The sequence below is a fragment of the Myodes glareolus genome, chromosome 4, assembly GCF_982192425.1.
Source record: "Myodes glareolus chromosome 4, mMyoGla1.1, whole genome shotgun sequence".
NCBI lineage: Eukaryota > Metazoa > Chordata > Mammalia > Rodentia > Cricetidae > Myodes > Myodes glareolus.
This window is the reverse complement of record NC_142029.1, coordinates 20040023-20111684: the sequence shown is the minus strand read 5'-3', so window position 1 is coordinate 20111684 and position 71662 is coordinate 20040023. Positions and strand designations below refer to the sequence as shown.

Sequence of the window (71662 nt, the reverse complement as noted above, 5' to 3'; positions counted from 1 at the left end):
CAAAGCTGGGCAGCAGTGATGGTTCCAGAGTGATGAACTGAGCCTGGACCCAAGAGCTTGGCCTGAATCCTCCTGCATGAAGAAGGGGTGAGCTAGGAAAGAAGAAATGTCAGGAAGGCAGTGAAATTGAGGGGATGCTGGCACAGTCAAGTGAGACCTGTGGAAGGAGAGGCACACCAGGCCGAGAGAGAGAAGTCTCTGGCTACAGGCCTGACTACAGATGTCCTGAGAGGCTTCCAAACACTCGAAGAAGAGGCTGCAGGAAGGTTCTGTGGCGGTTAGCGAGGTCCCACGGAAGCAGTGTAGCTGCTGCTGTCTGGGCAGCAAGATCCCTCTTTCACCCCTGAGGCCTTAGCTTTCTTCATGTCAGGCAGAGAGTTCTGTGTGCAGAGGGACCAGTTCAGGGCTCAGGGGGACCTGGGTTTTCACCAGTCCAGATAGGAAAATCACGTTGCCCCTGGGGATGGATGGTAGATTTGAAGGTTGGAACTGTTGTGAAGATGGGGGACCCAGGAGAGCCTTGTCATATGTGAAGAATAGGAGGTGAGTCTGCCACAGAAGGCTTCTAGTAAGGTCGCCAATGATCAGCAGTTATCCCAAGGATGGGGAGAGGCCTGCACACCACAGCAGGTGTGGACCAAGCACCAGGAAGCACCCAAGTTATTCATTCAAACCACCTTGGTTGAGAATCACAGATGCAGCCCCATGTGGCACTGATGGAGACATGTCCCTGCCCTGCTGGACAGACCCCCAGGCAGCTGCCCCAAGGACAGTGTGTCTTCCCAGCAGGCTCAGCCCCGGCATCCCAATGCTAGCCTTGCCCTAACTGACATTCAGCCCTGCTCTGTGGGCTGGATCCTGAGCCCCAGATGAGAGAGTTGGAAACATTCAAAGAGGGAAAGGAAAAAGTGAAGCTGGTAATTAGCTGCAGAGGATATTGGGAAAATCTCTCCCCAGCTCCTCCTGGGGCTCCAGCTGATGAGGAAGCAGCCCCCTGGGGGCCGACTTTGGCTCACTCTCTCCTTTCATTACTGCGGTTTTTCCACCCTGGAGTTTCCATGCCGGGCTCTCTGGATTCCTCTGGGAGCTGCCAGGTGGTGTGGTGGAAACAGCCAAGGCTCTGAAGTCAGGGTGCCTGCGTTCAAATCCCGGCTCTGACATCTACTAAACGTGTCTTTTTGAGAAGGTGACTTAACCTCTCGGGGGCCCTGGTTGCTTCTGTTGTAACTCCAGGGTGGCAAGGCCTGCCTTTCGGGGTTGCTGCATTGATTCGAGAGGGCTATGCGCATATTGAACCAGGCACTCAGCGCGTGTTCTCTGGCACCTTTTTGCCCAGAGCAGAAAGGGTCATAGAGATGGGAGTGTTCATTATCAACTTGACAGAATGACTTGGGAGATAGGTCCCCGGGCGGGCGTGTCTGTTGGAAGAGATGTTCTTAATTGCTAACTGAAGTGGGGGTGGGGACTGGCCTACAGTGGGTGGAATCATTCCCTGGGCAGGAGAGGCTCAACTGTTTAAGTAGAAACTGCACCACGACTCGTTCAAGCTCCTGATGTGCTCACTTTCCCGCCAAGATGAAACCCTTAAACCTGTAAGGAGCCTTTTTTGTCAACTTTTATCACTGACTAGGAAAGCAACTAAGTCGTCCTCATAGAGATGCTACAGCTAGGGGCAGGGCTGCGGGGGTGGGGGGTGGGAGGCGGCAAGCAGGAGTAGCAGACCAAGGAGAGAGGTGGAATGAGCTTGTCTAAGAGGACAGCCCTCTCTGTCCCTCTCCTCCTGCTCCTCATTGTGTTCTCCTGACGAACCGTGTATCCTTCTCCCCGTGAGTTCCTCAGAGTAGGACTAGCTTTTGAGGCTAGTAGCCAGGCTGCAGGTGGGATTGGAGTCCTTAAACACTAAATGAGAAGAAAGGACCAATAGGCTTGAAGGCCAAACCCTGGACTAGGAATTAGGAAGTTGGCTTAGTTCTTTCTTTGGGTTTAATTTCTTCGTCTGAGATCCAGTAGCAGCTACCCTGCAGGGCTGCTGTCTCTGTGTGCATATGACATAAACCCTGGGGAGCTGGTGTTCGATATTCCTGCCTCACTCCCGGGCTTCTGGTGCCTATATACTATGTCTGTGTGGGTGTAAGAACTCTCTCTAGGTAAATGACATGGACTATCCAGGAGCCTGGAAACTTCCAGAAAGAGACGTTAGTGAACACTCAGTGGCAGGCACCATGCTAGGCAATATATATATATATATATATATATATATATATATATATTCAATGATGAATATATATATATTCAATGATATATATTCAATATATATATATATATATATTCAATGATGCAGATAGTCTATGAACATCATCCACTGGGGTACAAACAGGGTAAAGGCTGAGAATCTGGCTTCAGGAACAGCCCCGTCCGCCCTCCTCCGTAGAGTCGTTTGTGAAACACACCGGTAATATTCAGATCATGGCTTTGGTAGGAGATTGTGTATCAGCCAGCACTGCTGGGGAATAAGCCACTAAAAACCTAAGGGGCTTGCTTTTTTACAATTTTGTCAACTGGAAAAACAGTGCTATTACTCTTATGGGGCTCCCCCCAAATCTGCATTCCTTTAAATAGGAATGCCCACCAAAGGTCTGCCATTGGCTGTCCACTGAGTGCCTTGTATGGCCTCTCCAGGTGTCTTCACATCCCAGATGGGCAGCCCTGGGGCGGAATTCTAAAAGGGCCAGAGAAGAAATCCTGCAGCCTTTGGGGGTTCGGGCTGAAAAACATACCCAACAGCCTTCCCATCGTGTGCCTAGAGCCACAGCGGGTCCAGGTATCCAGTGAGAGGTTCGCTTAATTTCAGTCTGGTTGCTAAGTCATGAATATGGGCTTTTTCCTGCCTCGGTCTGAGCTTCACTTACTTCTGCAAGATGGGCACTGTTGATCTCAGCTTGTCAAGGGCTCTGGTGACCAAGAAAGAGTTTGTCCAAAGTGCTGCATTAGCACCTGACAACTGAGTGTCCCATGCTGGTATAGTTAACAACTTCTGTTCACCCTAGCCCAGGAGCCCTGAGCAGGGGAAGCCTTCAGGGAAACGGGCTGAAGACCTTTGTCCCGCTAACGACTCAGTCTCCAGACTCCTGGTCCAGTGCTCTATGACGCAAGCTGCCGGAAGACAAACGCTCCAGTGCTTGGCTGCCACATCCATCTGCTCACACTCAGTGACCATGATTGACCGGGGGCTGGCGGCCCGGGAACTAGGTAAGCTATGAAGATTGGTCCTAGCTCAGCCAGGATTGATCACTGGGGTTGGCCCTGGTACAAGAACGGTAGGCCGGGGACCTACGCCACGTATTTGTCCTTAGCTTCGACTTCACCTCTCCTGCTGTACTTGGTGTATGGTGGGCAAAGTCCACTACAGACTTTTCCTTTTCAGTCTCAGAAGACACCTGGAATGGAGCGGGCAGGCCTCAGGGCCTGGTATGAATGATGCTGCTAATTAAAGCGGCTCTGGACACGGGAGTCAGATGCCCCACACAGCCCCCGAGGTCAATCCCCTGAACCAACACAGACAAGCCTGGTGGAGTCAGGATCTCTGGAGCTTCCTGGCCAGACGGTCTAGACAAATGGCAAGTCCCAGGTCCAGGGAAAGACTCCATCTCTAAAGCAACGTGGACGGTTCCTGGAGAAAGACACCCAAATATCAACATCTGGTTTACACACACGTGAACACACATATGGAAGTGTGGAACAGGAGGGCTGTATACCTCTTCTGGACTCTAGCCTTCATTCCTGCCGGGGTCCCAGTCTTTTTCCCAGCGCAGAGGCACAGGCTGGCTATCCCTCAGGTGCCCTTGGGCAGGAACTCAGCTGTAGCTTTGCATCCCGTTGAGCTTAAAGGGCCTTTGGGATCAGTGGGCTAAGACCCTTGTTTATTACAGTAGGTGATGGCTCAGGAGGGGGTCCAGATTCTCCTGTATCTGAGCCCTGCCTTCCTTATTCATCCTATCTTCATGTGACCCTAAGGAACCCGCCCTCTTTTCCTGTGGAATCCAAACTGTGGGAATCCTGTGGGCTCAAACAGGAACAATGCCAGCTTGAAAGATACCTTTGGGTAACTCCTGGAACAAAGCAAAGCAAAGCAAAGCAAAACACCCTCTCCTTCCTTGGTAAACCAGAGTTTAAGCCAGACAGATTGTAGCAATCCTGTCCCCACTTGACTCCGAACCTGAGTGCCTTGTATAGTGCATAACCTACCCAGCCTTCCGCAGAGCCCTGGCCCATGCCCAGGATTGGAGACCCACATTAGCTTTGGCCTCCACATAGTCCACGAGCTACAGTTTGCCAGAGTTAACGCCAGGCCCGTCTGTGGACGTCAGCTCAGTCAGCTGCCGGCCAACACTGCTCTGCAGGAGTATTCCCTCTGTTCGACAGCAAATCTGGATTTTCATGCGAATCCTGCAGTTTGCAAAGGTTGGCAAGGAGTGCTTTTTTTTTTTTTTCCCTCTTAACACCATGCTGGCCAATCTTCCTCAGACCACAGACCACACGGGACAAATCTGTGGGCTGACAGATCTTACTGTCTGACTTACCCCAAATCCTCCCCAATACAGATGTGAGATGACAGGGTAGTGACGTGTTCGAGATGACACTGTGAGCCAGTGACAGCCTGTCCCCACAGCCTTCTCTGGTGCCTGTGACCCACGCTGTGCCTGCATTTCACAAGTCAGCATGGATCGCACACACACCTCCTGCCTGGCCCTGGCCCCGGCTGATATTTTTACCAAATGTCACAGCAGTTTGCAGGAAGGCCCAGGGTCTAGCTTGAGCCAGTGAATTACGATTGCTTGCCAGAGGACTGTAAACACGATGCTGATTAATGAATTTCTTAATGGCTGGGCCCTGGGTGCAGACCTTGCCTGAGTGTCACCCCCGGCAGATACATAAGGAGGAGTTGGCCCAGCAGTGGGAAGATTTGTGTCACGTCTCTGCCTCTGAAAGGGTGCTCCAAGCCTGCTGGCTCCAGAAGCTTAGTAATCAGCCCTCCCTGGCTATAGATCCCTCTGGCTCTGTCTGTGAGCACCAGCCGCCCTGAGCCTGAGACCGGGGACAGCCTTGATTGATCTTTGGGTGGAAATAGCACTGGCTGGCTGCCACCTTGATCTCAAGGAGCTTGAAAATGCCCTTATCTGAATCCAAACACAGAGAGAGGAGGTTTCCTCTTGTGCTCGTTTGAGGACGCCCTGCCTGAGACCCGAGCCAGAGCAGAAAGCCCTGGAATCCTGAGCCGGAGATGGAAACAGCAGTAAAAGCCTGGTTCAAACAGCAGTAAAAGCCTGGTTCAAACCTGTCCAGACTCCCTTACGTTTCAGGAACCACAGAAACAGAGGGAAAACCCGCCAACCCTGGAATGGTCTCCCTACGTGACTTCGGACTTCTCTCTTGGCTGCTCTGGACCTGCGTCTCCTTAGACAGAGAAGAAAGGTCTTTGGTGGACTTTGTCCACTCGGCACTGAGTGCAGCAGGAGAGGTGAGGTCAAAGTTAAAGGCAGAGCTAGGGTGGCAATAATTGACACAGGTCCCCTGCTGTCTGTTTCTGCACCAGGGCCAACCCCAGTGATCAGTCTTGGCTGAGCTTAGTGCAGGACCCTGGGCAGCCAGCTCCTGTCAACCATGATTGCTGACAAGCAGCTGATGACTGAACCATCTCCCCAGCCCCACCCACACTTAACGACTCCCAGGGAAGCCCTTAGGGTACATTCTACACAGCAACCAGCTGCTTACCAATCTCAGGAGCAGGTGGCTCTGGGGTATTGATCCTTCCCTATTACACTGCAGGTTTGGAAGTTTACCCAGTTCCCCACAATCCCCAGTCTGCTCCGGAGTATGGAGGAGAAAGCAACTGAGTCCCCTTTCTTCAGCAGTGAGGTGGCTAGACTAGGGGAGGCCAACTGTCTGGGAGCAGGGCTGTATTGTAATAAGTCAGGTAGGTAGCCGGCAGGGATCTGAAGTCCTGAAACCACCCACCCCTTTCCTCAGGCTCCCTTGTGTTGAGGACCTCTGACTTTCCTTAGGGGGTGGGTTTGTCTCCCCACCCTCTCACCCTGGCTGCTGAGCTCATGCTGGCCCTGGCAGTTCTGAAACCGTTGACTCCTGGTTGGCCAGCCTATTTGAATACATTCACAGGGACAGCGGCACCCCCTGAGTATGGACCACAAGCACTGAGATAGAGACACCATCAATGTCCGGCAGATTCACCCGCTCCCCTTTCCAGAACAAGTTTGTTGGCCACTCACTGTCTCAGACCAGAGCTTGTGAAGACAGAGTCCCGAAGGAATCTTGTTTTACAGAGAGACGTAGATTACAGAGAAGTAAGTAACCCATGCTCACACAACTGACAGGAAGAGTGAGTAATCCTGGGGTCGGTGTTTTCTCCTACGGAAGGTCACTATTCCTAGGCAGTGAAAAATCTAAATACAAACCGAAGTCAAGAACATGGGCAATTGTGACCCCTGGATTGACCACTGTTTCTGAAGTCCTGGCCCTCCTGGGACATAGTAGACAACACATTTATGTCTGACCATCAAAACAGGGGTTATATGGGGGATCCTGGGTAATTCATCTCTTCTTTTTTACATCTTACCTGTTCGACCCATTCAGGATATGGACACTTGCATGTGGCAGTCTGAGTCCACGGTGGCCGAACAGGGAGAGAAGGCTCTCCATGTATTGTCCCCGGTGGAGGGGATCCTGTGACTCATAAGAAATGAACAGGCCTGTCATTTCCCAAGCCTAGCTTTGTGTCACTGAGGCGTGGGTCTGCAAGGATCTATATTTTGTTTCACGTTGATGGCTGAACTGATTTTTGTTTTTTTTAAGAGATGTGTTTCCTGGGCCTAGAGAGACGACTCACTGGGTAAAGTGCTTGCCAGGCAAGCATGAGAACCTGAGTTTGGGTTCCCAGTACCCAGGCAAAATTTGGGCATGGTTGTGCTCACTTGCAATCCCAACACTGGTAACAGGAGGAGAAGGATCCCAGTGCAGCCCACTGGCCAGCTAGTCTAGCGAACCAATGAGCTCTAGATTCAAAGAGAAGTCCTGTCTCAAAAGACAAGGCAGAAAGCAATTGGGGGAAGACAAGAAAAGCTGACATTAAACATACACAGACCCACGCACATGCAAACATATGTGCACACATATAGACATCACATCTGAATTCATTCCTTGGAATAGTTGACAAGGAATATTGCTCAGGAAAACTCATTAAAAAAAAGTAGTGATTTTTAAAAATGTATGCAAAACAAACATTTTACGTAAGATCATGGAGCCGTTTTTTCCCACGAGCCATTGAGGCGGGGGATGGCTATTCCCACTCAGATCGAATAGGTTTCTACAATAACACGTTTGCAGGATGTGTTCTATACGGTGTGTTTTGCTGCAGCTCATAAATTCCAGCTCTCTTGCCTTGAACAATAAGGAAACATGGATGAAGAAAGAAAGGCAGAGAGTGTTGACAGCACCGCACCAAGTTAACCTTTAAAATCAGAATCAAATGCCTGAATAGAAGCTGCAGCCCTTCCTGGAAAGGCCCCTCCGTGAGCGGTGACTAAAGGCATACCCATAAGCCAATGGGCCGGTGGGAAAACCCCACTCTTGGAGAACAATCGTCTGAGTTTACTCACCAAACCAAACAGCTTTATGCCATTGACAATGTATTAATTACTGTCCGATAGCAACCTCAGTGCCGGGAAGGCCTAGGTCTGAAATATAAAACAACAGACCTGTAACTTGGTAGATCGTTTTGGATCTGGAAGCTCCGTACTCTATGTTCTTACTGCTTTCTGATGGGGACCACATTGGCTTCAGTACTTGGAATCCATGTGTGCACTGAGCATTGCGGGTTATACAGCCCCACTTTACAGTTTAAGAAACCGAGGGTCAGGAAGGCAGATGCTTTCACCACCAGCCTGCCCACTATTGAAGCAGGAGCTCTTTGAATGCGCTCAGACTTTGGTTGAGACTAACTCAATCGCACTCTGCCTGCCTCTACCAGAAAGCCCACACGGAGGAGCCTGCAAGCAGAGCCACTGAACACGTTGCCGGGTCTCAGGCCCCGTGGCAGGATATTGGTGCAGAAAGGCCCTTCTCTGGTCTTAGTATTCAAGCATCTCCAGTGGTCTGACCTTGGGACATACGTCCTCAACTGTAGCCACTAAGAGCACTCACTACCTGTGCACATCCACTACGTTCCCTTTTAAGGGCCCTGTCTCCTCCCATTCCTCTCTCTCTCTCTCTCTCTCTCTCTCTCTCTCTCTCTCTCTTTCTCTGTCTCTCCTCTCCTCTCCTCTCCTCTCCTGCTACTTCTATCCCCAGAGGCCGTGTCCTCTCTCCCCCTTTTCCCATTCACTTTCCCCCAATAAAAACCCCTCCCCCTGAGCTCTGTCGCATGACATCTTTCTCTAGCACACTGCTTCTTCTAAATTACAACATCTGGGATACCAGAGAAGGGACGAGGAAAGAGTGTGGCTTCGGGAGCCACCATGAAAGCCTGATCAGTTCATCAAGGCTTGGAAAGCCCATCAGGTTTCTTGGTGCCTCCGTTGGTCACCTGCAGAGTGAATACACAGTGCCCACTCATTACTCCCTGGGGGAGACTGAAATGACAAAGGAATACAGGGTTTTGGAGTCCAGGAAGCCATTCCAGGTGGCAGCTACTATTTAGGGCAGTTCATTTGATCCCCTGCGCTGAGATCAGAACCACGCACCAACTGTATACCTAGGGTTTTGCTTATGAATGATTGAAATTTGTTCTCAAAACTGTTGCCAAATGAAAAGTGATTCAGTTAAAAAAAATTCTAATTTTGGTATGGTGACTTATGTCTGTCACCCCAACACCTAGGAGGCCGAGGCAGGTGAATAGCCTTGAGTTCCAGGCCAGCCTGGGCTACATAGTAAGACCTTGGCCCACAAAGGGAGAAATAAAGGAAAGGGTGGAGGGAGAGGGAGAGAGAAAAGGGAGAGAGGGATGGAGAGAAGAAGGAAGGAAAGAAGAACTGAAGGAAGGAAGGAAAGAAGAAAAGAAAGAAGGAAGGGAAGGAGAGTGGGTGGGAATGGGGAATGGGGAGATGGTTCAGTCAGTAAAGTATTTGCTGATACAAGCCTGAGGACCCAAGTTCACATCCTGGCACCCATGTAAAAAGGGGGGGGTTCTCAGGTGCACACCTGCAGCCCCAGTGCTGACGAGGCAGAGACAGGAGGCTTCTGGGGCTAGGGGCAGCTAGTCTAACTAACCTGTGAGCTTCAGGGTCGATGAGAGACCCTGTCACCCTGTCTCAAAAGGGAAAGGCAGGCTGCCTTCTACCTATCCCCATGTATTAGTCCAGGCCACCCGTCCAGCTGGCTCCCCGAAGTCTTGGGTCAAGGAATGCATGTGTCTGTGAAGCTCCACAGGCGAGTCCCACGCAGTCTCAGGCCCAAGAACTCCCAGAGCTTTCTTTTTCCTTTGAGGACACCAAAAGCTCCCCTTCCCTAGAGATTAGCCAGAGTACCTACTGGCCCCATGGAGAAGCTGAGCTGCAGACTAGCTCAGAGCCACTCAGAGGGGCAAGGGCAGCACTTGGAGCCAAATGGCAGGCAGGAGCGGCAAGGGGCCCCTCCTTGGAAGAAGAGTGGCTTTGTCCCTCCATGCTTTCCTGAAATCAAGCCTGGGGGGCTCAGATAACCAGTCACCAAAGGACTGAAGGCCCCAGGCAGGCATCCACCAGGCCTCTGCAGCAGCTCCTTGCTAGGAGTCTCAGCTGGTTCACCAGCAGCTCACGATTCCCCTGAGCACTCCCAGTTAATAAATCCCAGGCCTTCTCAGTGTGAACGGGAAGAGATTACTAGCCCAGGCACTTGGCTGGTGCAGCAGGATCTCTACACACCTCATATATCACATCTGTTACATCAGGGAGGTGTTGGCTGGCTTGGAGTGTTGTGTGTGTGTGTGTGTGTGTGTGTGTGTGTGTGTGTGTGTGTAGGAGGGTGTAGAAGTAGCACCCCTCCACCCCTAAGGCCCTTTCCCAGCCTCCTCTGCTTCTACCTGGACCCCAGAGGCAGTGGGCCCTTAGGATACTGTTGGGAGACTGCATTCCCACTATCATGGAGCACACGGTTCTCTCTCTCTCTCTCTCTCTCTCTCTCTCTCTCTCTCTCTCTCTTTCTGTGTGTGCTGTGTGTGTGTGTGTGTGTGTGTGTGTGTGTGTGTGTGTGTGAGAGAGAGAGAGAGAGAGAGACTGTCTTTCTGTGTCTCTGTGCTGCAAAGATGGAGGCACCCCCATGTCTATAGGGCTTGCAGAGAGACCAGGTTATTGTAGAGTATGTGCATGCTTATGTATGTGTGGATGTGCTAGGAGCCAAGCTGGGGGCTGGGAGACCAGGGAGGGGACAGAGGGAAGGGGAAAGAGGGTAGGGAAGAGAAGAGGACAGCACCAGTAGGGTTTCATGGAGCCAGAGGCCTCTAGTGTCTTCATTCTCTAGTTGTCCCCTTCTGTGAGAATAGGATCAGGACTATTGCCCCAGGCCACAGGCCACAGGCAGGCACAATCTCAGGAGATAACACTATGAGGAGCCAGGTGGGCCTGCCACAGACTTGGACTGGGACAGCCGGCCCTTCTTGTACAAAGGTCTCTGCCTCCACACGGCTTCAGCTCACTCTTGCCATGAGGAACAAGAACATTCTGCTGCCAGATTTTCTAATTTACCTTCTCCTGGATTTCTGTAAAAATTTCCAAACTTTAAAGAAGCCTTACTCGGGCCAAACAACACATCCTGGAGGCCAGATTCTGCCTGCTCAGCCCTGGGCCTGATCTCTGTGCAGAAAAGGGGACAGTTAGAGGCCTACTTGCCAGGTTCCTGCTACTTTCTGCCTGTGGGGTCCTGGGCCCATGACTTAATCTCTGAGCCTCTGTTCTTTTATCTGCAAGCTGTGGATAGGAATGACTGTCTTGTGAGGCTGTGGCGGCCTGAAGATAACACACCCCAGAAGCCTCCTGCAAGAACCTGCGGATGGCACACACAAGAGTTATCAAATGCTAGGCCCTTTGATCTGTAGCTCCTCTCTGCAATGGGTCTTAGAATCCCCTGTTTAGTCGTCTTTCTTTCTAGAAACCACCTCCCTAGGTTTCACTACAGCGGTGTGAATAAGCCTACCAAGCTTGGCGGCACTGGCCTGTCATCCCGGATATCTGAGAGGCTGAGGCAGGAGGATAGAATGTTCAAGGACAGCCTAGACAATTTGGTGAATTTTTGTCTCAAAAAGTAACAAGGGCTGCCGTGGAGGGGCCTGAGGAGACCCCTTAGTGGGGAGGGCACCTGCTGCGCAAGCCTGAGGGTCTGACTCGGAATTCTTAGCGTCCATGTAAAAGCTGGACCTGGTGACAAGCAGGTTTGCCACCAGCACTTAGGGGAAACAGGTGATCCCCAGAACTCACTGAGCTTCAGGTTTAGTAAGAGACTATGTCAAAAAATAAAAATGGCATTTAAAAAAAAAAAAGACACTTGCCAGGCAGTGGTGGCACATACCTTTAATTTCAGTACTTGGGAGGCAGAGGCAGTCAGATGTCTGTGAGTTCAAGACCAACTTGGTGTACAAAGTGAGTTCCAGGACAGCTAGGGCTACACAGAGAAAACCTGTCTCAAAAAACCAAAGTAATATAATAATAATAATTATGATAAAATAATAGTAATAATAATAATCAATAAATAAGACACTTGATGTTGACCTCTGACCTCCACACACTGGAGGGAGGGTTGGGGATAGCGCTCAGTAGTAGAGCATTTTATTTACATAGCCTGTAGGAGTCCCTGGATTCAACACAGCAAAACAAACACACCTTGTGGACAGTCTACCACTTTAAATCCAGGACAGCTGGGAGCTCCTTGTACCCCCACTCCCAACTGTGAGTCTTCTCTAGAACTGGTGGGGGTGTGGCTCAGGGTAGGCCTAGCTTGTCCTCCAGAAGCCTCATCGGGGTGAACACGAGCAAGTGTCAGAGCCCATGGGGTGGCACACACTCCTACTAGCTCTCCGAAGCCTTGGAGTCTTGAGATGGGTGGAAGAACCGGCCAGCCAGGCCTGGCTGAAGCCACTGCTCCCCTGGGCTCCCAGCCATGCCTCTGCACCATGCCCTTTCCAGGCACACTGGGTCTCTCCACCTCCTTGGCAGACGTGCCTAGTTCATGGTGAGGACTCTTTCTTAATTGCCTCGGGACTTCCCCTGACTAACCAGGGGAAGAAGAACTGGCATCCTGTCTATCAAGCCAGCAAAACCAGTCTGAGAACAGGAGCACAGAGTGCTGGCAGGACACGGGAAAAGCTGGCACACTTTGCTGGAGTGATTATGTCTTTTAAAAAGGCAGTTGTGCAATCTATAAAGTATGCAGCGGGGACTCTAGTGCCTTTGGCATCTGCTTCGGGGATAGGCAAACTGCGTATTTTCTTTAAGCGTTCTCTCCCCCATGGCTCTGCCTACTATGTGAATAACCTTTTATATATATATTTTTTTTCTTGCCCATTGACTCCTAGAATCACTCGATGTTCTTGTCCAAGCTGCTTTTAAAGGAAGATTAACCCACAGGCGGTGTTAATCTTCACTTGGAGGCCTGCGGGTGTAGCTTTGTTGGTAGAATGCTTGCCCAGCATGCCCAGAGCCCTGGGTTCCATCCCCAGCACTCCATAAACTGGGCGTAGTGATAGACTCCTGTAATCCTAGAAAGTAGGAGCTGGAAGCAGGAGGGTAAGAAGTTCAAGGTCATCTTCACTTTGAGACCAGCCTGGGATTCTGAGACATTATCTCCAAAAGGGGGCAGGGGACATAAACTTTTGATTTTTAAGCATGCTTACGTACAGTGGTAGCCTAGATCAGAAGCCAAGGCATGTCAGCAGGGCTGTTTCCCTATCCCAGGATGCACTGCACTTGTGTAGGAGAAGCCTCTGTATCTTAGCGACTCTCCAGCCTCCTCTTTCCAGTCCTTCCTCTATCCAGAGCCCTGTCTGTTGGAAACCTCCGAGGTCTCCACTCAGGAGGGTAGGAGATATTTCCTCTCCTTCGGAAATCCATCCATGGTATTGAACTCTGGGAGGGAAGACTTGGAACTCATGCCCAGTATCAAGGACAATGACCCCAGCGTCTCTCCCCCCTCCCCGCGTGTGTTGGGGGCATGCATGTATATGATCATGTGTATATGTGTGGAAGCCAGAGGTTGACATTGGAAGTCTTCCTCTATCTTTTCCTCATTATTTTATTTTATTTTATTTCATTTCATTTTCTAGTCAGGGTCTCCCACTGAACCTAGCGCTCACGGATTCAGATAGGCTGGCTGGGCACTGAGGCCCAGGGATCCTCCTCTATCCCCCTCCTGTAGGGCAACCCGTCTCAGGTGGGAGAAGACACCTGCTATCTTACACCTGAATGAGGGACTCACATGGATGCTGGCACACAGATATCCACCACACAGGTGTTCATGGTACAGGAATGGAGAAGACCTGAACATCTGTTATCAGGAGAGATAAGGAGAAAGTGGTGGGCACAGACTCAGTAGCAGGCAGCAGGACTCAGGGGAAAGGGTGGGCAGCACCCCAGAGAAGTGAAAAACAAACCCGAACTAAGAGCCCAGGTGAAAATGGTCTAATCTTTACAGCAGGGGGTTGTAGAGGGAGGGCTTGGTGGATGGTTTCTGGCCACCTGGCTGAATTTCCACTGGATGATTCTGAGGCTCCAAGACAGTAAGTGATTGCCCCTAATCCATCAAATTACCTACAAAACCAGAATTACAGCCTTGGTCTGCCCACTCAGGTCCCCTCCACTGAGTCTGAAAAATGACAGACAACACCTAAATAATATTGGGGGTAAATCTAGGAAGGGGTGCACAGATTCAGAGCAGGGCAAGACAGGGTAGCAGTGAGAACACACACACACACACACACACACACACACACACACACACGTATGCACGCACGTGTGCGCACGAGGTGAGAGAAACTCCATGCTTTCTCCTGAGAAAGCAGGGGAGCTATTGGAGATGCTTCCTGGAGCAGGGCACCGGGGCACTGTGGAGGAGTCACCAGCGAAGCCTGCTGTCCTCTGAGCTGCATGGTGGTTTCTGATCCATGCGCATGATCGATTGTGTGTGACAGCTCTGAAGGGGTTCTTCTAGACACTTGTATGTCACCAGGAGGTGTCTAATAAAATAACACAAGTCACAGTGGACTTCAGTCACGTCAAAGTGCCTTATCTGTCACCATGTGATTTCGGTTCAGGCCTAGGTGTAATCTTACCTCCTTAAAAAAACAAACACGAGCTGGAGAGATGGCTTAGCAGTTAAGAGCAGGTACTGTTCTGTCAGAGGGCTGGAGTTCAGATTTCAGCACCCACAGTAGGTGGCTCACAAATGCCTGTAACTCTAAGGGATCTTGTGGACTCTTCTGGCCTTCATGGGCATATGTTCACCTAAATAAAAACAAAATCTCTAAAGACAACAACAACAACAACAACAAAAAACAATAAAATACAATCTTTACACTGTCAAAAATCAGAAAAACACAGAGTTACTTAAAAACACCCATAATCTTTTTGGTATCTGACATGTCTAAATTAAACAGTAGAAAATTTGGGCCCTACTGTATACAAAGCACATTTTTTCAACAAATATTTTGTTATTTTTCCTTTTTAGGTATCTTTAAGTTTTTGGTGAGCATTATTCAACAATGTTTAAATTATTTATGTGTATGGGTGTTTTGCCTGTTTGTATATCTTTGTGTCTTATGCACATAGATATACTGGCCCTTGGAGGCCAGAAGAGGGCATTGGATCCTCCGAGACTGGAGTTACAGATGGTTGTGAGCTGCCTAGTGGGTGCTGGGAACTGAACTTGAGTCCTCTGGAAGAGCAGTCAGTGATTTTAACTGATAAGTCCCTCTCCACTCACGACTGCATGGCTAGGTGTGGTGGTGCATAGCTGAAATCTCATCTCATGGGAAACCGAGGCAGCAGGATTTGAGATCAGCCTGAGCCACGTAGTGAGCAAGACTATCTCAAAACCAAACAGCTTTATATGGTAGTCGCTGTGAGACTGCACTATAATACACGAGACTGTTCTGCAACATCATGTTGCTTTCAGATTTTCGCCATTGTAAGTCTTTAATATGTATAGTTGTGTGTATGTACACCTTTGCCCCAAATTCTGACAATTTCCATGGGCTAGATTCTTAGGAGGTGATTTGCAGTGTCGGACATCTTTGGGATGATTTGTGGGGGGAGGGGCGAGGGTGTGGGGGTGTGGGAGTGAGGGGGTAGCGCCAGGCAGGGGCAGGTACAGAGTCAATGTCAGATGTCTTTCTCATTCACTCTTGTGGTAGTTTGAACAAAACAGCAACAACAAAATGACCTGCAGAAGCTCACAGGTTTGAGAGCTTGGTCACCAGGTAGCACTGTTAGGTGTGGCCTGGTTGGAGTGGGTGTGGTCTTGTTGGAGGTGGTTGGAGTGGGTGTGGTCTTGTTGGAGGAAGTGTGTCACTTTGCAGGCGGGCTTTGAGGTCTCCTATGTTCAAACCTGCAGATCTGGAGGGAGAACTCTGAAGCTTCTTATCATTGTTTATTTGAGACAGGGTCTCTTATTGAACCTGGAGTTCATTAATTCAGCTGGATTGGCTGGGCTGCAAGACTCAGGGACCCTCCTGTCTCTACCTACCCAGTGTTAGACTTACAGGCATGCGCTACCTTTGCCTGCCTTGCCTGGCTTTTTATATGGATGCTGGAGATACAAACTCAAGTCCTCACCCTTACTCAACCAACACTTTACCCACTGATGTATTTCTTCCAGTTCCTTGGGGTTCTTAAAAAACAGCATCAAGCCACTGCACTAGTGATTGAGGGCGCTGTATCTACATGGAGTAACGTCAGTTTTGAAGGCTTTGTTAATTTAGTTGTTAAAGTATCATTTTAAAATCAACTGGGGGTGGGGGTGGAGAGATGGCTCAGTGGTTTAGAACACATACTGCTCCTGCAGAGGACTTGAGTTTGATTCCCCGACATCAGTGCCCGATAGCTTCAGGGGATCTGATTCCCCTCTTCTGGCCTCCTCCAGCACCTGCACTCAGGTGAACAGACATACACAGACACATGATTAAAAATAAAAGCATTTATGGTCCTCTTCACTACTTGCATTTTGATGGCTACTATATGCACTCTCCCATCCAGATTTAGCGTGTGTTGTGTTGATGTTTCCCCCCCAATATTGTAGCGCTTTTCTTGTAAATGGCACTGAATTCATTTGAAACTCATCCTTCTGGGTTGCCACTAGCGTCTCGAGGTTTGCAGGGACGTTTTTCATTCTGTCTTGGACGTTTTTCATTCTGTCGCTGACGTTTCCGGGGACTGCAAAGGCCCCTGTTTCCTCTGGTCACCTGTCTTTGTTTCTGTCTTTCTTTATTCTCATGTCTTTTCTGGTCTGGAGCTTTTCCCCCACTCATTAGAGGAATAATGGTAAATATTTACCTTTGTTTTCTCCCAGATTTTTATGGCTTTGCCTTTTATGTTTAGCTCTTTAATCCTTTGTAATTTATTTTGGCACCAAGTGTCACGAGAAGAACTGAATTTATTTAATTTTTGAAATAGCTAACCAATTGCCCCGGCACCAGTTAATCAGTAATGCTTCCTCTCCTGGCAGCTGGGCACTCCACCTCGTCACCTCCGCACTCCATGTGTCTGGCCCAGGCACATGCTCGCTCCGCTGGTTGCCTGGTGGTTCTTTCCCTTCTCCATCTACCTTATAACTCTCATGCTGTGGCCATCCTGCTTTATGATGATCATAACTCTTGGTCGTTGCCGTCATCGCCATCCTCATCCTCATTGAAGTCGTTACTATTTTGAAATCCTAGGGCTTGAACCCAGAGTCTTAAGCACGGTAAGCATGTGCCTGGCACCGAGCTGCATCCCCAGGACTATAAACATTCGCATTCTTCTCCTCTCCCCTCCCTCCTGCTCTTCCTTTACCTCCTCTTCCCCCTTTTCTTTTTCTTTTGAGACAATCTTAACTATGTAAGCCAGGCTGACTTGAAACTCCAGGCACACCCCGCCTCGGCCCCAGCCGCGGGGATTACAGGTGTGTGCCATCACATCCAGGACTGTGCCATAACACTTAATTTCCTGATTTCTTTTGGCGAGTTTTCTTTCATTTCTGCAGAACAAGCTTGAAATAACTCGACGAAGGCCGAGCAAGATTCCTCAGTTACTCTTAAAATTATTGATCTTACGCATTAATTTGGAGATCAATAAACATCATGACACTACTCAGTTCTCTGTGACATGTCACATTGCTCATTCCTTCAAGTCTTGATGGCTCTGACTTCTCTCTTCTCTGTGGTGTCTCATGGTCCACGGCCAAGGTCATACACACACAGTGTTTCCGGCTGTCACTGGGTGATTGTCCATCTTTTCAGTGTGGCTACACCATAGAACACTTGCTCTGCGTTCAGGAGTTTGAGCCTCATCACTTCAGAAAAGCACCAACAACCCCAACCATCCTGCATGCTAACATTCTTTCAAAATGATACATTTATTTACTGGGGCACGGGGTGTGCTCGTGTGATAACTTGGTGGCAGTCACCCTTACCCACAAAACTACATTGATGACCCAGTGTGAGTTTTTCTTTTCGAGATTTATTTATTTAATGTATATGGGTGCTTTGTGTACTATGCACCAGAAGCAGGTATTAGATCCCCTTATATTATGAGCTGTGTGTGGTTGCTAGGAATTGAACTCAGGACCTCTGGAAGAACAGCCGGTGCTCTTAACCTCTGAGCCATCTCTCCAGGCCCCATGTGTTTTTTTTTAAAGATGAAGAATTTAATGTTACATTAAATATCTCATGTTTAAAAAATGGAAGTGAATTAGAAATAAGCTATGTTTCTACCTACCTACTTTTGTGTGTGTGTGCCGGAGTTGGTTCAGTAGGTGTATAGATGTGTACCAGAGGCCAGAGGTCAATGATGGTTGTCTTTCCCAAATGCTCTCCACCTCATGTCTTGGGATGGAGTTTCTCACTGATCAATGATTGGCTAGACCGGCTGTCTAGCAAGCCTCATGGATCTGCCTCCTTAGCTCTGAGATAATAGGCGTATGTCACAGGGTCTGCCTTTTTATGTGGGATCTGAACTCAGGTCCTCATGCGTGTACAGCAAACACTTTACCAACTGAGCCATCAACTCAGTTGCCTTACTTTGACTTTTTAAAACTACATATCGGTGACACAGTTAAGAAGTTCATCAAAATCAGAGAGAACAAGAGCCCCTTGATGTGCTGAGCCCCTGTTCCATGAGTCATAGCAGATACAAGAAGACAGGGGAAGTCATAATGTATGGTCACTGGATGTTGAGATACACCTGAAAGAAAATATAATTGTCTACCTAAAAGATTTCTCCAGAGAGCAGAGCACAGAGGTGCAGGCCTTTAATATCAACACTTGGAAAGCTGTGAGGAAAGAAGTCTGTGAGTTCTAGGACAACCTGGGCCACACAGCAAGATCGTATCTCAAAAAGATAAAAATAATTCTCAAGACAAACAAAAAAGCCTATTAGAACTGAGAACACACAGATAGTTCAATGAAAAATAAATAAGTGGAAGGTGTCCCCTCCAATAAAATCCAGGAGCCGTTTAGGGTCAGCAAAATGTCTTGGTGCGTTAGAGGGCTTGTTACCTAACAACAAGCTTGGAACCTACATGGTGGAAGGAAAGAATCAACTCCTGGATTTGACCTCTGGCCTCCACATGTGTGCCATGGAATGTGCATGTCTACACACATGCATTTATACACACACAGTGTAACATTTAATGTTAAAAAAAATAATCTTCTATAACATTTTGATGTGACATTTTTTTGTAGACAGATTCCCTAAGATTGTAGTCCCATCTGCATTCCTGGAATAAAGAGTCCTTGCTCATCATCTTTTAATGCTTCTAATGTTACCATTCAAAGCCGGGTTTGCTTCATTCATACTTCATTTAGGAGTGTGTGTGTGTGTGTGTGTGTGTGTGTGTGTGTGTGAGAGAGAGAGAGAGAGAGAGAGAGAGAGAGAGAGAGAGAGAGAGAGAGAGAGATGGGTGATAGAAAAGGCAAGATAAAGCATGAAGCTGTCTGGATTTGAATCTTAGCTCTGCCACTGCTGACAGTGTGCCCTTTGGCACGATCCTTGCCTCTCTGATCTGCAAAAATGAGATCTATTTTTGGCATCCAGCTCAGCTCCTGGGAACACAAGGATTCAAGTCCAGCAATGTTCCAGGTTCCTCCTGGTTTGCCTCTTACGAACCTAACAGCCCTGTGCCCTGGGCACTGCTAATTCATCTAAGGAAGTCGGGATCAGAGGCTCAGACAGGTGAAGCAGCCGCCTCAGAATGACTCAGCTGGGGAATTGCTGATGACAGATGCCTTGTCCACGCGTCTCCCGACCGCCTCCTCGTCCTGGAGACCTATCTGCAATTCCCCGAGACGGCTGTCTGATTTCTGTCCGCCTGTCATATGCAGGAAATGCTCTTTGTTCTGAATGACCTCATTTTCTGTATCTGAAAACAAAAATCAAGCAACAACAACAGCAACAACAAAAAACCTTCTACTTCTTAAAGTCCAAATCAAATAACCCCTCCTCTAGGAAACGTTTTTGTGCTTCTTAGGTCCTTTCAATTGTGACAGCATCCTATGTTCACGTCATCAGCCTGTCACTCAGTGTCCGAGGTCATGGTGTCCTCCACCACCCTTTGCCTACCCAGGGGTGCTCACCCCAGCTGGCAGGCTGAGTTGTGAACCCCAAGTATAAAGCAGTGTCTCAGGGGAAAGAAATCCATGCTTTAGAGTTGGAGAGACCCCTTTTTGTTTGTTTGTTTTGTGTGTGTGTGTTTCCCAGATGGGATTTCTCTGTGTAGCCCTAGCTGTTCTGGAACTCACTCTGTAGACCAGGCTGGCCTCGGACTCAGTGATCCACCTGGGTCTGTCTGGGATTAAAGGCTTATGCCACCACCACCCGGGGACTGACAGACTTTTAGTTATGTTGACACTGGAAACTTCTTGATGCTTCACAAGCCTCATTTTTTTTTCTCTTCTGTCCTTACAAGGCAGTGGGAAAAATTACATGGGGGGGGGGCCAAATTCCTTAGCTTCATGCCTACTTACTAGCCAGTAAGTGTTCAGTACAGATGAGCCATCCTCCCTCCTCCAGGGCCCTTCTCCGAGGGCAGGGGCATTTCTCACTTGTGTGTGTGTATGTGTGTGTGTGTGTGTGACTACAAACTAGCACAAGCAGACCAGAAATGCTTCTGCAATGTAGCTGCGTGTACGTGTGTGATGTAAGCACATGGGTGTGAGGCACTGGCTGTCTTCCTTGTTGCTCTCCATTTTATTATTATTTTTTTAATATTTACTTTTAGAGAGAGAAAGATTGATGTGTGGGCTCCAGCTCAGGTCATTTTATCCGCTCAGTGATCCTTCTGTTTTGTTGTTGTTTTGAGACAGTGTCTGTCACCAGCCTGAAACTCACTGGCTGGTCAGGCTTGGCGGCTCCAGGAGCTCCAGGGATTTCCCCCTGGTTTCCCAGTGCTAAGGTTCCAGGTGTGCTACCACACCCAGCTTTTATATAGGAGGTGGGGATTTGAACTTGGGTCTCACACGTACGTGGCAGGCACTTTACCCGCTAAGCTACCTCCATAGCTGCAGAAACATCCATCTCAGTCTCCTCATACGGAAAGAGGCAGGAGTGGGCACAAACACGCTACAGGTGTAAAAAAGGAGACCTTCTAGGGAGAAGTGATCTGCAGACAATCACAGAGGACAGTAGCTACAGAGACTGACTCTGAGCCCAAATTCCTTGCTTGGGTGTCTTCTCAAAGGCATTGTTTCTCTGGCTTGTGACAGATGTTCTTTTAGGTCCCATACCTTCCAGAGGCCATGCCCAGAGGGAGATGTTGAAAGAGAATTCTGAGGGGGGCGGGGGTAACCCTGGGTCAAACCCAGACCTTCTGCATTGTTGGTGTTTGGTTCCTGTTGCCTTCTCCAGGCCGGGGTGTTCCAAACTTCGGTTCTGGTGCTGGCCAGTCCCAGTCTGAATCTTAGTTTGGCTACTGGGCTGCCGATTAGCTGTGGGGAGAATTAATAAGTGACTGAGCCCTGAGTTTTGTCTTACCTGTTGTTTTCCAGACTTAGCAACCTAAGGGCCAGCCAGAAGCAAGACACCTTTAGCCACACCAACACCCCTCACTGCCCTTCACCGAAGTTCAAGAGCCTGGGTGCCAGAGAGTCATTTGCTCTATTATAGATGAAGAAATAGAGGCCCCAGGCTGGTAAGTGGGCTAGCTCCCAGAAAGGCGACCACCCGACTGCAGAAGCTCTGAAGAGCTGTGGCGATCACACCAGCATCCCGTGGAATGGGCACAGGAGTTCCAGTTTGGAAGTGCCCCTCCTGTTCATAGTTCACATCAGATTCTCAGAGGGGCAAAAACCAAGGCATGGTCATCAGGAGAGGCATGGACTTGTCAACCGATAGCCCAGAGGCTCGGTTGCCACTGTGGGGGCAGAAAACACCAGGTTCTGGCCTGGTCTTGCTGACCGCAGTCTAGACCCCTGGCCAGCATGTCCAGTAGCAACCTTAGATCAACATCCTCAGGCCTCTGTTCTTTAAGAACATGGGGTGACAGTGAGGTTGTAGTCGGGTGTGGCTTCCCTCACCTGTCCTGCCCCACAAACGGGAGTGACTGGGCTGGACCACCCTGGGGTGAAAAGGGAGCTCTATTTAAGCTCTTTTTACTTTATAAAAGGCCTGTCAGGGAGGCTTCCTCCTGTCTCTCACCCCCAGGCCTCACTGCTTCCTGTACAAAGCTGTCTTCTGCCAAAGTCTCTCTCTACTGGGAAGTAAGAAATCCCCAACACACCTGGTCCTGACACTGCGCACACACACCACATACCATACAAACACATGTAGACACCATATATCACACATACATACACACACACACACACACCCCACGTATACTCACACCACACAATACACACATTTCATCCCATCCACCACTCACATACATACATATGACCAGAGAATGTCCAATCACACACACCAGTGACAAATAAAATACACACACACACACACACACACACACACACACACACACACACACACACACACCTACCAGGGAAGTCCCTATGTCTCTAACAAAGCCCAGTGTTAACTGTCATCTTGCAGCTACCATTTTCTGCTCTTCCTGGACTCCCCTACCCACCCACCCCCCCCATACCCATTCTCTGTTCTTCTGTCTGTCTGTCCTTCCTGTGTTCTGTTGCTCCTTTTGTTCCTGGCTGGAACTAGCTCCTCTCCACCCTAGCCGGCTGGATCCTGCCCATCCTTTTAGCTTCAGCAGCTGCCCCCTCCCCTCAGCTCTTCCTACCCCAGGATCACACTCCCCTCTCTCCTAGCCCCTTATCTCTGCTGCTGTGGTGGCACTCAGGGCTGTCTGCCTTGTGTCCCTGGGAAATAAGTGCTTGCTTAATCCTCTTAAGAACAAGCTACAAACCACTTGGTCAAAGGAGATCTCTTGATTTTTTTTTTTTTTTTAACAGTCTCAAGTGCCTGGCTGGCCTAGAACTTGCTATGTAGACCAGGATGGTTCCAAACGCACATCAATCTGCCTGCTTCGGCCTCTCAAGTGCTGGGATTAAAGGTGTGCACCCCCCCACTCCTATCTGGTCTCTCGGTTTTTAAAAACCCACCCTCAGAGTTGAAAAGGCAGGTGTTATTATCAGTCCTATCAACAGAGAGGTTGAGTAACTGGCCCCATAAGCTCCACAGCTGGAGGTTCATTTGGCCTTACTTCAGGCCTTCTAGGTGGACCTAGCTCTTTTCTCTTTCCCAGCTGCCTCCTGCTCACCACAAGTCCTTGAGGCCAGGGATGAGAACACCTTTCATCACCATTGCTGCCTGGGCAGCTGGGACGGGCTAAGTGTATGCAATAATCCCTTTGAACTGTTTCTTGAATGTGGGAAAGCTCAGGCCCTGGCTGACAAAAATTACATTCAGTTCTTGGTGTTGCCTCTGAGAGTCCAGAATTGCTGAGACTCTAGTCCGGTGGCTCCCAACCTTCCTAATGCCGCCATCCTTTGATACCATTTCTTGTGTTGTGGTGGCCCCCAGGCATAAAATTATCTTTGTTGCTACTTCATAACAGTAATTTTGCCACTGTTATGAGTCATAGTAGAAATATTTTTTTGGAGATAGAAGTTTGACAGCGGGGTTCAGACACACAGCCTGAGAACCAGCTCCCCAAACTCTCTGGACCCAGTTCCCCTTATCCAGGTTGTATTTGGTTGTGACCCAAAATCCTGAAGCCATCTCCTTCCTCTTCAGTCAGTTGGCGAAGTTCATCATTACCATATCCTCCAAGATTATCTTCGGCTTCTTCCCACTGTCCCCCCAGCTCGCTAGTGCACTCCCAGGAGGGGTGTGGTCACTTCCAGTGAGCTAGCTGTGCACTGTTTCCCCATGGAGTTATCAGAGGGCTGGGGCAGAGAGGAGGGGAGGGATAGGCTTCCTGAACATATGTGTGCTTGGCAAGGTTCTGGATGAGCTGGGTCCACATCTTGGTCCTGGGGAGGGAGGTCTGGGAGCAAGAGAGCTCCTGGCAGGAGCCCTGAGCCACCTCTGCTTCCTCTAGTAGGCTCATTGGCTGGAAAGGATGTCATAAGACAGGAGTCCCATGTGACAGTCACCACCATGGCTTTACTTTCCAGACAGGAAACTGGCCTCTACAAAGTGTCCAGACACACGGGAACAATGAACATAACAACCCTCACAGGACTCAACCCCAAACTTCCAGCTTCTCTGCCATGAAAAGGGCTTTGAGCTCTGGGATCAGGGCCAAAAAGTTCTAGGTTCTAAGTTCACCCCCTGGTGTTAGCCTACTGTGTCATCTTGAGCAAGTTGTGGGACGCTCTGGACCTTGGCACCTTCGTTTCAGCTCTATAATAGCCTTCATCTCCTAGTTTCTATATGTCCCTCCCCCCAGGAAGATCCTGCCCGGCTGGACTTTAACCACCCGTGTTTATTCCTAACCTCCAGCCCACCCAGAGCTGTGGATTTCAAGTGACTTCCCACGGTGAGCAACGGTGGGCCGGCAAGATGGCTGGGTGGACAAGGATGCCTGTTGCCAAGGCTAAGGACCTGAGCTCAATCCCCAGGACCCACATAGTGGGAGGAGGGAACTGACTCCCAGGAGTTTTCCTCTGATCTCCACACACAGGATGTGGCATGTCCATCTCCATCTTCCAAAATAAACATACTAATTTTTTTTTAATGGAAATGGTACCATGTCAATCAACTTTGCCAGATTAGGAGGAAACTGAGATGCAGCTCAGGCTAGAGTTTCATACCATTTGTTGACGGAGATGTAGCCTGACCTCAGGTTTGCTGATGGGGACAGCGTGTGTCACTCATTTCTCCCATGCATGAGGCTCTATTCAACCCAGCACCGGAACAAGCGAGCAAACCTACCTACCTCCCTCTCAGCCTGCCAGAAAGTCATGCATAAACATCTGTTTGTGACTAGGAGAAGAGCTAGCCCTGGGGGTTCCCTGAGGGAGCCAGGGGCCACCCATAGCTCACAGCTGTGCTGTAGGGACAGGGTGGAGGCTAGGGAGCAGGAGGAAGGGAAGCTCTGAAGAAGAGCTCACCTGGATGAGCTGGGGTAGGTGGGAAATGCCAGGACAGGCCCACTCTGCTCTGGGCCTCCTCTGCAAAAAGACTTCAGGGCCCTGTCCTATCTCAGTGCTGGGCCTGGGAGGCAGAACCTGACGGGGCCTGTTAGATACGTTACAGGCCCAGTGCGGGAAGCTGTTTTGATTAAATTTGGGAGCATAATTGCAGGGTTTGTGCTGTGGCCTCATTATGGCTTTTTTAATCTTGTTAACCTCTCCCCCCATCCCCCCCCACTCCCTCCCTCCACAGCCACAGGCTGCGGCCTTAGAACAATAACAAGAATATTTTCCATCTCCCCATCATGGTTTCCTCCTCCTCCTCCTCCCCCAGATCGGCTCCCAGAGGCAGAATAGGGCAAAAGAAACAAGAAGAAGGCACGGCCGCCCTGGGGATTTGAAGTGTGGCTTTCTCCCCCACCACACCTTTTTGTTCAGCTCCCCCACATGCCACAGCTGGCCTGGAGTTCTGTGGTGGAGAGTGGGGGTGCTCATGCCAATCAGGCCTGATGTTAGCTTTAGAAGTCCCCCCCCCCAAAATCAGGCACAAATTCCTCTCTCTATTTTTTTTTTTTTTTTTTTGTGGGAGGAGTGGGAAAGCTGTGTCAGCTGTTAGCGACAGTGCTGTGGACTGAGGCCATAGGCAGCCGGGGAGGTGGCAGGGGTGGGGAGCAGTAGAAGGTTAGGAGGAAGCTGTGAGCGACCTGGAGCTTTGCCCAGACAAAGGCGCGGAGCAGTGACCTCTACACAAGGATTGCGTCGGTCAGGTTGGACGGGCTCTGGTGCTGTGGCAAAGGATCCCTGCAGCTCTGGGGCTTCCTACACTAACACATGACTCCTTGTTTGTAAGAAGCACGAGGAGGGTTGTGTTGATGGAGGTAGCAGAGAGGAGTGGCTAGGCTAGAAGGGTCTCTTGGTCTGTGGTGGCGCCCGCCTTTAATCCCAGCACTGAGGAGGCAGAGGCAGGGGGAGTCTCTGCAAGTTCGAGGCCAGCCTGGTCTACAGAGAGAGTTCCAGGACAACCAGAAATGTTATACAGAGAAATCCTGTCTCAAAAAAAAAGAAAAAAAGATTAGGATGGTCTGGCAAGTGGGGTCAGTGGGTGCAGTGGGATGGCAAGGGTCTCCTGGCCTCAACCCCTCAGGGCGCCTGTAGTATGGTAGGTTATTAAGCTGTAAACTCCCTGAGAGGATTGCCACTACCCGGTGGAGGGTCTGGGAGAGAGTGTTGAGGGAAAGTCAGAGCCGAGCCTTGTGTAGTTGTCTAGAAGCCAGAGGTTCTCTGAGACAAAGACTGTAGGAAATACATACATTAGCATGAGGAAGGTGCACTCCACACACCCAGCGAGGCTCCCTCTCTTCAGCAGCTCTCAGGCCACCCATCTTCCCATTCCCACTTTGTCAGGAGCCTTGATCTCTCTCTTGAGTCCCAAACTAGACCTCTCCAGAATAAGAGGACGCCCAGTAGTTCAAACCCTGGAGCCAGAATGTGGGCCCCAACCGCAGCCTTTGCTCTCAGGTGCCCATCCAGTCCCCAGACCTACCATACACACATTTATTCCTTCATCCTGCTTCCGGACTATCCCCAGGCACCCTTCGCTTGGATGTATCCATCCAAGATCGTTTACAGGTCTCTGTCCTCTGCTGGTGGCAGGCGGCCATCTCCTCATTTGTCTCTGGGCAGCTGTTCTTATACCGCCTGTTTTAGTTTGTTTCTGTCAAGGTGACACAAACCAGTCACCTAGAAAGAGGGAGCATCATCTGAGAACTTGTGGCCATCACATTGGCCTGAGGGGCATTCTCTTCATTGTTATTGGATGTAGGAGGGCTCAGTCCTCTGTGGGTGGTGTCATTCCCTTGGAAGGTGGATCTAGATTTTATAAAGAAAGTGCCAAGCAAGACAGTAAGTGGTTTCCTGATCTGCCTGCTCCCTGCCCCTACTTCCTTTAACAATGGACTATCATTGGCAATTGTAAGCCACATAAGCAATAGGAAGTAAATTAATGCTCCCACCCCTGGTTCCTGTCATTGTAGTCCTCAGTGATTTGTTTCTGTTACCCTAATCTTAGGCCACCTTGCTTTGTAACTTCTCTAGCGCCCTGCTAATACCACTCAATGCTCTTCTCTTGAAGGTCCCCAACTCAACTCCAGGCCCTAAAAGTCCAGTCAACCTGGTCCTGTGTCATGATCTCTTGATGTTCTGAGCCTGGATGGAGTTCCTATCCACCCTCCAGGGCCAGCTTAGATTCCACCTGCTTTAGCAAGGCCTCCCAGGGCTCACAACTAGGAGACCTCTACCAAGGCTTTACACTTGGTAGAAGCGTGACCTCTCGCCAGCCGATGCAGTCCACATTGCCTCCATGTTTTCTTGGCTCTTGGCAGCAAATGTCCTGACCACCAGGCCCATTGCAGCTTGTTGGTACTCTGATCAGTGTTGCAGCCACATCTCAGATGAACCCCAGTGAAGCCCTGGGTGTCACTGGTGCTGTTGAACAAGGAGGATGAGAGATGGGGTTGTATTCATGCTTCCTGGGGGAGTTTCAGGGCCCAGTTAAATCACCAGGACCTCAGCCAAGCAGGGTGACCTGGTGACCCGTCTGTGTGAGGTAGAGGACAACCAAGTGACCTGAAGTCAACAGAACTATCTGAGCTACTTCCTGCCAGGGTCTAAGTCAGGTAGTAAGAGGGGACAGGTGTATGTGGCAGTCCCCTCAAGGCAGGGTCTGGGCCAGGTATGGCAAAGGTGTTTTCTCCCAAGACTGACCTGGCAACATGGGGCTGTGTATGACTCAACAACCTCCTTGGGAAATACTAGCTAGGCTTTCCCCAGCTTAGAAAGGCTAGGAACAATCCCTGGAGCACATGGCTAAGGGCCAGCTAGGTCACAGTCCCTACCCTCTGCCACCGTAGTATCTTTCACAGGGCACCCTCTATCCATTGAGGCCTTTGCCTCCCTTGGCCTGTCTCCTGCCTCAGCCACCAGAGCATTCTTCCTCAGTTCTCAGCTGCAGAAACTAGGGACCTCCCTCACAGGAAGGTGTATGCCCCTCTCTCTGCCCTCCCCAGCACCACCCCTCCTCATCAGTTTCTGGATGCTGGCCCAATCTTCTGGAGGCCAGGCCACTGGAGGCAGAGAGTGAGTTGCTCTCCACGGGCCAAGAGCAGCTTTTTCTAGGCCACAATGAACTGTGTGGCGTTTAAGGAGTGCAGTGAACCAGGAGTCAGGGCATCTACACCCTGATCAGGCGCTGCTGAAGTTGAGGGGTGACCTGTCTGTCTGAGGCAGAGGAGAGCTAGGTGACCTGAAACCAAAAGAACTCTATGAGCGACTTCCTGCCAGGGTCTCAGGCAGATGGTGGGAGCGGACAGGTGTGGGTGTCAGTCCCCGCAAGGCAGGGTCTGGGAAAGGTGTCTTCTCCCCGGAGTCCCTTTCTTCCTCTTAGTGCTAGCCATCTCCAAATCTCCATCAGAAGAGTGGAGGTTTGACGGCAGATGTTCCCAGCAGGCCAAGGGTACGCATTTTCAGCTCCCGCGCCATTAACTTCAGAAACCAGGAAGATATAAAGTGACCCTAAAGTGTCTAAGAAAGAGAGCAACGGTCACCAGGGTAAAGAACAGTACCCAGAGAGATTCGGGGCGGGGACAGGGTTAGTAAAGTGATCCCTGAGAGAGTATGAGGACCTGTGTTCAGCCCCCAGCACCCATGAAAGGCAAGCGTGGTAGTGTCCGTCTGTAATCCCAGTGTCGGGGAGATGGGACAAGGTTCTGTGCCAGTTTAGCAGAATCTGCAAACTCAACGCCAGTGAGAGATCTTGTCCCAAAAAATCAAGGTAGAGCGCTCCCTGAGAAATGACCTCTGGCCTGTACAGGAGTGTGTACACATGTTCACATGTACTCAAACACATGTAAACATATTCGTACATTGAGCCAACCATGCCTAGCACAGCCCAGACTGGGCTAATTCTCCCAGTGCTGAGTCCATCATCTTCAGCTCCCAGGGGGACCCAAGCTGTCGGTCTTCCAGAGAGTTGGTGACCCTTTCTCCCCTATACAGGCTGGCTTCAGGAAGACTGAGGGCAAAGGCTGACAGCCAGCTCGAGTTGGCTGTCACCTCCTAAAGTAAAACTCAGCCGTCTGGGTTGAAAGACTACGCCATGTCCCTGGGCATGCCCCACATTTCCTTACTGGCTGGCAGGGCATGGACAGTTGCACACAGGCAGATCTTGGCTCCTCATGCGGCAGCCTCCCTGAGGCAAGAGGCTGGCTTTCGTACCTTGACCTAGCACAGCCCTGGGCACAAACTACAGTCAGTTCCCTGAAATGAGGCCGGCGATTAGAATGAGTGGCAGGTGGGGTCGGAATGGGTGTACTTCTGGAATCTTCCGCTTAGATGGTTTCTGACAAAGCCTGAGAGGCAGGGGGAGGGGCCGCCCGCCTCCCCTAAACTACATTGTTCCTAATGGGCTGTGTTCTCAGCTGATGAGAGAGATGTTCAACAGAAACCTGACAGAGAAGGCTACAGACTCGGTGATGAGTGAGTAATTAGACGCTAATTAATTTGCATTTCACAAGAGAGTCAGGGATGTTAAGGGGGGAAAAAACCTGCAAAGATGAAAGGCCTCGTGTAGAAGGGAAATCTGGGACGAAGGGCCACTAGAGCAGACATAGCTGAGGGGGGAAGTCAGCGGGAACAGGTGGCCATGTGGGCATTCAATGGAGCAGGTGTGGCTGTAGCCAGGGAGGTCAGAAAGGCCTGAGGTCCCTGCAGGGCTCAGGACTGTTCCACAGATTAGCCAGAGCTGCCTGCTGGGGGCGTGACTGAGAGTCCCCCCACCCCCACCCAAAGGCTGGCCTCAAACTTCTGAGAAGCTGAGAAGGGTCCCAAGCTTCTGATCCTCCTGCCTCTCTACCTCCTGTATGACTGGGTTACAGGCCTGTGCTACCACACCGGGTTTCTGGAGCGCTGGGGATTGAACCCAGGAATTTGTGTGCACCAGGCAAGCGCTCTACCAACTGAGCCACATCCCAGCTCTGGTGGGTAGCTTTTTATTTGTACTTAAAATAATGGGAGAGAGCTATCAAGTTGACATGTGTAAAAGACAGCTCTTCCATCTCATAGTCTTCTCCGTAAAATATGTAAAAATATGATTTTATAGTATAATTCAAATTATTGAAATGTTCTATATTTTAAGTATTATTTTTATTATTTTTATGTGTATGATATATGTATGTCTGTACCCCACTTATGTACAGTGTCCAAGGAAGCCAGAAGCTCTCCTGAAACTGGAGTTACAGACAGTTGTAAGCTTCCTTGTGGATGCTGGGAATTGAACCCGTGTCCTCCACTCTTAACCAGTGCTCTTAACCGCTGAACCATCTCTCTAGTCCCTAAATCTTAAATTTTGATAGAATGTTTTTGAGATAGGGTCTATTTATGCAGTCTGGCTGTCTTGGAGCTCACTATGTAGACAAGGCTGGCCTTGAACTCACGGAGATTCACCTGTCTCTGCCTCCTGAGTGCTGGGATTAAAGGCCTGAGCCTTCACACTTGACTCACATTTTACTAGGGCTATAATAAAACAGATCGGTGCTGTCCTTGGCCTCTGGTCAAGTGATTGCTTCTCAAAACAGAATGTAGGGCAAGCCAGATGACTCAGCAGGTAGGAGAGATTGCTGTCAAGCCTAATGGCCTGAGTTCAAGCCCTAGGAGCCACACAGTGGAAGGTGAGACTGACTTCCACAGTCACACCCTGACATGCCTTCCCCCAATAAATAAGTAAGTCTAATTTATATGTGTTTTCCTGGACTCTAGGGCCCGTGATAGATTCTGTATTTCTAACAAGTTCTCTCTCTGGGTATGAAGGGTCTAGGGACATTGGGTGCTGTCAGAGTCATCCAGGAAGAGTTGAAGGCTACAGTGGAAGACTCTCTCCTTGTTTGTAGACAGTGACCTGAGTTCCACGCACTGCCCAGAGCCACCTTTGAAGAGGCTGCCCCGCCCGTATGTGTAGCAGCTGCTGCCTCCTTGAATTCCTGCCTCGGCTGCTTCTGCCGCTCCAGAGCAGACTGCATTTCTCTCCAGGGCAAGATGGAGGTGTCTCCCAACCAGTGGTTGCTGTAGCAGACGCCCTGGAACTGGAGAAATTAGAAAGGAAGATGTCTACTTAAGTCATAGTTCTGGAAGCTGGAAATTCGAGACTGGACAGCCGCATGTTACTGGGTCATGACTGTGGACAAGCGGGAAGGTGAGCAGACACTTGTAGGAGGGATGGAACTGAAGACGCTGTCTTGGTTGTAACAGCTGAGTTTCAGGAAAACGGACCTGTCCAGGGAGAAAGACAGTCATCTCTTTCAGTCACTTACTCATATGCTATTGGCATACATTCTAATACCTCCTCTACAACAACCGCATCTCAGCAGGAGGCCTTGTGCAGATGGCTTGCCCTGGGAGCCCGAGGGCATGAGTTTGATCCCCAGAACCCAAATAGAAAATGCAGGGTGTGGTGGCACACACTTGTAATCCCAGCACCAGGGAGGCAGAGATAGGCAGATCTACGGGGTTCACTGGCAAGCCAGCTTGGCCTATTTGGCAAGCAAGTTCCAGGCCAGTTGAGAATCTCACAGTGAAGTTAATTAGCACCTAAGGAATGATACTCAAACTTGTACTCTGACCTACACACACACACACACACACACACACACACACACACACACACACACACTTTAAGCACGACTTTCCAAGAGTCAACCACAAGCCACATTCAGACCATGACAGGCTATAAACTCCCAGCCACCTCAATGGACAGCTCCTGCCTGGGTGGGCTGATGATTCATCTGCCTAGCCTTGCAATTCCCTGGCCTGGTTCAATTTCTTTTCCTTCTTACACTGGGGTAGATCTTTATAAACTATTTCCCACTCCCCAACTCTGTCCCATAGAACCTAGCATGGGAGTTAGGTGACAGGCAAGCACCCAGCCTGGGGACAGTGATGACCAGCTGTAAGTCACCATGACAACTGGGAGTTTCCTCATCTTGGTCTTTCTGGGTCTCAGCATGGCCAGGAGAAAGTATAGTAGGGCAGGGCCTTGGCCGAGACTCTAGGATGCTATGTGTCTTTGGGTATGTCCAAGTCAGATGAAAATGGGTTGGTCCCCAGGATCTGCCTGGATCTCTCGTGACAGCTATAGCAAGCCACTATGAGCATGACGGCTTCCAACCCCAGAGATCTATCTTCTTTAAGTTTTAGAGGTCACAAGACCAAAGTCAGCGTCACTGGGCTGAGACCAAGGTGTCTTCACAAAGCTGAGCTCCTCTCAGGGCTCCAGGGAACAATCTATTCCTCACCTCTCCCACATCCTGGTGACTGCAGGCAAGCTTTGGTTCGTGGCCTCCTAGCTCCTGTCTTCAACACCAGCGCCTTCAGATCTCCCTCCATCTCTCTTCACACATTTGCTTCTCCGCTATCTCCCTGTGCCTGCCTGGATGCGTGTGGCCACTTCAGCCTCACACTTCACCCTGATAATCCTGGATCATCCTTGCCTTGAGGCTCTTCTCTTAATTATATCTGGAACAGCCCTTTCTCCAGATGAGGTCACATTTACAGGCTGTAAAGATGGAATGTGGTGTCCTTGGTCCTCCAACAGAGCAGGTTCCTGTCTGCCCACCCTAGCTGTAGCTGCACTTGCCAGCGTAGCTCAGAGAGCCCATTCTTATGAACTATTCACCTGTTTTGCTCATGGTTGTCTCTTTTAGAAACTACCATCTTAGCCAACCTTTAAAATCAAAAAGTTTTATGTTTATCTATCTATCTATCTATCTATCTATCTATCTATCTATCTATCTATCTACCTACCTACATACCTACCTATGTTTAGTGTGAGCACACTCCTGCACATGTGTATGTATGTACACACCACAGTGTGGGAAAGTCAGAGGACAACCTGCAGGAGTCAGTTCTTTCCTTCCCCTGTGTGGGTCCCAGGGATTGAACTCAGGTCATCAGGCTTGGCTGCAAGCGCCTTCACCTGCTGAGCCATCTCACTGTCCCCAGCATCTGAAGGAAGCACCCAGTGGAAGTCAGGCCTATGAGAATCCCCTCCCTGTAGACAAGGCAAGCAGGGATGGAGTTGAGCAGCTAGCCCACCCACGGATGAGCTGTGGGATTCCCCTTACTCTGTCGTCACCCACTGATATTGCCTCACCGGCATCCACGGGGTCTCTGAAATGACTTACAAAGTTTGGTCCCTTTTGAACTTTGAGGCAATCTTTTATCAGATCCAACACATTGCAGACACAGCACAGAAAAGGGCTGTTCTAGAAAACTGAAAATCGAATTACAAGAGTCAGGAATGCAGGTCCCTTGGGGCTGCACCTGTGTGTAACCTCTGCCATGAAGCAAGACCTAGACCTACCTAGGCAGAAAGGAGGGGACAAGCCAGACCATCTCTGTGGCTTTTATTACTCTGTGTGTCTGAGCTGTTGGGGACTTTGCATATCAGTGAAGACTGGGATACTTGGCTAAGTTATTTGTTGTGTCCACCCCACCCAGTGTGTGTGTGTGTGTGTGTGTGTGTGTGTGTGTGTGTGTGTGTAGTGTGTTCCATCAGCCTTCACATTGCTTTTCAGGGGAGGGGGTTCCATATTTCCCTTCTGCCCTGACTTTAATTTCAGACCCTGGAGTGCCTATGACTAAAATACTGTGCTTGTTTTGTGTGGGGAGCTTGCTGTGTGAGTCGTCTACAGTGAATCCCTTGTGTTCCAGGGTTTCCAAGAGTCCAGAGGCGGGAAGGTGGCTTGGCCCTTGGAGAACATTCCTGTGGAGAGAAAGGAATTTAAAAACAAGTCCACCAGCAGACCTTGAGGTTAAAGGGCAGGAAGCTGGTCTGAGCACATCTTAGTCCTCCGGGTTGAGGGGCTGTTGGAAGTGCCACGTGTTTGTCCAGCTGGGGCCAAGAATGGGTGTGGGCATGTGGCAGGATGAGACAGTTTGGGCAGAAGGCACTGGTCATAGTCAGGAAAGCTTTGTACACCATACCAAGAGCTGGAAGTTAATTCTCAAGGCCAGAAAGGCGGTACATCGTTTTTACCAAAATGCTTTCTGGCTATGACAATGAGTCCGAGGAGGATGGATGGGTAGGGTATCATCAGCTTCTGGCAACTGGAAGGAAAACCTGTGCTTATTTGCCTCCTCCCTGTGTGACATGTGTGCAGGGGTGCATGTGCGTGTGTGTACATGCATGTGGAAACCAGAGGACACCTCAAATACTCTTCTTTGGGTTTTGTCTACTTTCATTTTGAGACAAGGTTTCTCACGGTCCTGGAGCTCGTCAACTAGGCTAGGGGGCCAGTGAGCCCCAAGGATGGGCCTGTCTCTGCCTCCTTAGCACTGGGATCAATAGCCTGTGCACCACACCTTGCTTTTGATATGCAGGTTCAGAGCAAGCACTGAGTTTGCTCTCCAGTCCTCTCCCATTGCGCTTTATACCCAGAGCTGTCTGTACCTGTCGGCCTGTTGGCGGAGGCCTAGGCTCACTCCTTACCTCTGCCACGGCTGCGATACTCAGCACAGAGGTTCTGTTTCCTCCGGTTCCCCACCCACAGGTGGTCGGCCTGCGTCAGATCAGAGCACTGTTTTAAATTTTGGAGTCATTCCTACCCTCGCTCCTCTAACGGCCGCATTAGCCCACCTTCACGCTGGTGGTGTGCAAGGATTCCTCCGTCTTTACACTCCTGCCAGCACTTGTTAGCTTTGATCTTTTTGTTAGCAGCCGAACTAACAGGTGGGGGAAGATCTTTCCTCGTGTTTTTAGTGATACTGAGCATTTTTTTTTATTACACTTATTTATCTGGGTGTGTGGAGATGAGTGGGCAGCTCCCGGGAGTCAGTTCTTTGCATCCACGATGCAGGCCACACGGGTCATCAGGCTTGGCCACAGGCCCTTTACCCGTGAGGCATATTGTTGGCATGAGGTTTTGTTTGTTTGTTTGTTTTTTGTTTTTTAAATACACCCATTGGATATCTGCCTGCCTTCTTTTGAGTAGTGTTCATTCAATCCCTTGGCCATTTTTAACTGCTTATGTGTTTTCTTACAATGGAGTTGCTTGAGCGCTCCATGTTTCTTGAATGTCAACTCCTTTTCATGTGTGCAATTTGCAAATATTTGCCTCCAGTCTGAGGGCTACGCCTCCACACTACTGACTGCCTCCTCTGCTGTGTAGAACCTTTTAATCTGGAGGCAATCCCATGTTTGCTTTTATGGTCTGCGTCTTTATTTCATATCCTAAAATCCATCACAGGGACCAGCATTGTGGGAGCATTTCCCCTACATATTACAAGTTCATTCTCTACAAGAACATCTTAATAATCCATCTTGAATGCTGTGTGTCTTATGAGATAAAAACCTATGTTTCATTCTTCTCTGTGTGACTACCGATTATGGAGGAGACTGTCTTAAAACAATTGATTTTATTAAGCATGGATTTGTTTCTGGGCATATGCTACATTGATCTCTTTAATTGTTTCTATGACCATACCCTGTTGTTTTGATTACTGTAGCTTTGCAGTATATTTTGAGCTGAGGTAGTATGATGCCTGTAGCCGTTTTGCTCTTTGTAATCAAGATTGCTTTGACTGGAATCTTTGTGGTTCTATATGAATTTTAGGACTTTGAGAGGAACAATGCTAACTGTAGATGGCGTTAGGTAGTGTGGATGTTTTAAGAATATTAATTCTTCCAATCCACGAGCATGGAATATCTCCATTTACTTGTATCTTTTTCAACTTTAAACACCAATGTCTTATAGTTTTCAATGTATAGATCTTTCACCTCTTGGATGAAATGTATTCCCAAGTATTCTTCTTTTACAAATTAATTTATTTAGTTTGATGTATGAATGTTTTGCCTGCATGTACACGTACATACCACGTGCATGCCTGGTTCCCATGAAAGTCAGAAGAGGGACCCCTGGAACAGGGCTGTGCCTGTGCGTGGTGGGGATGAATGAGCGCCTGGAGATTTTCACAGAGATGAAGCACCCAGTGTGGTCATAGCAGGGCTGTGAGTAAGGAGAGTCGTGTGGAGGTTTTCGGCGAAAGAAATCATGGGATAGGAATGGGCAGAGGTTGAAAGGACAGGAAGCTCAGTCTACTCCTTCCATCTTGAGGCAGGACACCAAGAGCTACAGCCGGGCAGGGATATACATTAGCAGGTGTCTATGCGAGAACCCTTGGGCAGAATGCAGGAGTCTAGGCCCATTTTCCATGACTCATTGATCACCAGTAAAAAGGCACATTCCTTTTCAATTGTAGTTTTAGTTTATGTATATGGGTATTCTGGCTGCATATATATTTGAGAACCAGGTGTGTGCCTGGTGCCAGCAGAAGAGGGCATCAGATCCCCTGGAACTGAAATTACAGATGGTTGTGAGCCACTCTGTGGATGCTGGGAATCTAACTCAGGTCCTCTGGAAGAGCAATCAGTACTCTTAACCACTGGGCCAACTTTCCAGCCCCAAAGTCACATTCGTGTCTCAGTTTCATCATCTGCAAAATATAGGAGTTGGGCTATAGCAAGAGGTTCTTTAGCCAGGCGGTGGTGTACACCTTTAATTCTAGCACTCAGGAGGCAGAGACAAGCAGATTTCTGAGTTCAAGGCCAGCCTGGTCTACAGAGTGAGTTCCAGGACAGCCAGAGATGCTCAGAAAAACCATCCTTGAAAAACAAAACAAAACAAACAAAACAAAACAAACAAAACAGGAGATTCACTGGGGCTGTAAGATGGCTCAGCAGATACGGTGATACTGAGTTTGGTCCTAGGACCCACACAGTGGAAGGAGAGAAACAACATATCTTCCTGTGTTGACCTTGGCCTTGTATTAGTTGCTTTTCTCCTGCTGTGATAAACACCAGAACCCAAAACAAGTTACAGAAAAAACAGTTTATTTTGGCTTATGGTTTCAGAGGGTTAGAGTCCATCACAATGGGGAAGCATGGCAACAAGTGGCAGGCAAGCTGGCCAGAGCAGGCAGCCGAGAGACCACATCTTTAGCCTCAAGCACAAAGCAGAGAGGCAGGAACTGAAAGTAGGGTGAGCATATGAACCCTCAAATCCCAGCCCCAGTGATGCACTTTCTCCAAGACCATGCCTCCTAAACCTTTCCAAACAGCTCCACCACCTGGAAACCAAAAGCTTCAGATGCTGACATCTATGGGAGAAATTCTTCGAAGAGCTTCTTCAGTGGAGATAGGCTGTGGGGGGCGGGGTGGTCCTTGCCTTCTGGATATGGTGTGTGAATCCGAGTATGTATCTTTCATTCACAGAGGGGCTGACAGCATCACCTGAGGAGGAGAGTGACATCAGACTTCATATGCCACACCCACAGTTGGAGATCTGCTGGTGAAAGTGCTCTTTAAATATGCTAGGGGTGAGTCTTACCTCATCCAACCATTTCTTGGAAGGCAGAGATACGGGTCACAGGGTGCCCGCATGTCTCTTGCTGGTTATGTCCCAGGGCTCCATGGGGGCTTCACATACCTGTGCTACTAGGCTGTTCAGAACACCTGAGTTCCCTGGAGGCATCGCTCCAGGCCAACGCAGGTCAGCCCAGGCCAGCCCAGGCAATTCTTCCTGCTAGCACCTAGGGCCTCCAGGCCCTCTGCTCCTCCTGAACTCCTCCGCTCATCCTCCTGAACCCCAAGAGTCTGTTGCACTGATAATGCTCACAAATGAGATTCCACGGTTGAAATATGCCCCACACCAGCTTGTTGGTATCCGTCTGAGCTAGAGGTCATTAGCTTATCTCTTTCTCTTTTCCCCACGAACCCTTTTGGGTAGGGGCTATGTGCCCAAGTGCCACCCTTAGCAGCTAATACATACTTGATTCCTGGAGCAAATTACTAAAGTCGTAAGAGTGATGCCAACAATACCATAGTTCCCGCTTGGGACCTCAGGCTCTTCAAGGGATCCAGTGTGCAGAGGGACGGGTCTATAGGAGGGTACAAAGCTTGCTCTGTCTCTTGTGAGGTACCTCACTTCAGGGCAAGGCACGCCTTGTGCAAAATGCCCCTAGGTTCTTCCTCATCCAAAGACGATGAACATGGAAAGGGACCAAGAGAAGATGGCGCAGGTCTTGTTGAGCAACACAGGGGGTGTAAAGAAATGTCTGTATTGGCAGCATGCCGGCATCCAGGCCTTTGGCCAGGCCCTCTGTGGAAATGGCTGCAGGGACTGGACAGAACAAGCCTGGCTTTATTAAACCCATCTTGTAGATGAGAAACGGGACCTGAAAGTTTGCCACCTTGCCGGAACACGGGCTGAGGCTCCCTCTCCTCCCACTAAGGTGAAGGCCACCCTTGCATGTGGTGTGATGTTTGCTTTGGCACTCAGCAGATGGTCTTGCGCCTACCTGCACAGTCCAATTGGAGATTACCCTCCCACACATCCCACCTGAAGGTCCAGCCAAGATCCACTTCCCTCTCTGCTGGGCGGTTGGGCCCGATTCCTTCTCCTCATATGCTTCTGACTGGCTCTGAACCAGCAGTCTGGCCTTTGAGCCTGGCTGTGTGCTCTGGGAAGCAGGTTCTGTGCCTGGCTGTGTGCTCTGGGAAGCAGGCTTCTGCTGAGGCCAGGCCGGGGATTCTGGGAGCCATGTACCAGAAGTCACCTCAGCCTGATCCAGGGCATGGTGGAAGTGTCTAGAGGCATCTAGAAGTGGTTCTCTGATCCCAGGGGCGAGGCTGGTGGGTTAAGGGAAAGGGCAAACCCTGTGATGTAGTATAGCAAGGCTGCCAAGCTCCAGGGCCTGGCTGATGGCAACCTGACTGCCAGGGCACCCCCATACCAGCTGATGGAGCCAAACCGACAGCAGGGAGAGGCCTACCCTCCCAGATACATGAGAATGAGGGCACTGACTCACCCGTCCAGCTGGATGCAGTCATTGCTGAGGGATGGAAGGCAGGAGGGTGATCCCAGCCAGGTCCCAGGGCTTCAGGATGCCCTGGAAATAGCCAGGCTCTTTGAACTGGCCAGGGTAGGTTTGGCAGCCCCTCATTTTACTGAGTAGAGGTGTGCTCAGTCCCTGATTTGGGGGAGTTGAGGCCTGGACTTACAAAAAATCAAGCAGGGGTTCTAACCTTGAGTAAACAGCGCCATCATCTCCCCAACCCTTGCCTTTCTTCTCTGTTATGTGGGGTCAAAGCGAGGGAGTATAGGAAAACTCTTAGCACACTGGCAGGCACATACTATGCACATAAGTCGAGGCACCTGCTCCACACCTTTGCCTGCATCCCTCAGGAAAACAAAGTAGTATGGCCCCACCTTGCACCCCAGCCATTCCTCCACCCTACCCACTTCAGTCGGCCCTTGCTATGAGTCCTCCAGGGGGAACCGCACTTGCCTAGCCACAGGCTGTGGGCAAAGGAAGGCTGTGGGCCCAGGAGCTCAGGCCCACCTGCCCTCGTATTGTGCAACTGGAGAAGCTGCAAACCCTCTGGGCCAACTCAGCAGAGGCAAGTAGCAACAAGGAATCCCACTGCTCACCCTGTCCGCATTCCAGGATGCCTGAGTCTGCCTCAGAGATGTAACAAGACACCACTCTGGGCTCTGCTCTGTTGCTGGTGAAACACATCCATTTATCTGTCTCTGAGTCTCCCAATTTATACAGGGTGCCATATCTTCTAGAACCTTCTATCATAGTGTGTTTTCCAAGCTCTCTATTGAGGGTGCTCTCCTGAGTCCTGGGCAGACAGGGGAAACCAGTCCTTTAGACACACAGACTCTCTGATAGCCGCTGTCCACATTGACCAGTCAAAGCAGGGACCTAAATGTGTAAGAATCTGCCGAGAATTTGGACTGAGACTTCTGGTTTGTAATTCTTTAATTTGGGTCATCAGTGTTCAGGCAGGTGAGACCATCTGCACCTGACTGAGGAGTCCTCTGAGATCCGGGGCTCCAAAGAGTGGATCATGAGCTTGTGGGCTTGTGAGTGGGACATGGAAGTCACAAGGCTTGCTTCCTAGGTCATGGGGCCAAGACAGTTTCCTTGTGTGAGGCCTGTCAGAGGCTGGCTGTGAGAGGCAGGTTCCCAGAGCCCCACAGGAGGAGGAGCCCGTGCCCTTGTTCATCAGCCCTAGACAAGCTCCATCATTAGGAAGAATACTCCATACCCAATTAACACCCAGGGAGCCCTTGGAAACAGTTCACCGCACAAGCTACAGATCTGGGGTTAAAGAAGAAAGCCTGCATCAAACCCACTTAAATACCGCCCCTCTCCACCACCACCACCGCCACACATACACCAGGCTCAGGGAAAGGGTAGCCTAGATCCCTGTCTAGCTGTAAACGGAGGACAAGCCTTTGTGGGTCTGGAACAATCTCCAGTGTCATTGATGCAGCCGTGAAGAACCCAAGGCTTTTATTAGACAGGCCAGGAAAGGGATCAAAGTCTCACAGGACTTCTGATTTTCATTATCTTTTAATTTTCCTATGACACATCATTACATAAATGTAATCCTTCCCGGTCCCCGTCCCTGCCAAGTTTCAGCTGTATGTGTCGGGCTCAAGGGGAACAGGGTCACTGGTAGAGGTGAGAGCAGGGACGAGACCCCTAAGGCTGGGGCAGCAAATAAGTGAGTGTCACCCAAGGGAGAAGGGATGGGGAAAGGCAGTGGAACCCTGGTTTAAAATGTGTATTTTGGATGTAGAGTAGGTCATCTGGCCCACTGATGCTGTGTTTAAGTAGGAAAGGTCTGGTTCCCACATGACCAGGGAGGCCTCTGAAATCTTGGGGCTCCAGGGATGTGAGCCTAAGCTTGTGGGGTAGAGGAGTGGGACTCTGAGCACACAGGTCCTGGTTCCTAAGTCATAGTGCTAGACAGTGTTCCTCGTGTAGTGCCCATCAGAGGCTAGCTGTGGGAGGCAGGCTCCCAGGGCCCTCACAGGGCTGGAGGGTCCCTGCCCTTGTCCATAGAACTGGCTGACCAGCCCTGGACAACCATCCATGATCTGGATCACTCTCGCTAACTGTCTAGCTGAACTAGGTGGGCTGAGTGTGGCCAACGCTCACAGGCAGGCCTGATGTGTGCTGTGCTGATAGGACAGTCGCGAGAGGCTGTGCCTGGGTGGGTGTGTCAAGGGAAACAAGGGGGTGGAGGATGGGTAAATCAGATCTTCTCGGCCTGGCTTGAGAGATCAGCCTGAGGCTAGCCTTCTAGAACCTCAGAGAAAAAGGTGAAGGAGCAAGCAGGAACCCTTCCTGATTGAATTGATGATGTAGCTTCCTCACAGTCTGTCATAGTCCCCTGTTCCTGAGTCCCTGATGATCCATGAGTGAGTGGGTTAGAGCACACACACGCACACACACACACACACACACACACACACACACACACACACACACAGAGAGAGAGAGAGAGAGAGAGAGACAGGGAGAGAGAGACAGAGAGAGAGAGACAGAGAGCGAGCAAAAACAAAAACAAAACCCTACTGTGGTAAGGCCTTAGGGGAGCCATGAGAGCTGTGGGTGCTGTCAGGGCTCAGATCTGGCAGGGGAGTACTGTGTACAGCCAACTGAGTACCGGGCAACAGCGATAGATTCTAAGCAGGTGTGCTGGAAGCCAAAAGAGGGCATAAGGGAAAGCTTCCTGGAGAAGTTCAGATGGTCAGGGCTGCTGTGAGAGGCCCGTGCTGAGCCCTCAGGGTGAAGTGGCTGTGGAGCCGCATTCCCGGCATTGGGAACAGGTTAGGCCTGGAGCTTCAAAGCTTAAAAGCAAGGCTGACTCACGTCTGGATGGAGCCAGGAGCCCCCATGAGGAACCTGCAGGTAGGCTGCGCTGCTGGGAGCACGTAGGAAATTTTTTTCTTTGCCCCCAGCATGCTGTGTGCTGGTCCGTGTGCTCATACTATGGTCAGAAGCCTCCGGGAAGCATCATCCAGGAAGGCCCTCCAGGCCTAAGGCCGATCTGGCTGCCATTCTGAAACCCAGGTGACTCCAAACGCTGGAATTCAGACATCCCACCCCTCCCTGAGCTGTGATTCAGCAGGTCATGGGTAGAGCCCAGGGGGGTGCACTTCAAGCCAGTTTCCAGGTGCTGCTGAGGCAACCCCTTGGCCATCTGACTGTAATATAAATGGTTTTGGTCCAGTTTTCTCATAGGGGATGCCCTGGGCGGTGGTCAGCTGGAAGGTCCCCTCCTTAGGTCTGGAAACTTCTGGGACTGTCTTTGGTGCCGAGAGTCCAAGTATAGGTGATGGGCAGCCGTGTCTCCATCTCTGTAGACAAAGCCATGCTTTGAGGATGATGATCCACCCAGCAAGGCCTGAGGTCACTGTCTTACTTTGGTTTCTATTGCTGTGGTAAAACACCATGACCAAAAGTAACTTGGGGAGGAAAGAGTTTAATTTAGCTTGTAGTTAGTTACACATCAGAGTCTCTCATCAAAAGATGTCAGGGCAGGAATAGAAGCAGACACACAGCCTACTGGTTTGTTCTCCATGGCTTCCTCAGCCTGCTTTCTTATATAGCCCAGGGATGACACCACCCACAATGGGCTTGGTTCTACCAAATAATAACTAATTAAGAAAATGCCCGGCAGCCTTGCCCACAAGTCAATCTTATGGGGGCATATTTTTAATTGTTGTTCCTTTTTCTTGATGGTTCTGAGTTGTATCAAGTTGATACCACCACCACCAAAATAACAAAATACCCCCCCCACACACACACACGCACCAACCAGCAACAACAACAAAACCCACAAAAAGCAGCCAGGACAGTTACTTTGTGATGCTCTGGGGACAGGCCTGAGACGAGAAGTCCTGCTCTTCAACCTCTCGTCTAGAAGGCTGACAGAGAGCACAGCGTCCATCACACCAAGAGGCTCCTGGGGGAGAGGAAGGAGCATGTATTGGTACTTTTCTCTTTGCTGCCAAAAATAAAAAGAAAGAAAGAAAAAAGAAAAGAAAAACAAGAAGACCTGGCAAAAACAGCTTAAGGTGGGGCTGGAGAGATGGCTCAGAGGTTAAGAGCATTGCCTGCTCTTCCAAAGGTCCTGAGTTCAATTCCTAGCAACCACATGGTGACTCACAACCATCTGTAATGGGGTCTGGTGTCCTCTTCTGGCCTGCAGGCATACACACAGACAGAATATTGTATACATAATAAATAAACAAATAAATAAATATTTTAAAAAAACAGCTTAAGGTGGAAGGATTTATTCGGACACAGTTTTGGGGTACAGTCCACCATGATGGGGAAGTCACGGCCGGAGAAGCTTGAGGTAGCTGGTCTCTTTGCACCTAGTCAGGAAGCAGAGAGCAGTGTATGCTGGTGCTCGGGCTACTTTCTTCTTTTTATTCAGTCTGGCTCACCAACCCATGGGACGGTGCTGCCCACATCTAGAATGCTTTCCACCTCAACCCAGTCTAGAACCTCCCTCGCAGACATGCCCAGAGGTGTGTCTTCCAGGAGATCCTAGATCCCACTGTCAGTGGTACACGAGTGCGCACACACACACAGCACATCGCCATCACATGCGTGTGTGCACACAAGCAGATCAATAAACCACAGAAGAGAACCTAGCATTGGTTAAGACCATGACACTCCCGTCCCCTTCCTGACTGTCAGTTTCCTCAAGCTGGAAACACTGAGGGCTACAGATTAGATGGTTCCTTCTGAGCGAGGCCTGGGGGACCTTGTTGGTAACCACACCATCATCTGATTAGTGTTCAATTTAAAGCATTTAATAGACATCTGGAACTTTGCAAGGCTGGCCAATTACTAGGCACGGCTGGAGAGAACAGTGCCAGAGAGCACACTGGGGACCAGAGAATCCTTGGGGACCAGTCTATATGTCAGGGTGTCATCAGTCACTCCAGGGACCTCCAGTATGAATAGCATCACCAGAGGCTTCTTGTAACGCAAAACAAAAGGAGCCCCACCCCCACCCCCAGAAGCTCCCCAGGCAAGGTAGAAAGCCCAGAGGTAATTTCCTGAAGTCCCCACCAAACCCCAGGAAAGCTGAACTGTGGTCTGGGGAGCCTGGCAGAAGGCTGGCCCGCCTCCTAGCTCTGCCTGCTGCCTTGGCCCAATTAGCATTCTTCTGAGAGCCTGGCAAAGAAAACAAAGGAGGAGAGGGACCCCAGGAGAGAAGACCCTGGCTGAAGGGGCCTTGGAGTGAGTCTGTACTGGGCTTCCCTAGCTTTTCTCTGCAAGCTCAGCGACTCCAGATAGCACCCTGGGCTGCTGGAGTGTTGGTCGGTTTGGCCTTCAGAATGAAGTAAGATTGAGATTTATTTAAGCCATTGAAAGGACGAAAATAAGGGATTCACTGGAAGCTCCCTGGCGCCAGGTTGCAGATCCAATCTGGGGCTCAGGGCATGGCAGGCAGCTTCTGGGATCTGTGTTTGAGTCTCGGCGACTTTCTGTGCAACATCTCACCTCTCTTGATGTCTTCATCTGGATCCTGAGAACACTTACGGTATTTCCCCCAGAGGGATAAAAAGGAATAACGTGCGAACTGCCTGCTGGGAGCAGAGTGGTCATGACGCAGAGGGAGAGTGCGGCACTATTTTTTCCTCTCAGGTGCGTGTCACCGTGACACTCTGGGCAGCTTGGCCAGACTGAGGCGGGGGAGGGGGGCACTGCCAAGTCCTGGATGACCCACAGCAGCCTGCCTGCCCAGCGGTTAGCTTAGGAAAGCCTCAAATTATACAATTTATGAAACCCGATCCAGTTTTCCGACTGGAACGTGTGATTAGGGAGATTACACGTTGCCTGTTGCAATTATGGTAATGTTGATGTGTGGACAGATAACTGGCAGCGGGACTGTTCTGAAGCATCTATTTATAGGCTCGGATTCTTGCTATCTCAAGGCAGACATATGGGCCATGAAGGCAGGCGACAAAAAAAAAAAAAAATTAAAAAAAAAAAAACCGGGCGGGGGAGCGCGAGCCTCCCCGGAATGAAAAGACACCAAAGGAAGCCGTAATTAGGGCTGGGACTGGCTTATGTAAATCAGGTAATACTTTCAAAACAGACACGAGATCCGGTTTTAATAAAGCACATTGGAACAAATGGCGGAATAATGACTTTAATAAATCTAAATACAAATATTTTGTTCCGTCTCCAAAATGAACAGCCCTGGCATCTGCCGAGCTTGGGCCTGGGCGAGGGGGCGGCGCTCGGTGTTACTGGATTCTTACACTCCCTCAGCAGGCTTGAGGATTTTAATTTTTAGCCTTCTGCTAAATTACATGGGCTGTCAGTCAACTGTGGGAGATATTTTGAGTAGCGAGATTTATACAAACACACAGAACACACTCAGAAGGCTCTGCACAATATCTTTTACACCAACCCAGGATGTAAATCACAGGTTGTTGGAAGCCTGAATTACAGCTTTGCTGGGGATAGACTGCACAGAGTCTTCACCAGGAGGAGGAATCTCGCGGCATTTCCTTGATGCCCTTTCACACCCTAGTGTGAATCAGAGGCGGACTAGGACTGTTCTTTTGGATCTCCCAGCCCCTCCCACCCCAGCACTGGTATCTGAACCTGAGGTTGTTGATCCATGAGGCAAAGAGGTTGCCTGCACGTGTGTGTTTTGATTAGTCAAACAGTGTTGTTCTGGATCCAGACCAATCTTTTCAAATGAGTTGCAAGGCCAGGCGTGATGGCTCACGCCCGTAATTCTAACACTTGGGAGGCAGAGGCTAGGTACTAGATGATCTCAAGTTTGAGATCAGCCTGGGATACCAGTGGATTTCAGGCCAGCCAGGACTGATTCCCGCGTGCCAAAGGACGGCTCTGGAGCAGGCGATGTTGTGTGAGCGCCACTTGGTCTGCTCTTCACTAGACCTAAATTCCAGGTTCGAATCAGTCCACTGATGTTTCTGACCTGGTCTCATTGATGTTTTTATGTGCTATATTGTCCTTATCTTTCTTGCTCAATAGAACTAGGTTTCAGAATTAGTGCTGTATGCACACATTATACAAGCCATTTTCAGCTGCTGGCCCCACGCAGATCTATAGATTCTCCATATAAAGGTAACACACATTTCAAACACGCCCTCCCCTCACACGGTTGTGAGTGTTCCCATGGCTCCTATGGTGTAAGTGTGGTCCTTGGAGAAGTGACGTTTGAAGGGTGGGGGAACCTTCAGGGGTGGAGTGAGTACTTACCATGTTTGTCCATCTGGCTCTAGGTTACCTCTGAGTGAGGTAATCGATCCATTTTCATGCAAATTTCAAGATGTCTTTTTTTTTTAAATCACTGAGTAGTACTCCATTGTGTAAATGGACCACATTTCTTTTACCCATTCTTCAGTTGGGGGACATCTAGGTTGTTTCTGGCTGCTAGGGACTCACTGGGAATCTGATGGTCCCGTCTCACTGCTTAGACAGAAGGCTGCCAGGTATCCTGAACCCGAAAGCTAGATTCATACACAGCACTAAGTCCCTTTGTGAGCATTGTGAGCAGTAACAGAGACCTTGAATCGTACTCAGAAGGTGGGCTGAGTGCATGTTGTGTACCCGTTTACTATCCGCAGGAAACTTTGAAGCATGGGTCCAAACAAACCTTCCTTCACTCAACTGCTCTTCCGAAGTGTTTACCTCAGTAATGGGAAACTAGCGCACCCCCTTTCTCCCACTTTCTCTCCTGTCTGCAGTCTGACTCCTGGAAGTTCCCCAACAGTCCATTCTTGATTATTGAGGCTATGTATGGAAAAGTAAAAGTCTTAAACATTTTTATTTACATTTATTAGTATTCATGTTATGTGTCATGAATGTGACTGCATGTGTGTGTGCCTGTGTGTGTGCTTGTGTGTGTGTGCCACAGCACACATGTGGGAATGAAGGGACAACTTGCCAGAGTCTGTTATTTTCTTCCACTGCGCAGGTCCTGGGGATTGATCACCAATCATCAATCAAGAAAATTCACCACAGGCTTGTCTACCAGATCTCAGGTGCCTTTACCCCAAGCCATCGCACCAGCTAGAAATGAAAGTTCTTATGATCAAAGCTTGTGGGCTGTGGTAGTAGGAGAGAAACGACTTCTGCATGTTGTCTTTGGGTCTCAACAGGAACGGCATGGCACATATACCCCCCTTTAAATAAATAAATAGAATAATGATAATAAGATCAAAGTTTGCTAAAGGATAAAAGGCATTGGCCAGGAAGCCTGTAACCCAGAGTAAGGTAGGGAACAGACAAAATGGAGGGCTCATAATTTCACTTTAATTATGCTTTAAATGGCTCTCTCTAGTCCGGTGAGTACCAAGCCTCTTAGTACCAACCAAACAACTCTACTTTGTCTCAGAGGGCCTGCTTTCCTTATGGTACATCTTCCCTTTGGCATCCATGATGTGCTGGCTCACTCCATGGCAACTTGACACAAGCCTAGAGTCATTTGGAAAAAGGGAACCTCAACTGAAAAAATGTTCCCGCTAAACTGCCTGTGGACAAGCCTGCGGTGCATTTGCTTGATGGAAGACTGATCTGAAAGGGCCCAGTTCACCCCAGAATCATGCCACCCCAGGCTAGTGGCTGAGCAAGCCATGGAGAGCAAGTCAGCAAAGGGAACTCCTTTATGGCTCTGCTTCTCTTCCTCCCTCCAAGTTCCTGCTGAAACTTCCCTGTCAATGGACCATTTCCTGGAAGTGTAAGACGAAATAAATGTTTTCCTCTTCAAGTTACTTTTGGTTATGGTGGGGCTTGTTGTTGTTATTTTTGTTGTTTTGTTTTGTTTTGATAGCAGTGGGGAAATTGGTCCAGACCTGAGTACCCAAACCCTTTGATGCTCTAGTTTCAAACATCCAGTGGCACATGCTTGCAGATGGCCTGAGCGCACTCTCCCACACTTTAGAAAGCTGAAGTTTAGAGCATCTCCAGGTGAGGTACCATAACTAATACAATATAAATGTGATGCTGGAAGCTGTTATCCTATATTGTTTAGGAAATAATAGCAAGAATAATAGGAGGTATGTGTTTAGCCCAGGTGCGTGTTTTTAGTGTGCCAGATTCATGGATGACTGATCTCCAGCTGCCGACTGACAAGGCGGGCCCATGATCTCTACAACCTTTGGTGAAGATGGCTGATCTGGACTGCTGATCTGACAGGCTGTAGAATCATCACGGGAACTGGTCTCTGAGCACACATGTGAGGGACTTTCTAGGTTAGGCTAATTGCAGTGGAGAGAGCCGCCCTAACCATTGGCTGCACCATTCCAAGGGCTGGAGTCCAAGGCTGATTAAAAAGAAAGTGAGGTGAGCACAGACCTTCGTCACTTGTCTCTCTCTGCTTCTTTGTCATTGTTGTTTTTGTTTGTTTCAAAATGATCCCAGGCCATTATAATCGAAAATCAGATAAGTCTTCTCCAAGAGAGAAAAAACAAAATAAAAACACCCAAAACCAAACCAACCAACCAACAGCAACAACAACAAAAATACATATAGCTATTGAAAGTTGATTCTGTCAGTGGGACTGGGAACAGATGTGGGTAGGAATGGTGAAATCACAGAGGGGCATGGGCAGTGGGAGGGTTCAGGGGCCTGCTTGGCCCAGAGGGCCTGCCTGCATCCTGCATACTGTGGCAGATCTGGGTGTGGCAGGCAGCTTTTGCCTCCCTGGCATGGTGGTGGGGAGAGTATCCATTACAACCTTCCAGTGAATTGACAGGCATGGTCAATCACCATGGTGGGGAGCAAGCAAGACAGGACTGGTGAGGTGAGGGGTGCAGGGAGGATGACTCTCTGCTTCCTGATTGCAGACAGATGCCTCTAGCTCGGGGCCCCTCTGCTTTCTCTGCAGGGAGGATGACAATAGCCTCTCAGTGGTGACCAATAAACTCTTCTTTCCTTAAATTGCTTCTTGTCGCACATTTTTATCACAGCAATGAGGAAAGAAACAAATCCACTTGGCATTTCTTGCCTCCCTCAGAGGCTCTCCTGTGGGAACACATAGGTTTTCTTTCCTCAGGTTCTTCCTGTGGTCAGGCGGCCAATGGTCCTCAGAGCTGGGATAAACTCATCCTCTGAGTCACCAGCCACAGTCCCCAAAGCATCTCCCAAGTAGGGTGTTTGCCAAAGGGCTGCAGCGGAGGGAGGGCTTCTGTGAGGTGGGAGAAGTGACTGGTGTGAGGGTGTGAGGGGTGGGGAGGTGGGGGTGTTATTAGAAAGATATTTTCAGAATCCCAGAGTGTGTTCCTGGGCCAGGCACACTTCCCTTCCCAGAGCACAGCAAGAGCTGAGGGGGAGTCTGCACCTCGCTGAGGAGGAAGTGAGAGTGGACCTTCCAGGCACAGGACAGGGGTGTGACCTATGACCTGGATGAAACTCAGAAATGCTGGCTTTATGTGTCAGCTTGACTGAGCTTAGAGATACCCAGATAGTTGAAATATTCTGGGTGTGTCTGTGAGGAAGGTTCTGGAAGAGATTAGTACGTGGATTGGTGGATGAAGTAAAGAGCAAGATGATTTTCCTCAACATGGTAGATACCCTTCAACCCACTGAGAACTTGTCAGAGAAGAGAAAGCCTTGCCATCTGCTTGATCATGGACATCTGTCTTTTCCTGTTCCCAGTCAGCAACACTCCTGGTTCTTGGGCCTTTGGGCTTGCCCAGAGACTTACCCTATTGACTATGCTGGTTTCTAGGCTCCCAGTCCCTGACCCCACCACGCCACTGGCTCCTGGCCTTCTAGTTAACAGACCAGAGGTTGTGGGACTTCTCGGGAGCCGAGCCCGCATTGCCAGTTCCTCCCTGTTCACCTCCGTTTCTATGAAGATTTCCTTTCAGAGCGAAATGGCTAGATGGAGGCCGTGAAAGGAGCTGTCTAGTGGCAGAGCAGGACTATTGGGCTCACAGAGGTAGGGACACCCCTGGCTCCTGTGTTGTCAAGAACGTTTTTCTTGTCAGAAGTTGGGTTGACTGCTTAACAGTGTGTATTCCATTCCACTTCATCTTCCCAGGGTTGCTTTAAGTATGACAGTGTGTGTGTGTGTGTGTGTGTGTGTGTGTGTGTGTGTGTGTGTGTGTGAGTTTGGATATCACTAGTGTGCCATGGTGTGCATGTGGGGGACAACTTTGGAGTTGGTTCTCAAACTCAGGTAGCCAGGACAATGCAGCACAACATTACACACACACACACACACACACACACACACACACACACACACACCAGCCATCTTGTTGTCCAGTGCCTGTGTTTTTCTTACATATGTTCATCAGATTGAATTCAAGCCAGCGCTCTTCCTGTTTAGCCACCTCCCCAACTTGAAACTTACTTTCTGGTTCACTTACACAGCCCGAAGGACCTTTTATGCTCCGAATGAAGAGAATTCTGGATTTGTCCTGAGATTACCTTCTATAACTATCTTCCTGAAAAGGGGCACAGGGAAACTGGGGAGTTGGCCAGAAGGTTAGAAGATGAAGAAAGATATTTTTGGGAAAAAGTAGCTGTATATTATTTGTCTACAAGCTTGGTTACAAGGGGAACCCTTCTAGGCAATTTTTCATGCTGACTAGGACTCAACTGCAGGGCTCTGGGTTCCTTAAGATTCTGCAGGTATTATTTCTGTGCCTACAGATACATCACTATGGCAAAGAAAGGCTAATTTGCTCAGTCACCTTGCCCGGAAGGAGCAAATGAAGATTTAAACTTTGACCACCTGCATCTATGTTAAAATATTCCGGTTCTTAATGCTTTGTATTTCTCAGGCCTGGATAAATAGAGAACAAAACATATTCACACAAACATATCTGGAGATGGACGGCATAAGTCATCACCCTTTCTAAGTGGTTGCCAGAGAAACTGAGGACCAGGGAAGGGGAAGAAAGCATCCACAGAGAGACAAGGAGTGAGACTCAGCGGGGAACTTTGGTACTCTGTGCAAACTGAGGGCTCCTCTCTCTCTCTTCACTGGGGGCTTCCCATGAAGTAGGATTCCAGTTTCATCAATATGTCCTTCAACCCATCCAGTCCTTGAGGTGATGATGATCCTCGCCTCACAGAGGAAGAAACATGGTCTTGTCAGCAGCTCACTGCTTTGAAAGAACGGGGCCAGGTCTAAGTCAGGCCTCTTGGATGACATTACTGCTACCCTCAAAAGTTTTTCTTGTCTGGTTTTGCACTAAGGGGACAGAATAATTTTGACTCTCCAATTTCTGGTTCCTTTTATTTGCTTCTTTGTTTGTTTGTTTTGGAGCCAGGGTCTCACACAGGCCAGGAGAACTTTGAACTCCTGATCCTTGACCCTCTACTTCCCAAACACAGGACTTGTAGTTATTTGCAGCCATACCCATCTTTTTAAATGCTGCTGAGGACTGAACCCAAGGCTTCATGCATCCCTAAACACATATTCTACCAGCTGACCTACATCCCAGCCCTTCTAACCTTCTAACAATTCCTTCTTCTTTCCTTCCTTCCTTTACCTTCTTCTTTCTCTTTCTTTCTTTCTTTCTTTCTTTCTTTCTTTCTTTCTTTCTTTCTTTCTTTCTTTCTTTCTTTCTTTCTTTCTTCCTTTCCTTCCTTCCTTTACCTTCTTCCTTCCTTCCTTCCTTTCTTTCTTGAGACAAAGTTTCTTTGTGTAATAGCCTTGACTGTTCTGGAACTCGCTCTGTAGATCAGGTTAGCCTTGAGCTCACAGAGATCTGCCTGCCTCTGCCTCCTGGGAGCTGGGATTAAACACATGTGCAATCACCGCCTGGCCTAAGCACAATTTCTAAAGGAAAATCATGCCCCACTTACTGTCATGTCAAACATCTGGGTTCAAGTGTTACACTCCCCATGCAACATTGAAATTGTTTCCGAGCGGTTTGTGAATGGGACGGTAGGGAGGTTGGGGTGCGGGAAAGCAAGGACTCATCTGCTGGATGAAGAAGTGTTGGGAGCAATGGTGCCGAACGCAGCAGAGACCGACCTTGGGTGGGTATGCACTGGGCTGAAGTGGAGGTGATTCAACTCTGCTCTATCCTAAGGCTTCTGAACATAAGCTCTCCCATGTTTGTGTGTGTGAATATATGCACATACATGTTTCCCTGCTCGAGTCGAGTCGTGTGGGAGCCATCACATAGTCACACAATTATTGCACAGATGATGGTGAAATGGCATGTTCTTTGGACAGGGGAGATGAAAGAGAACGCTCAGAAACCTAGTATCCTGTCCCGCTGAAAAATCTGGAGGGCTTCCTGGAGGAAGTAAAGTTCTGTTAGGAGAGATTTAGAGAAAACATGAATTGCTTACTTTTGTCAAGTGGGAGACAGGTGGCCTGGGTCTCTGGGTCCTCTATGGATGTGTGTGTTTCTACCCTTGAAATTTTCTCTCCTCTGTCTTCTAGTTAAAAGCCCATCAGCCAAATTCTTCCAAGTGGTTTTCTCCACTCTAAATTCTCTGATCTTCCTTCCCCTTTTAGCTTCAGTTTATTGCAAATTCCTTTTTAAATAAATCATAATTGCCTACTGTCACAACATGAAGACCACTTGACAGGCGTCTATCCTAAGATACCAATTCAGTGCCTGTCAGTCAGCTGGCTCCAGGGCTGGGGAGGCGAGGGAATCGTCCAGCAGCCAGACACAAAGTCCCAGGGGCCCCCATCAGCTCCCAGGATCTGGCATGATGATCCCCTCCCCTTCATGCCTAGCAGTAGGGGAAGAGACACGCGCTGTACCAGGGCTTTTCAAAACTCCCACCCCCTTAAAGCAAAAATATTCCGACAGCCTGGGCTCTTGTCATCTTCCTTCTGCGGGCCTGGCATTTTCCAAGTCTCAATCACCAGATGACAAATTATTGCAGGGAATGATCAATATATTGTTCATACGGTTGGCATTTGGGGAGTGCAGCCTACCATCCAAAGAGATGGTCTTGAAAGAACCGGTGGGTGATGCCTCTCAATGAATCAATAAGCAAATATTTCCCAAGTGTGTCCCGGGGTGAAAGGAAGTAGCAACGATGAAGGCTGGATGTGCAGATCTGGGTTTGCTGGGACCACCGACCACTGGTTGGTCTTGGGCAAGTTCCTGCCTTCCTTTCTTTTATTCTTTACTTCTTTCTGACTTATCTAGGTTTCGGTTTTGTTTTTGTTTGTTTGTTTGCTTTTCGAGACAGGGATTCTCTGTGTAGCAGCTCTGGCTGTCCCAGAACTCACTCTACAGATCAGGCTGGCTTCAAACTCACAGAGATCCATCTGCTTCTGCCTCCCGAGTGCTGGGTTAAAAGATGTGTACCATCACACCTGACTTGGGTTTTGCTTTTTGAGACAGGGTCTTTCTGTGTAGTCTTGACTGTCCTGGAACTCTCTCTATAGACCAGGCTGGCCTTGAACTCACAGAAATCTGCCTGCTTCCCTCCACCTCCTGGGTGCTGGAATTAAAGTTGTGTGCCACTGCTCCCAGCTTAGGGCAAGTTTCTCGAACTAGGGATTGCACCTTAGTTTCCTTCGCTATATGAGGCTGGAGCTCTTCATCAGGACCAATTATAATACCACCTATAGCTGTGCTACTCTTGCCTCTGACTAGGGTGACCCCTACACACACACACACACACACACACACACACACACACACACACACACACAGCCCTACAGGGGAGCTATGCTCCTGGCTGCACGCAGCTAGTCCTGAGAGCCCAGCGTGGCTGTGCATAGGAAGGAGGGGCCTGGAGGCTGGTAACTCAGTGTGGGCTTGTGGCTCTCACAGAGCACCAGGATTTCCGTGTTGGAGCAGGCCTCCTTTGGGTCTCTCTCAGATTATCACATCATTAAAGAAGGATCGAGATGAGTCCTCCTTACACAGAGCACATGTGTTGGGTGGTCCCCGACATCTCCTGGGCTCAGTCCAAACCATACTCTCTTGGGAAAAGCACCAGAAACGCTGCTTTTGTGCATTCCCACAGACAACAGCTGGGCACTTTCCCGTACAGAACTGAATGGCCGGGTGTTTGGCTGACATGCTCTCCCACTTGAAGCTCTCTTAGGGCACTCTAAGCAGACACCACCTCAACTGGACCTTCGGACTTGCCCTCAACTCGGTAAGGTTTCCTCGCCCTAGCCTGTCCTGGGTATTCCTGTGCCAGAAAGACACTTTCCACTCTTCCCTCTCAGAAGCCAAGACAGTTGGGGAGATGACTTGGTTGTCGCTAGGCTTGCATTTGACTCAGCCACCCACCTGCCCACACTTCTGGAAAGGGTCAGGATGCTGGTTCAGGTGGCCATAAGTAAGTGCTTGTTTCTGTTTCTTCTGGTGAGCCTTGCTGCGAAGTCACATTGTTGGGGACTGCAGGGGCCTTGGTCAGAGTCTCAGTTAGTTCAGTGGAGTACAGGCAGGCCTGAAAGGTTGGAGAGCTCATGGGTGTAACCCAAGAAAGGGAAGTAGCCAGACTCAGCCAGCAGGATTAGATTGGAAGTCATGGTCACTGAGGAGGGGACCGGAGGGGCTGGCAGCTCAGTGGTGAGGGGTAGCGCTAGGGGAGTGGCCAAGAACTGCGGAGGAGGGCATGAATATTCAGAGAAGATGTGGACACCGAAGATCACAGGACTGAGAAAGAAGGCAGGCCCAGAGCCAAAGAAGGAGAGGAGGAGGGATGGGGGAAACCTCTTTGACAGAGGACAATAGATGCTCTTTAGTTTTGGCTCTCAGGGGATTCTAGAGGAAAAACCAACTATGTAAATGACTGTAAAAGCAGAGGTGGGTGGGATAGAGCAGGGAGGATTTCAAAGGCCTGTTTTGGTAGGTGGTGGGCGAGGTGTGGTAGATACCAGGCTCCAAAGAGCTGAGCAGAATTCCTGCGGAGCCAGCTCAGGGCTCTGGTCCCACCCTGCCGCAGTGTTTCCTAACTATGTGGCCTCTACTGTTATCACGATTTCCAGGAAGGCTGCTGTCTTCTGTTTGCTGAAGCGAGCTCTCGGCTGACTCAGCAGGAGCCGGTCCAACCATCTGAGCTGTGACCCCAGCCCCATTGCCTCAGCAGCTCCCAGCAAAGGTGTTCCCAGAAGGGCTGCCAAGCTGTTCCAGTGGCTTGGAATCTGGTTCCCGGCGATTGTTCTGCTGTAAGGCAAGAAGAAACCAGCACTGGTGTCAGATGGGTTGAGTACCAGCTTGATCCTATGTGACCTAACTCCCACTTCCATCCCGCCATGGTTCCCCTCTACTGCTGGCGCCCCTCGAGGATTGAATCAGGTTTCATTTTAGACTAGAAAGTCTGTAGACAATAAATGCAACAGAAAATGTCACAGATGCCCTTGTACCATGACCCAGACTTAATAAACATTCATGACTGGCTCTATGTACCCCTGTTGCTCTCTGTCCTCCTCCACCCCAGCCAGATGGGACCATGTTCCTAACTCCCTTCCCCCAACCCCAAGTCCCAACTTTTCTCATTAGAGACAGCTGACTGGGTTGAAGCAGGCCTGAGTGGCTCCTCTCTCCTCCGCCCAGAGAGCTCAGGGTCCAGCGAAGTCCTCTTTAATATATCTTTCAAGGTTGTGGATGTGGGGCTTGCCATGGAAAGTCTCCAGCCTGCGACTCTTCTGTCCCCCGTCCCTGAGGATGGAAACGCTTTTCCCTGAGTTCATATCTCTTCCCCGTCTATTGAGTCCCGAACCTCAGTTCACCCTTCACAGAGAGTAGTTGAAAGATCTTTGCTGATGGCCACACTCTAGGCCCCTCTTCCCTAGACTGGTTGCAGCATGAAAGCAATTAGTAAATTAATCTCTCAGCGTCAGGGGCCAGCAGGCAGCAGCAGCATAGGGCAGGCTGTCAGTACTTCTCAGGTCTTCCCAGGTGATCGACACCTGCCAAGTTTCTCTCTCCTCTTGGCAAGGGGCCTTATTATTCTAGAGAACCCAGGTATCTACCCACAGAAGGTGACCTGTGAAACACAGTAGAGGCTTCACACACTCAAACTTTAGCCTTTGCAATCAAGAGCTGAGTCCTTCCCTGAGGGGTTAGGCCTAGGTAGGGGTCAAGGCAGGACACCTGGGCTGTGACAGTTTGAGGTGGCCTGAAGCCAGCAGCTGGGAGGGACCTAAGGTCAAAGGAAGCCGCCATGGTCCTGGGGAAACTCTGAAAGCCCTCCTGAATGCTGTTCAGGCGGGACAGGGCTCCATTTCGAGGTAGGGGGCTAGGGCAACGCTGTGCCCAGATGGCAGAGAAGGCATGCTTTTCCTGATCGAATGTCCTTCTACCAAGTTGCCTCTTGTCCTCCCAGTTGTCCACCGAGGACCTTACTAGCTGTGACATTATAGGAAGTGGCCAAGCCTCTTTTCTTCTTGGTCAGGAAGATGAACCCTGCTGTCTTAGTGTGTCTCTCTATTGCTGTGATAAGCAGAATCACCTAACTGGAACTTAGGGAAGAAAGGGTTTGTTTGGCTTATAAGTTACAGTCAATCAAGGGAAGTCAAGGCAGGAACTTGAAGCAGGAACCTGGAGGCAGGAACTGACACAGAGATCATGGAGGAGCTGCCTCCTGGTTTGTTCAGCTTGCTTTCTTAAACAATCAGGGCCTTCTGCCCCAGGGTGATACTATCTGCATCAGACTGGGGCCTCCTACGTCAATCTTTAATCAAGGAAATGCGCCTTAGGCATGTCCACAGGCCAATCTGATGACAATCTCCCAGCTGAGGGTCCTGCTTCCCAGGTGACTTATTTTATCTAGGCAGAGATATTTGGACTGCTGCCACTGTGATGGCCGGAAGATAGGCTCCTGTTGGAGACACAGAGCAGCTCATCAGCCTGGCAGGGTTAGTACTGCGTGGTACTCTCGTAGTGGCTTCCAAGGTTCCTGGGGAAGGTCTGAAGTTAGAGAAATCTACAGACATTACTGAGGGCATCACCAGGAAGCATGGGTTCAATAAACTGGGGAGCTCCGATCTGCCACCCATCCAGACCTCCACTGATATCAAGAAGCTTTTGCTAAGGTGCCAGTGAATGAAACCAGCTCCTTGAAGGTTAGGCGCTACCTCGGAAGAGCGCACGTCCCTTATCAGCTGGGGCTGGGGCTGGGGCTGGGGCTGTCCTGGGATAGACTTTGAATGCTAAACTAGAGATCTCTCTAGGACAAACCAGGATGGCTGCCACCCTTGAATGAAATTCCCCAGCCACAGTTTCCTTGGAGCCAAGTCCCTTACTAGATGAAGGTAATATCATGGAGTCTGGGAGGGGGACTTTCTGGGTTCGTCTGTCCTTTTTTGCCTTGGTTTCTCTGCCCTGTGCACCCATCTACAAGGGGAGGGGCATCCTGATTTTATGTGTTCTGTGATCTGACCCACTTAGCTGGGCCACGGCTGTCTATTCTGGGGCATAGGGCTAAGTTTTGAAGGGTTTATTCAAGAGGAAACCCACAGTAACCACCTCTCTAAGCCATGACCTCCATCCAGCCTGGCCACAAGGCTGACATTTGCCTCTCTGTGTCTTCCTCCTGAGCTCTCACTCGCTGCACCTGGGACTTGGGAATGGGAGTGGGGATTGCTATGCATTAGGCTTCTTGATTCTTGATCAAAGCATTGAGAGGCAAGGATGAGTAACAAGACACTAAAGCTTCCACAAGGCAGATCCCAACAAAAGGCAAAAATCATGGTTCTTAGCCTACGCATGCTCAGAGCAGCTCTAGCCAGCCATGTAGTAAGTCCTCAACACACGCACATGGCTATTACTGCCCCTGAGTTTGAGATTAGACTACAGTGGCTCGTGTCCACTGCATCAGAGGCTCCAGACAAACCTGGGGAGTAAGTGGGATGACCTTCACCTGGATTTAGCAGGCAAAGTTGGCCTGGTTGCGATAGGCGATGCTTTGAGGGCATTATCAGAATTTGCTGGGCCCTGGGCCATAGCTCAAGTCTGCTGACTCTCAGGCCAGATATCTTGCAGCCTCTCTGGTTTCCTGATCAGATGTGTGTCTGTGTGGTGGTGTGGGCATGGGTGCACATGTGTGTATGTGTGCGTGTGTGTGCGTGTGTGTGCGTGTGTGTGTGTGTGCGTGTGTGTGCGTGTGTGTGCGTGTGTGTGTGTGTGCGTGTGTGCAGATGTAGAGGTAAAAGGACGTCAGGTGTTATTCCTCAGGCACTGCCCACCTTTCCTTTTTCTTTGTTCTTCTCTTTGTTTTTGCGACAGGGTTTCTCATTGGCCTGGAATTCAACTAGTAGTCTAGACTAGTTGGTCAGTCAGTAATCCTTCAGGATCTAAATGTCTCTGTCTCTCCAGTTTGGGGATTACAAGAGCTTGCTACTGTGCTTGGCTGTTTTTAGGTGGGTTCTGAGGGTCGAATTCATATCCTATTGCTTGCAAGGCAAACCTGTTGCTTACTAAACTCTCTCCCCAGCTCCCACACTACTGCAAACACCGCCAAGTAAGAGATGTGGCCCAACAGATACCTGATGGGCATGCAAAAAAACTGCGGTGACTATCACCCCCCTCCCACCGACCTCCATGGAGTCAAGTTCAGGCTTTGGTATCAGAGAGCCCTGAGTTCGAATCCTAGCCACTGGCACTGTACGGCTGTGTGACTGTGGGTCTGTCTTTTTATTTTTCCCTAGATTGTCACGCGTATCTCTCCGGGTGGTTGTGAGCATTATGGAGTCTGGTATTCAGTAGGTGCTCAGCAGAGAGTCATGAGCACACCTCCTGGGAACCCTAGTGAGCTGCAACAAGCCCCACCGACTCTGAGAGGATGATTGGATCCCACCCCTTCTTCTAACCTGGGTACACTCTTTCTTTGGAGTTTAACACGTAGCCAAGTCCCCACGGGTGCTATGGCCCACAACTCAGTTCAGTCAAAGAGACCTGAGCAGAGACATGCAGCTGAGCTTGACCCTTTGAGATCCAAGTTGCCATCCCTAGTCGCAGGCTGGAGTGGTCCCAGCAGAGAAGACAGCCAGCATCCCTCTGTCCAGCCATCCTTCCTCCTTGAGGGCTCAGGTTGATTTGCCTGCTCTTCCCTCCTTTGGACACACTGCCCCTCCCCCAGTGGGGAAAAGGCTGGATTCTGAAGCAGAGAATCTGGCTGGGGAAGATGCATCAGGCAGACAGCAGACATGACTTCCACCACTGGAAACGTCTCCCTGAGACACATTCTCTTCACGGTGATATCTCATTCCGCTCACCTAGAGAATGAAATTAGAAGTCACGTCAACTCTCCAGAGTCTTGTTAGATCAATCTGACTTACACAAAACAGGCCAGACAGAGTGTGAGGTTTCCATGAAATTAGGCTGTGTCCCCAGGGGCTGCCTCGAAGCTATCCAACATTTCAGAAAACTGCCAGGCACCCTTTTGCATAATTTATCAATTACACACGATGCAATTCATTGCAGGCAAGAGACAGGGGCCTGACCTGGGGTGGAGGGAGCCCTGGGAGCAGTGTATTAGAGACAGGAAACCCAGACTCTCATCTACTCCCTCAGACGGATGATGAGCAGGTGAGTTCTTGATATTCTTGGGGGGTCGGGCAGCCACTGAGAAGGGGTTCAATTAGATCTAGAATTTGTTCCAATGTTGTCTTTGTGGAATCCAATGCTGTGGTGGTTAGGAAAAGAGATGGCCAGAGTTTGGGCTCTGCCTGGTGAGATGTGGGAATATTGAGTGGTCATGGACATGGGGTGCAGGTCCCCGGTGACCACACGGAGATCTGTTTCTCCAGTCTGCCTGGCGGCTGTCACTCTTAAATTGCCCCTTACATATGTCTGTCACATTAGCGTCTTAGGTCACCTTTGCTTATAGGAGTTGACGTCACTGGAGAAGTCAGCTGTGCTGCTGGAAGCATTGAGCTGGGAGCGTAGATGCTGAGAAGCCACATGCAGGGAGCCGCTGTACCCAAGGCCACCGAAATCATCTGTTATTACACCAGTGGCCTCTCTCCAGTCCCACCACCCATCCCCTCCCCTCTTCTGGGCCTCACCGTCTTGGAACAGACTCTTTCCTGGTGTCAGCTATGCTGCTTAGACTCATTTCCTGCCTGCCCAAGGGCAGAGAGCAGAGCCATATCTTTTTCCCAGGCACTTGGTCAAGGGCTCGTTTTTTTTTTTTTTTTTTTTTTTTTTTTTTTTTTTTTTTTTTTTTGTCTTGGATGCCGGGGAGTGTTGATGGATGGAGGGATTCAGGGAGATTGAAGAACAGACATAACCCACTTAGTAACATCACATCTTTGACTCCTAGTCCAGGGTTCCTGACTCTGGGTTCCGACAGACCAGTTTCTTGCTCCCACCTTCTGTGCTATGATTGAAGGTCCAGCAGAAGGCTTTGCAGGGCAGGACACCTATTCTCAGTTTTGCACTGCACTCACAGAGGCCCATGCTTGACCATGGTACACACAGCAAGAGGACTCTTGGAGAAACAGGATTTCAACCCAGTCCCAATAGATAGCAAGCTCTATATTTAATTTATTAAGCCACAATAAAAGTATTGCCCTGCTGAATGTTGTGAATGTTGTGCATTCATGCATAGCTGTTTATGTATGTAGGTGCACCTATCAATTTTTATTCTGTTTATTTATTTATTTTGAGATGGAGTTTTTATGTGTAGGCCTGGTTGTCCTGGTACTTGCTTTATAGACCAGGCTGGCCTCCAACTCAGAGATCCTCTTGCTTCTGCCTCTTGAGTGTTGGGATTAAAGACATGTACCACCATGCACGGCTCATCAACCTTTTCAAAAAACCTTTCACTGATGTGTGGCTAGCCTGTGGGGCTAGCTGGCCAGGCAGAGAGCTCTGGCTGTCTTTCTTTGCCTCCTCGGTGCTGGGATTACAAAGTCTTCACTACTACATTCAGCCTTCTCTTCTCTTCTCTTCTCTTCTCTTCTCTTCTCTTCTCTTCTCTTCTCTTCTCTTCTCTTCTCTTCTCTTCTCCTCTCCTCTCCTCTCCTCTCCTCTCCTCTCCTCTCCTCTCCTCTCCTCTCCTCTCCTCTCCTCTCTTCTCTTCTCTTCTCTTCTCTTCTCAACTTGTCTTTCCTTTCCTTTCTGTTTTGTTTGTTTGTTTGTTTGTTTTGAGACAGGGTTTTCTCTGTGTAACAGCCTTGGCTGTCCTGGGACTTGCTCTGTAGACCAGGCTGTCCTCTAACTCATGGAGATCCCCCTGCCTCTGCCTCCTGAGTGCTGGAATAAAAGGCATGAGCCACTACCACCTGACTCCACATCCAGCGTTTTCATGACCTTGGACATTCATTGCACACGCAAGACAGGTTCTTTGCCGACTGAGTTCATCTCACGTGGTCTAGTCGTCCAAGTGTGCATTTTCAGTCCTTTCAGGACTGTGGCTATGCAGGTAGGCAGGCTGAGAAGAGCCAAGTCCTCCCATGGGACAAATGGGGAGGTTCAGACAGGACTAGCTACCTGCCCAAGGTTCAGTCACAGCTAAGCTAGCAGCAAGCTGTGAGTGCAGGACTCACCTCTCAGCCTTCTGATTCCAAGGCAGGTACCCAGCATTGAACTACATGTTAGGGTTTTTGTTTTTAATTTGTGATTGTTTTAAAAAAATTAATGGGCTGAATTGCTTATGCAAGTCTCCTACCCCTACCCTAGTGCCCTTCCCACAGCAAGCAGCACACCAGGATGAGGTTTCCTAACAGCCAGGAGTCTCCAGTCACTGAGGCTGAACCAAAGGCAATTTCACTCCACTGAAGTTCTAAATTATCTGCCTGGCAAATAGGGGCTCTGATGATGAAACCTAGTAAGTGCTCATTATCTGCCTGGAGGAGGGCCATAGTACGGAGGCAGGACAGTCACGTGCACAGGGGGCCTGTCTGTTATCTCTGAATAGAATAGCCAAGAAGGTCACAGGGGCTGCGGGTGGGACGAAGCCAGGACCCCCTGCCCCCAGAAGCTCTCTTGGGTAGGCTGTGGTCCATCCAGGGCTGCGGTTCCTGGTCTAGCAAGCAGTCTGGTTTCTGAGCAGTGTCCATCCTTCCCATCTTTGCAAGGCATAGACTGGTCCCCTGGGTCTGAGTGTGTGAGAGCTGAAAGCCGTAGGGCGATAGGGTAGTGCCAGCCCCCGCTTAGCATGTCTGCAGGGGGTGAGGGGATGTTTGCTGCTATTGTCTGGAGGGAAACTCCTTAGCAGCTGTTTTTCTAGCCTCCATGGAAATTAAAGCCAGGAAGCTAAGCAGTGGGTGATTATGGGTTCAAGTTGCTTATTAATAGCCCACAAAGGATTGTCATGGGGTTTCTAGGCAAAAACCCGCAGAGGATTGGTGGGGCAGGGACTGCTTCCTGGCTCTGCTCCCTGAGAACACAGCTTCCTCCAGGCTCCCTCCCCTGGCTCCTCTAACCTGCCAGAACTTCCAAACCCAGGGAGGCAGTGGCTTTTGTGAACTGTGTCTGGGGGGGGGGGGGTTGGGGTTGGGGAGGGGCCTGGGTGGCACATTCCAGGCATTTGAAAATGCCTTTTGTCATTAAGGCAAGTTGTCAGAGGAGTTTAGGTAAAGTTCTTTGAAAGCTCCCACCAAATCTTGCCTGCTGTCTGTATCACAAATAAAGTTTTATAGACACTGTGGCTTGGCTCTTCATGTGTCTCATTCGGCTGCTTTCAAGCTATAAGCTGGGCAGATGCAAAAGGGACTGGTCCACAGAGCCTAAGATATTTCATCTCTCATTCTTTAGGTTTTGCCCGCCCTTAGGTGGGGGGCAGTATGGATTTCAGAGTTGTTCTGGTAGATTCAAATGTCACCTTTCTTTTGTTTCTGTATACCGTTGGGCATGGCCCTTCCCCTGGCATCTCGGCTTTTCCACTTTCAGTGAGGACTGCTGATGTTTTGAGCCCTGTGCCTATCATGTCGCCATTTCTCAGCACTGGGCGCTCGCCTAAGAGCGCTGCCAGCACAGGCTGTCCCTCCCCACCTCAACTGGATGGACGCGCTCCACGGATCTTCTGTAGTCTACAGAGGAGGAAGCAGATACCCAGAGAGCTTTGGTGACTTATCTAGAATGCCATAGCCCTGGGATTTCAAAGGCGGGCAGTACGGCTCCAGAGTTCTTGTCTGCTGTGCGTAGGGCCTCTCTCCAGGCCCTTGCAGATCAAGGGATAACAGGGCGGAACCATTGCCCTGGAATGCAATAGGAACTTAGCATATCTTAGTTCACCCCTCTCTCCATTGTTTTCCTCAAAAATCTTTTCCTGCTTCTGCCCAGAATAAGGGTCCCAAGGTCTTCAGAGTCCAGAGACTTAGGTCATTGTGTCCCTATCTGTCGTTGCCAAAGCGGCTGCCGCGGTTCACTGTGCTCTTCCATCTCCTGCCCGCCACCCCCCCCCCCACTGTTTAGTTAATAATAACATATCATGGTTCTGTCTCAGATGCATATCAGTGCTGTATAATTATTTATGGAGAAATAGACAGATGAGTCCCTGCTTGGACCATTTTCATGGGCAGCCCTACCTATTGCTTAGCATCCCTCTTTCCCTTAGTCTAATAACACTGTCCACTTTAGATTCTAGGGCCGTGATTTATTAGGTAATTTGTTTCTTCTCTGTGGCTTGGGCCTGCCTGTCATCAATATAATAGGATGATGGACGTGCAGACTGTAGACACCAGACATTAAAAACTAGGCAAATATTACCCGTTTCAACTCCTTGTCTGGCCACAGCCAATCGGTAGCAAGCCCCAGCCTCTGCTTGTCTGAGAAGAGAAAAATTGCTGAAGAACACCCAAGGCCTGATTTCCTACAAAATGGCTCTTTGCAAATCAGCCCAGTTAGTTGCTCTGCTGTTGGGGAAAATGTTCAGAAGAGATGTGTGCACTTGTACACCTATACTCAGGTATATATATATATATATATATATATATATATATATATATATATATATATATATATATATTACACTGCACACACACACACACACACACACACACACCCCACAGCACAGAAATCCATCTGAGAGACTGAGGAGGAAAAGGGACAGATGGGGGAGTTGTGGCCGCTCACCTCATCTCTCTGGACCAGAATTGCCTCATCTGTCAACTGAGTAGGTGGATTAGGTAAGCTCCATGTGGCCTTCAATGCTGCCATGTGGCCAAGGTTATAGAGGATGGAGGAGGCGGGATTGAAAATTGAGCCCTTACTGTCTGATGTACTTTTAACACTCTACAACACTGCTGTCATTGATCATAAATGTAATCATGGTTCTCGGTCCTGTCACTATCAATAGCTTTATCACAATCACTGAGGTTATATCATTAATAAATGATCTTTAATTGCATCATCAAGAAAATCATCAGCTCTGCTATCTCCAAGAGCATCTCCCCCTCCCCATTAGCGCACTGCTAATCTCATGGTGTGTTCTATGGGTCTCAGTGCTTCTGGGACTGGATGTCATTAACCCTCTCTGCTGCCATCCTAGGAGACTGGCACCATTCCAGTCACTTACATTTAATAAATAAGGCGACTGAGGTGCAGAGTGGTTAAGGAACTTTTTGGAAGCCACATGATAGTCAGTGCCTGACCTTGGATTCAAATTCCCACCTCTTTCCAGAGAAGACATTCAGTCACGGTGCTATCCTACATCAGTATTGCACGACAGGCCACAGCGGTCACAAGAGTGAGCACGGCCATTTTCATCTACACAGCTCTCACCAAGACGCACAGCAGAGTCTCTGTGTGTTCACGTGCATGCTGGTATGTGAGTGTTTGTGCACGTGCACTTGTGCATACACAAGGAGGTCAGAGGTCAGCATCAGGAGGCCTCCTCAATTGCTTTCTACCTCATTTCCTTTTTTAAATTTTTTTTTTTTGAGCCAGTATCTCTCACAAAACCCAAAGATCATTGATTCATCTAGGTTGGCCATTCCATGAATCATGTGAATCTACCTGTCTCCACTCCCCAGCACTGGAGTTACAGACACTGCCTCTACACCCGACTTTCATGTGGATACTGGAGTTTAAATTTCGGTCCACATGCTTGCCAGATAGTTATCAGCTGATTCATCTCCCTAGCCCAATGCAGCGTCTTTGAAACAGTCTCAATGCCATCACCAGCTTAAACATCATTGCTGATGTTAGCATCACCAATGTCAGGATCAGTATCAGCAATATTAGTACAATTGTTATTTAAATATGGCCACCACCTATTAATCATGAGCAGTATGGTAACTGTCACTGCCATAGTTTATATCCAGTGATCAATGCTATCAAAAACATTTTCTTTATAGTAACTTCTAATTCGAACACCATGATTACCACTTAGCAAAATTCTAGTCATGGTATTTGTTCCACACCAGTGACCTAGCAGAGGTTGGTCTTAACTGCCCACTTACATAATCTAGAATCACCAGGGAAAGTTGACTCTGGACATGTCTATAAAAGATTTTCTTACTCTAGTTGAGGTAGGAAGACCCATGGTGAATGTGGGCAGTGCCATTCTACAGTCTGAAGGAAAAGGAGAGAGTGTGCTCTGCAGATGTAACTGGCCAGCTGTTTCAAGTTTTTATTGCCTTGACTACCCACAGTGTTAAGCTGCAACCTGGAACTGTGAGCCAAATGAAACCTTTCTCTCTTAAGCTGCTTTTGTCAGGATACTTTTATTTTTACTTTTTTTTAATTTTTTTTAAAAAATATTTATTTATTTATTATGTATACAATATTCTGTCTGTGTGTATGCCTGCAGGCCAGAAGAGGGCACCAGACCTCATTACAGATGGTTGTGAGTCACCATGTGGTTGCTGGGAATTGAACTCAGGACCTTTGGAAGAGCAGGCAATGCTCTTACCCTCTGAACCATCTCTCCAGCCCCGTCAGGATATTTTTAAAGAAATTCCTTTAAAAATTGTTTACTTTTATGTGTACGTGTGTGTTCCTGCCTGTCTGTATGTGTACCATCTGTCTGCAGTACCCATGGAGGCCAGATGAGGGCACCCCCTCCTGGAGGGGAAGTTATAGTCTGTTGTGAGCTGTCTGTCATGTTTTCTGTTCCCAGGACCCAGATTCTCTGCAAGAGCAGTCAGTGCTCTTAACCACTGATACACCTCTCCAGCCCCTTGTGAGGGTATTTTATTATAGCCACATGAAATGACACTAAGACAATCACAGTTTTAGAACTGTTACAGATGGCAGAATTCTCAGGCATGTCATGGATATTATCATCTAGAAGGATGATAATGTCAACAACATCGACAGGAGGTTCACACCTCCTTAACATCAGTTTCCCATCACAGATATGCTCACCAACACAATCAAACAAAAGTCTACTTTTCTGGCTAAATGGGCATCATAAAAACCAACCCATTGCTATTGTTAGAAACATACTTCACCGAGTTCCTTCTCAGGGACTGTCCTGGGTCTCTTCTCCCTGGTACTATTCAGGTACACGATGAGGACTGGGTGGGGCACATATGCACTTGTCTTGCGGACACATGGTCCAGCCAGTCATTTCCAGGGTCACTGGGAACCTGAAATTTCTTTATCTCCAGAATCAGGCGAGTGAGTTCCTGTCTCAGAACTGTGGGGCTGCTGACTATCCTCCTGGCCACCAGAACTTTACTGTCGGATCACACAGCTCACTCCTCAGCAGCATCAGCTCCCCTTCTTCCTGGGTTTCACAGTGTCTTACTTTAGTATTGCTTGAGGTTTAGTGTTCCTTGTAGTTTGCTTTCTGTCCAAGTTGCACAATTACAGGTTCGACTCCTACCCTAGGGAGTGAATTCCTGAAGGTGGCTTCGGTGTCTTCTCTACCACACAGAACATTCTCATGTCCTCTACACGCTTGGAGGAGAAAAGTAGTGGGATTCCAGCTAGCCCACAGGGATCCATTCTGGTACAAAGAGCAACCCGAGATGAGACTAGAGTCCAGACCATCCTCGCAGTGCAGCTTACACACTTCCCTCCCTGTTGTGATGAGAGACAACCTAAGGGAGGGAGGCTTGACTATGCTCACAATTCACGAGTGCCTAAGGTCCACCTTGGAGTATGAGCTGACTTGCTTACACTGTGGCAGCAGTCAGGAAGCAGAGGGAGATGGATGCTGGTGCCCCAGTTTCTTTCTCCAAGTCCCCTGCCCATGGAATGGTGGCACCCACATCAAGGTAGGTCTTCCTTCCTCAGAGTGGTGGTGGGCATGAGAATGGTCCGCATGTCTCATAGGTTTGACTGCTTAGAGTGCATGGAACTGTTTGGGAAGGATGGTTTTGTTGGGGGAGATGTGTACCTGGGGAGGTGAACTTCGAGGTTTCAAAAGCCTGCACCATTCCTCTTAGTTCTGTCTGCCTCATGCTTGTGGATCAGATACAAGCTCTCAGCTACTGCTCCAATTCCATGCCTGCCTGTTGTCACGCTCCCCACCATAATGGTCGTGTATTAAAGCGAGTCCCCAATGAAATGCTATTTTTTATAAATTGCCTTGATTGTGGTGTCTCTTCACAGCAATAGAAAAGTAGATAAGATACTTGATTAACCCTTTCTGGAAACATTCTGATGGCTTTTTCTCTCCATAGTGATTCTAATTCCAGTGAAATTGGCACCCGAGACTAACCATCGTACAGTGTGACAGACTGTTCACAGTTCCTCCTTTCTGCCCTTCCCCTCCCTTTTCTTCCTTTCTTTCATTTCTTCTTTTCTTTTCCAAATCAAAGAGTCAACCCCTTTCAACCCCAAATCCACTGGCCAATTACGAGGTTCCGTCTTGCGGACATCTCCCCACCCACCTCCACCTTGCTCTCCCAGTCCCCAGCTCAGCCCCCACATTTCCATGAGGAGCCACTGTCTCACCTCATGCCTGGGAAAGCTGCTTCCACTCTAGTTCCCTAAGCTGCCCCTGAATGGGAACCAGATTTCTCTTTCAAAATAGAAGTTCACATACAAATCTGACCCTGTGGCTTCCCACTGCACTTAAAATAACATCCAGACTGCCTTCTGTGGCATTCCACAGTGTCTCCTAGTTCCGACAGCATGCCCCGCCCCCTCGCAGAGGCTTTCTGAGGTCACTTTGGTGAAGTAGAACCCCTTACCAGATGTTCTCACAGGCTACTGCGGCGGTGGGGGCGGGTGCTGGCATTTTGGGCATTTGGGAAGGATGGCTCTGTGTTGGAGGAAGTGCACTGTGGGAGGTCTAGCGGCAACAGGGGCCTCTATTTACCAGAAGCTACAAGCAATCTCCTCCCAGTTGTGAGCATTCATGTCTCCCTATGGTGTCACGTGTCCTCAGGGGTCAACTGTCTCCCTGGCTGGGAGACACTGACAGACTGCCCTACTAGCTATATCAGTGACTAGAGGCAATACCATTGAGAACACCCCTCTTCTCTTGGAGGGAAGGGCAGAGGAGGCAGACAATGAAGATATTAAGTAAATTATATCTACTCTAGAAGGTGGTATCTAGAAGGAGATTCTGTACAGCAGATCCTCCTGTACATCAGATCACTGATGGAGGAGATATGCTTGTTTTATTGGTCAGTTTGTTTCAGGAAAGATGGCTCTCTGCTAGAGAAATGAATGCACTCTAGCCCAGCCTAGATTCTCTTGCCTCAGCTTCCAAGACAACAAAATGCGTGCCAGCATATCAGGCCTGAGCTATAATCTTAAGTTCAGGTTAAAGCTTGTTGGAAAGGTGATTTAACGTCCAGTGTTATTATTGGTTTGTTTATTATTATTTATTAATGCATAGGTCATTGTAACCGACCTGGCAGAAATGAATATATTCTAAAGAGACACCTGTGTTCCTCCATCTGGATATGAGGCTATTGACACAAACGGGAACTGGAATTCCCTGCCTTCCCCACCAATCTCAGGCTGAGAGAAGGAAAAGGCTGGAGTTTGACACCAGCCGGAGGGGGAGCTTGTCTCCCAGAAAGAAATTCTACAATTCTACACAGTTCTGACAATGCGTTGACTTCCTTACAGGAGACACTGGAGCCAAGGATGGGTCGCTGGTGGGTGGGACCACAGTTTGACCTAGAAAGCCTATATATGCGTATATATCTGTGTGTATATATATACACGTATGTATGTATGTATGTATGCATATATCCCAGTGGTGTATGCTCTCATGTTTACCTCACTTCAGGCCCCTCACAATGGGCTTGACATGAGCCACTGGGCCTCTTTATTCCTCTTCCCAAAGAGGGTACGTTTGAACAAATCTCATTTCTCTGCAGTTTTTTTCTATTAACTCATTTAACTTCTTCTTGAGGAGAGGTGGCAGAACCTGGCTCCTTGAGGTACGGACTGTTGACTCCAAGTTTGGTAAGATCATGACATGAAATTATATCATCTTAACTTTGTTGTAATTATAATTTCTTGGCTTTATGTCTAGAAAGAGTCTATGAGGACACACAACATTTCCAGCTTGTTTGATGTCCTGTAAAGCCATATGGGGTCAGCCAGCATGCCAAACTTGCATTGCAAAGGTCTAAGTGGAAGAGAAAGAAGGGGCCATTTTGTAAGGGGAGGAGAGCACAGGGCAGGAGGAGACAGGGCGTGTGACAGCAGGGACAGTGGGGAAAAGGGAATAGCCTACACTTTCGTCCTCTTGTCCTACCTTGCTTCATGCCAAAAGGCAGTACCCCGCCACCCACCACTTCCCTCAAGAGGCCCACAGAGGGTTTCTCAGCCTAGATGAATTCCCCGGTGCAGGCTGAGGCTGATCCCTTCTGCCGGGAGTGATAAACCCGGTTTCATAAAGGAGACATAAATGGCTGTAATCAGATACACTGTTTGCCATGCTAAACAAAATGAGCAAAAGAAAAAAATAACTCAGCCGGGCTATAATTATGGGTGTAATATTTCAGCCCATTAGCAAAAAATATCTCCGAAACCTGCTGCCTCGCCTTCTCAGTTCAGAGAGAAAGGAGGCAAAGATGGAGAAGGCAAGCCAGGAGCACCAAGCACTGAAGCAGGGGCCCAATTAATTGCTTCTATGTCTCCCCAGTTCTATTCTGACAATTCTGATTTTTTTGCTGCACAAGATAAAGAGACAGACTCTCCCCTGTGTGCGGCTAGGAGAGAGACTGCAATCTTCCTTCCCATCACCCAGCCTGACCCAACACTGTTAAGTGCCTACCATTTGCAAAGCACTTGTTAAACTCAGGGTTTTTGCTCGGTTTCGATTTGGGGTTAAAAAAAATGTTTATTTACTTTGTTGAGATAAGGCCTTGCTTCAAAGGCCAAACTGGCTCCATGTTCACAGTCCTCCTGCCTCCACCTTTGAGTACTGGGATGGCAGGCATGCACTATCATGCTCAGCATAAAACTCAGTGCCTTGTATCATAGTAACCATAGGCCTCTCGTTATGTGCCATGCCCCTTGATAGAGATTTTGAGAGTTTATTTCATTTCCTCTCTAGGAGTGATGGAAGGCAGTGGAGTGACTCTCTGGCCAGCTGGGGAGGACCGCTCAGGAACTGCAGGGGTTAGTCACAGACAAGGTAGGGGTAGAGAGCCTGGCACACAGGAAAGTTCTGTTGGATGAGATGCTTGTGTGCTTGGATGGATGGGTGGCTGAATGGATGGATAGAACCATATAGACGAATGGACTGTATAGGTGAACGGACCATGTTAGATGGCTCGATTGTCTTAGGGTTTCCATTGCTGTGCAAACACACCATGAGCATGGCAACTCTTGTAAGGAAGACATTTAATTGAGGGGACTCGCTTACAGCTTCAGAGATTTAGTCCATTATCATGACAGGGAGCATGGTAGCATGCAGGCAGATAAGGTACCACAGGAGTAACTGAGAGTCATTTATCCTGCAGTCAATAGGAAGTGAACTGAGATACTGGGTGTGGCTTGAGCACATCATGAGAACTCAAAGCCTGCCCCCACAGTGACACACTTCCTCCAAGAAGGCCACACCCACTCCAACAAAGCCACACTTCCTAGTAGTGCCACTCCCTTTGTAATTATGGGGACTAATTACAGTCAAACTACCACATAAATAATGGCAAGAATGAAGGAATGGAGGTCTACACAGAAACTGTCCAGTCTCTTACAGAGTTTGGTTAATCAGCGGTACAAGACAGCTAACTAGAAAGCCCTGGGAAAGGGACTGAACCTAATTACCAGTCACTCACACCAGTCACTCACACCAGCCTGTGTTCCAGACATTAGAGCTGCTGCTGGATGGTTTCATACAGATCCTCATGACTCGGAAGAATATGGAGGTGGGGCACATTCATTTGTTCATTCATTCATTCATTCATTCATCCATTCATTCATGTATCTCATACGTATTTCCTAAGTGCCCCTGAACTGTGGACTCAGGGTTGGCTTCAGGAATTTACAGATATACAATCAGAATCACAGGCCACTGAGAAGACATTGGGGGCTCAAAGGCATTTCCATTTCGGAGGCTCAGGGAAACAGACTGCTGAAGGTAGCGCGCATGCGTGACACTGTGCAATGCAGCGCAGATGGCAAAGGAGACAATGCCAGTCGGGGGAAAGCAGGTCGAGGCACCTTGCTGGAAACAGGCTCGGAGACAGAGAAACCTGAAAGTGTTTTGCTGACTCTGCTAATCACTGTCATTGGGGCAGGGATTCAGAGGGGAAGGCCTTGGGATCAGGTGACACAGTCTAATCCCAGACCCCAGTTTTTCAGTTTAGTTCCCTGACTGAGTATCTCTCTCTCTCTGGTGGTAATTAAATGGGTCTGTCAGAGGACTGAGGTTGGGGGTGTGGGGGGAGGGCTGGGGGGTACCCAAGAAACCCAGGAAAGAGGAACCCATGAAAGAGGATTCAAGTCAGGGCTGTGGGGGGGGCATTTATAAAAGGCTTAAGGGAGAGGGGCTCGGTGCTTGAGAAAGGCTTGCCAAGGCTCCTGAGGTGTGCTCTGCTGGCTAAGTTGTGAGAAGTGAGGAGTGAGTGACTGTTCTGGCCAGAGGGATCAGTCCCATAGCAAGACTAGAGATGAGTGAGTGCCTGGACCATTCAGGGGCATGCACTGCGATCAAGCTGCAAGAAGTGTCGGAGATGAGCCCTGTCCTTGCTTAATGCGGTAAGGAGAAAAGCAGACCCCTGAGCTGTGA

At 49.2% G+C, this 71662-nt stretch overlaps 1 long non-coding RNA gene across 1 annotated transcript; it reads left to right on the top strand.

The window, feature by feature from the left end:
• The first annotated feature begins 29122 nt into the window (after window positions 1-29122).
• On the top strand, window positions 29123-47580 carry LOC125393604 (uncharacterized). The gene is made up of 4 exons (XR_007229866.2): window positions 29123-29284; window positions 30614-30995; window positions 37071-37174; window positions 46641-47580. It is a non-coding gene; the product is annotated as an uncharacterized LOC125393604 (long non-coding RNA).
• The last annotated feature ends 24082 nt before the right edge of the window (window positions 47581-71662 follow it).